The 61,049-nt window shown below is 41.1% G+C and overlaps 3 protein-coding genes and 1 long non-coding RNA gene across 4 annotated transcripts; 2 read left to right on the forward strand and 2 right to left on the reverse strand.

The window, feature by feature from the left end:
* Positions 1 to 8,465: 8,465 nt before the first annotated feature.
* LOC311142254 lies at positions 8,466 to 12,632 on the reverse strand. Its single transcript, XR_014614279.1, has 2 exons — positions 12,508 to 12,632; positions 8,466 to 11,014 (listed from the first exon to the last, which is right to left on the reverse strand). It is a non-coding gene; the product is annotated as an uncharacterized lncRNA (long non-coding RNA).
* Positions 12,633 to 33,624: 20,992 nt separating this feature from the next.
* On the forward strand, positions 33,625 to 36,383 carry LOC311142664 (rhomboid domain-containing protein 2-like). The gene is made up of 4 exons (XM_084178320.1): positions 33,625 to 33,895; positions 34,464 to 34,868; positions 35,085 to 35,232; positions 35,480 to 36,383. Exons 1-4 carry the CDS (start codon positions 33,709 to 33,711, stop codon positions 35,967 to 35,969), a joined length of 1,230 nt encoding a protein of 409 aa, XP_084034446.1. The 5' UTR covers positions 33,625 to 33,708; the 3' UTR covers positions 35,970 to 36,383.
* Positions 36,384 to 40,887: 4,504 nt separating this feature from the next.
* On the reverse strand, positions 40,888 to 43,031 carry LOC311142023 (uncharacterized protein). The gene is made up of 3 exons (XM_084177569.1): positions 42,136 to 43,031; positions 41,585 to 42,004; positions 40,888 to 41,152 (listed from the first exon to the last, which is right to left on the reverse strand). The coding sequence occupies exons 1-3, from the start codon at positions 42,232 to 42,234 to the stop codon at positions 41,123 to 41,125; spliced, it is 549 nt and encodes a 182-aa protein (XP_084033695.1). The 5' UTR covers positions 42,235 to 43,031; the 3' UTR covers positions 40,888 to 41,122.
* A 9,760-nt stretch (positions 43,032 to 52,791) lies between these two features.
* LOC311141993 (rhomboid domain-containing protein 2-like) lies at positions 52,792 to 55,550 on the forward strand. Its single transcript, XM_084177540.1, has 4 exons — positions 52,792 to 53,062; positions 53,631 to 54,035; positions 54,252 to 54,399; positions 54,647 to 55,550. The coding sequence occupies exons 1-4, from the start codon at positions 52,876 to 52,878 to the stop codon at positions 55,134 to 55,136; spliced, it is 1,230 nt and encodes a 409-aa protein (XP_084033666.1). The 5' UTR covers positions 52,792 to 52,875; the 3' UTR covers positions 55,137 to 55,550.
* Positions 55,551 to 61,049: the final 5,499 nt, after the last annotated feature.

Raw genomic sequence — 61,049 nt, forward strand, 5'->3', positions numbered from 1 at the left:
TTCCTTGGCCTCAATGTATATCTCTTTTCAGATTCTTGGGATTCTTTCCTCAGCAGCTTCTTGAGTCGGTCTTCCAGTTCTTTTACTTCTTCTAAATCATTGGCCTTATACAGGTATGATACGCATCGGTCTATATCACCTTCTATTTCTTCTGTGTTAGTCATTGGAGGATAAAATCCTCTTGAACATGAAGCACCTTTAGTCTCCAAATCTTCATCGCTGTCTCCATCTTCATTTTCACCAGGGCTTGAATCGCTTGTATTCTTCTTCTTCCAACTTCCATCACCCCTTCTTTCCGCTCTGGCCAACCTCTGTCTGATGACAGGGTCATATCCACCCATGATCTCTTCTGAATCACTCTGATCATCCTCATCATCATCGTCATCACCAAGTTCCATCCTCCTTGATCTCACTCTACCCTTAGTCTCCAGAGATCTCGTTGTCTTCCTGCCTTTGGAGTTTGGATTCATCTTTATGGTCGTTTCTGCTTGTCCCCTCTCTATTATTCGTTCATCCTCATCTCTGATGCAATAATCACCTTCCTGAATGATCACTGGAAGCTGAGGATAAACGTCCTTAAACTTGGCTTCTTTCTCATAAGGTGGGGGTGTTTTTGCTGAATCCATATATGAGAAAGGTGTATTAACTTCTGCAATCAGTTTTTCTGTCACCTTCACCTCTTTTGCCATTTTCTCTGCACCTCTGTCTCTCTTATCTTTTGTGTCTTTTATCAGTTTTTGTCCTTCATTTTCAAAAAGCTTAAGAACACCCAGCTCTCTTTGTCTTTTTTCTTGACGAAGTTTTCCTTTCTTCCCCTTCTTTTGATCTGTCTTATACGTGGATACAAGCACTTGCATTATCTTGATGACGTCTGGATTAAGCGTGCCTTCCAATGGCCATGGTTGTTCAATGTCAGGCCAACGTTTATTCCATTTTTCAGATAATTTTGCTATACCATTAACTAGTGGATTACTATTCTGTACTACATGAAGAGGAGTAATTGCTTTTGTAGTTTTGATGTCCTTTTTTCCCATTGTAATGCACTTGTTATGTGTTACCCTCTAGTTTTCCCCTTTTTTTTTTTTTTTTTTTTTTTTTTTTTTTTAATTAAAAAATAATTAATCAATTAATCCAATCAATCAATTAACCAATTCAAATCAATACATCAATCAACCAATTCAATCAATCAATCAATCAATCAATAAATTCAATCAATCAATGAAATCAAATCAATCAGTCAATCAATTACTAATGAAATCAATCAATCAATTAATCCAACCAATGAACTAACCAAATCAATCAATCAATAAATCAAATTAATCAATCAATCAACTAATGAACCAATCAATCAATCAATCAATCAATTACCAATGAAATCAATCAATCAATTAATCCAATCAACAAACTAACCAATCAAATCAATCAATGGATTACCAATCAATCAAATCAATCAATGAATTACTAATCAATCAAATCAATCAATGAATTACTAATCAATCAAATCAATCAATGCAACCAATCAAATCAATAAACTAATCAAATCAATAAATCAATCAACTAATTTAATCAATCAATCAATCCAACCAATCAACTAATCAATTACTAATCAAATGAATCAATCAATCAATAAATCAATCAACTAACTTAATCAAATCAATCAATCAACTAAGTAATCCAATCAAGTCAATCAATCAACAAATCAAATCAATAAATCAATCAACTAACTCAATCAAATCAATCAATCAACTAAGTAATCCAATCAAGTCAATCAATCAACAAATCAAATCAATAAATCAATCAACTAACCCAATCAAATCAATCAATCAACTAAGTAATCCAATTAAGTCAATCAATCAACAAATCAAATCAATAAATCAATCAACTAACCTAATCAAATCAATCAATCAACTAAGTAATCCAATTAAGTCAATCAATCAACAAATCAAATCAATAAATCAATCAACTAACCTAATCAAATCAATCAATCAACTAAGTAATCCAACTAAGTCAATCAATCAACAAATCAAATCAATAAATCAATCAACTAACCCAATCAAATCAATCAATCAACTAAGTAATCCAATTAAGTCAATCAATCAACAAATCAAATCAATAAATCAAATAATGAATTACTAATTATTCTGTGAATTTTATTTTACCAAATTATTGATTAGTGGCAATCTTACCACATCCGATGAGGAAGAGTAAAGGAAAGTAGTCAACTCCAGAGCAATTCAAAAATAAAATACCTGTACCAGCAACACTACCCAATTGCTTAATAAGCAATTAATTACCTTAATTTTACAGAATAATTTCAATGCTGGAATTCCAACACAACTCTAATCAAAACAAGTCATTGACAAAAACTGTAATATGCAATTATCAATTACATAAATTCATCAGTCTGTTGCCAAGCTCTTGCGAAATGGTCACAACATGAAATATTCTATGTAAACACAATGTATCAATTATATCCTGTGAGGGAAAGTAGATTTGTGAATAATAACAGCACTGGCCTTAATTTGGACTGGGTTGCCGTCTCTGATGTCAGTTGATGTCAGCCCCTCCTCTCTCTCTCTCTCTCTCTGTCTCCTCCTTCTCGTCTCTCGTATGACAGAAGGACAAAAGGACAAAGAAGAGTTTAGTTTATAGTTTTTCCACATTCACGCTAAGAAATAAGCAAACAGCTTAACTCAGGAATATTATAAATAGCTCAATAACATTTTATTTTATTCATTTATTTTAGTATTATTATTTTTAATCCGTCAATATATCTCTCATTCACCAACTCAACCGATTATCAACCAAACAGTTTTACAGTCAAGCAATAGTTAATTCAAAAGAAGATTTCACTTGTGTGCAAAATTCCCCCTCCCGTTGTCTTTTTTGGCTGCACTGAAGTGGACTCTCCCAATCAGTTCAGTGCAGGGGAGTGGCTAAAGTCATAAATCCTACGCGTGCGCAGTTCAGTCACCAATGTGATTTCAGAGTGTAAGGACCTATAAACAGACCCGCTGTTGCTCCGGTCTCTCCTCCCATAGACAATAACACTGAAGACTTTAACAGAGCTCACAAACTGAACACATAGAACATACAAGACATACAATAAGACTTAAGACATTAACAGAGCTCACAAACTGAACACATAGAACATACAAGACATACAATAAGACTTCTCACAAACTGAACACATAGAACATACAAGACATATCCAACTTCGAAGTTTGTTATCACTTATCTGCAGATTTATAGTAATGACGTTATGAAATATAAAACATCTCTATACACTCTTAGAAAGTCCTCCCTGTAGGCTCATGATTCGTTAGTAAACGTTCTCTTTTTATAGAGACTCATAAGATCTTTAAACTTATAGTCCTTCCAGGGGGCTCATAGTTTATATAGTTTAAGAATTACAAACGTTCTCACAAACAGAGACTCATAAGATATTTAACCTTAACTGTGTTGTAGGGGTTTTAACTTTTTACTCTAGGGGCTTAACATTTGAAAAGATAAATACCTAAGACATTTATTTACAAGAGACTAAAAAACTCTGGTCAAAGCCTTAGTCGACACACATCTGGAAGTCATCAAGCACGCAGCCACACTCACTCTTGTTTCGCACACACATGCTGACAGAGAAATGCGCTTTTCTCATTTCAGACACACACACAGAGAGAAATTGGATCCATCTATCGCCGTTGTTATTTCTTTATATTCCATTTGCTAAATTTCTGCTACCTTCCGGTTTTAGACATTCAAAAGAGAGGATTACTTCAGACAGATGTTTCGTCAAACAAATCCAGAGCGGTAAACTTACAATTGAATATATTGTCTTAAACCAGCAGTCCCGAGAACTGACTTGAGAGTTAATCTAATAACTATCAAGATTTATGGCCCATCTCTAATGATCGCCTCGTTTGAGGGCTTCCTTAAATTAACGGCGCCCTAAAAGTATACTGTCAACTCATTTCAAACGTTATCCTCTAAGCCTTTCCTTGGACACTCCTTGCACTTTTATTCAAGCCAAAACATCGGTGTCCTGTCGGTGTGTCCTACAGACACTCAAACTAATTTAGAAAATTTAGAACGGAATTCCTATCACACAGCAAAAAGAACCAGCAAAATGCACGCATAAGTAATTTTAACGGTACATCTTGAACGCACACACTCTGGACTCACAAAACGACCAACGCCCAATGATTTAGTGATAAAAAACTTACCCTTAGTTGCCGGCTTCCTGAGAGGTAGTCGTTTTGTAGCCCAGGAATGGAATGCAAAGAAAAGACATAACACGTCCCAAAAAGAATAAAAAATAAAATAAAACTACCTCGTCGCCATTAAATGTGGTTACTAAAAGAAACACTTTTGCTGGTCCATGCTGTAATGATAAGGAAGATCCGCCGACACTGTACTCTGTTTTCAAAGGTTTATTATAACAAAGGTTCCAGCATCAGAATTTGACAGACTCCTGCAGATGTCTGGAAAACAGCCCGAGCCAATCTGATTAGCTATTCTTCCCCTATTGTCCAAGACATGGCATTTATATCATACATGACAGAGCATGACGTGATTCCAACACACCAATCCCTAGTCTTTTTCACGTCTCTCCCCATATCATCTTTCCATGAACATTAGTAATGCTTTCCAGATGTTTTCAGCAAAGTAGAGTAAAGGTCATCTATTACACCATTTTGCCACATCAGCAAAATCTTAGGGCCAAGTTCCCTCTATCACACTTTCCTGCAACAATCAGCATTTGTAGACTGTTTAAGATACTACACTTGGAACGACAGTTTTTGGCAATGGGCATGGTAAGTTAGCTAGGAGGGTCTGAGTGAATCAACAGTTATATATGCTCAGTAGCTACTTTGTATGAGAGTGTTGTAACGTTAGCTAGCTTGCTAGAATGGTGGTCCTCTGTAGATCAGCTGGTAGAGCACGGCTCTTGTAACGCCAAGATAGTGGGTTCGATCCCCGGGACCACCCATACACAAAAATGTATGCACGCATGACTGTAAGTCGCTTTGGATAAAAGCGTCTGCTAAATGGCATATTATTATAATAATAATAATAATAATAATAATAATAATAATAATAATATGCCATTTAGCAGACGCTTTTATCCAAAGCGACTTACAGTCATGCGTGCATACATTTTTTTGTGTATGGGTGGTCCCGGGGATCGAACCAACTACCTTGGCGTTTCAAGCGCCGTGCTCTACCAGCTGAGCTACAGAGGACCACATTATTATTATTATTAAAACTTATAGCTAATGTAACAGATGGTGCCAGTAGGCTACAGCAGTAGGCTACAGCACAACACACCAGTGTAGCTTATGTCTGTCAACCCTATCATTTATGTTTTAATCCTTTCCTCTTCCTTTGCAGTGCACAAGCTCATCACATACTCCTTCCACCACAAGACAGTGACCCAGCTACTCCTCAGTATTGGGGTTCTGGTGCCCCTCTGTGGAGGCATTGAGAAGAGTGTGGGCACTGTTCGGTTCCTCCTCATGTTTCTGCTGCTCTCTATCAGCACAGGGGTGTTGTACACCATACTGGGTCTGCTACTGTTTGGTGCATCTGCCCAGAACCAGGTGGAGGGGTTCATTCCAGTGTCCCTCTCCCTTATGGGTATGGCCACAGTGCACTCCCGTATGGTTAAGGGCTTTCTTTTCGGGGTCACTGTACCCATGTTAGCCCTGCCCTGGCTGTTTCTGTTCATCATAACACTTTTGGTCCCACACACTGTCTTCCTTTGCAATGCCATCGCCATCATCGCAGGGGGGATCTGTATCCTTACTCCAACCTCATTGTGGTTCAAAATAACTGATACACTCCTCTGCAGTATGTCACAGCTTTATAAGTGTGCTTAGTAGTGTAGTTAAGTGGTAATAGGTTATAGGTGTTGTATATGAATCCTGCTGCTGAACATTATGGCATGTTTGTTTAGAAAAAATATTGCATCACTGCGTCACACATTCTCCTTAACTTGCACTGGTGAAACAGACGGAAAGGGCTGGCTCTCACTTCTGGACATGTCCGATGCCAGGGCATCAGTGCTGGACAAGAAGATGCCTTTCAGGCTGCTGAGGAACATTGGTGTCCTGTATGTCCCTGCATCAACAGAGGAGAGAAGGAAGACGGTCCACCCACCGTGAGTACTAAGAAAGCACCAGACATATCATTTATCAGACAAGACAAGAGGTCATTAAATAACAATTGCTGTGTGCAAGCCAGAGCACATAATGTACTACAGTATAATGAGGTGCAGTTATAATTGATGATCCTCAGCTGTAATTGAATACTGTACAATAGGCAACTAGTGGTCCCCCATGATTAGATAGAGAATTACTGGTATAGATAGGCTCTCTGAATTCTGTCCACGTTCTCATTGATTGCAGAATCATTCCAACCCCATGCTCCTACCCAGTCCAAGCCTACGCTCCAGTGTCCTTTACCTCCAACCTACAGGCTACCGAGACCACACCAAAGACATTTGAAGGCTGGGCCCACTCCTACTATACACAGGGGAGCCCTGTTCAGCTCTCAGGTTATTACGGACACAACCATGGATATGGCCTCAAGCATAGCTTTGGGCCAAGTCACGGACATAGTCACGAACATGGACACAGCTGCAGCCACAGCCAAGGTTATGGACATAGTCACGAACACAGCTTCGGCCATGGACTCAGTCATGGGCATGCATCTGCCTCTCAAACCAGCAGTCACTGGGCTCCAGTGGCTCAACATCCACATTCTCAACATTCCCACCTCAGTCCACTGTCTGTGTCTGTCAGTGCCCCCCAGAGTTTCACAGCAAAGATGCCGGAGTCACTGCCAGAATCTGTGATGGTTCACCCAGGAGCACCTGTGTCTTCACTGACAGATTGATGACTTCAATCCGTAACGGCAAAACTCGCTATAGCTCGATTGAAATGTAAAGGCAATGTTCGCGAAGACCGGAAATTACATTTACATTTCAAGCGTGCTATTTTCAGCAATCACAATCCTTGTAAAAACGTCAACTCTTGGTATAACTAATAACATAAAAAAAATACAAATGTCAGTGTGGTTATAAGCCGCTATAGCTCTGAACTACGGCGATACGGATTTAATCGAGCCCATAGTTGTCATTCAATGTGTTTTCTGTCTCATGTTATACATTGAGATGTAATATGCTTGGACAAGTGTTTTGAGGCAGTACTTGAAGGTCCACTTTTTCTTCACTGATGTTTTTGGTTTTAATATACAAGCAGGCTCTGAATGTTCAAGGTCAAATCAATGCAATAAAGGGTTTGCTTGTCAGTTGATTGTAAGACCACTCCTTTTGGCTTGTGTGTTTTGTACTTTGTGTTTTTTTACACATACGGTAGACAAATCTCTTGGTACTCTTGATTTATACAACCTAGATTAAAACAACGTTTTTCAAAACCCTTAGTAAACCAGAACAGTTTTTAGTTCAAACTAAACATTTTTATCACACTAATGTATTATCAGTTTTTCCCCCTTAACTACACTTAACAAAATATAAATGCAACATGTAAAGTGTTGGTCCCATGTTTCATGAGCTGAAATAAAAGATCCCAGAAATTTTCCAAACGTACAAAAAGCTTCTTTCTCTAATGTTGTATACAAATTTGTTTAAATCTCTGTTAGTGAGCATTTGTCCTTTGCCAAGATAATCCATCCACCTGACAGGTGTAGCATATCAAGAAGCTGATTAAACAGCTTGATCATTACACAGGTGCTTCTTGTGCTGGGGACAATAAAAGAGCCACTCTAAAATGTGCAGTTTTGTCACACAACACAATGCTACATATGTCTCAAGTTTTGAGGAAGCGTGCAATTGGCATGCTGACTGCAGAAATGTCCACCAGAGATGTTGCGAGAGAATTTAAAATTCATTTCTGTACCATAAGCAGACTCCAACGTCGTTTTAGAGAATTTGGCAGTACGTCCAACCGGCCTCACAACCGCAGACCACGTGTAACCACGCCACCCCAGGACCAGCAGAGTGCCCAATGGTGGCGGTGGGGTTATGATATGGGCAAGCAATGAACAGCAACTTCGCACAGCTGTTGAAGAGTGACACAACATTCCACAGGCCACAATCAACAGCCTGATCAACTCAATGCGAAGGATATGTGTCGTGCTGCTTGAGGGAAATGGTGGTCACACCAGATACTGTTTGGTTTTCTGATCCACGCACCTACCTTTCTTTTAAGGTATCTGTGTTCTTAGAATAAAATACAAAATAGCATCCACTCACCACTAAATTAGATCCATTACATTCAGTTTGTTTTGCAATGCATCGTTCAAAAATTTTGGAAATTCAGAAGCAGGGGACAAGTGGGTGAGGTGATCAAGAGTGTGGGCTACAAGGGCAGATTATGATGTAATCTTTGGAAAATTAACTAGTCGTGCACAGTAAAGAGAAGCCATAAATGACAACCAAAACTAAATAAAGCAAATCAATGATCTCCATTTATTATTTCTTTACAAATGCATGCTTTAAAGTTACTGTTTATATACAAATAGCTATTTTGCATATAAAACTGGATCAAGTGGTAAGAGTCATGTAACACAGGTCAATTTTAAAAAGGCACATTTCTTATTTAAATGACAACATGTACCATACCATATTTGATTCTGTATCACTACAATAGTTGAGGGTTTCTCTATTAAAAGAAACACAAAATGACGTGCTAAAATGATAGACTGCTGAACATCACCCGTATATCATCCACTTGATTCTATTTCATACGGTTACAGAACCTCAGAAAATTGAAGTAAATATTTTGTATTTAGGCTTTCAACCATCAGCATAAGAAAATAAAACTAGATAAAGTTCTTACATATACATATCCCAGAATTAGTGATTATCAGAACACACATAAATGACAGTTAATAAATGACAGTTAATAGATGTATTCATGTTGTACTGCAAGTGCACATACAATACAACACATATTGCATTGCCTAAATGCCGTGGTAGTGTCCAGCTAAACATAACTAGTCGGTACTAAGCCTTACAGTGGGAGAGCATGAGAAAAAAACACCTGGGCATTTTTACAGTAAACCACCATTTAATCTACAACCTTTTCGTTTAATGAACCGATGAAGAACAAGGCTCAATGACTAAACAGTTACTGCAATTTAAATGTAGGAATTGTACAGTACATGGTACAATATGAATGTGCTACTAGTATGCATATTTGACTAATCTTGCACTGCTCTCTGTATTTACACAACCTTCGTGCATCTGAATAGGCAGCCATGTTGAACTTGTAAATACATTTAAAGATGCAAATATAGAATGCTTTCAATGCCGTAGACATTTCAGGAGTTAATTTACAATATATTACTTTTTTTATCGCCTTGTGGGGATCTTCACAGCATGATAAACGTCCAGAGGCAATATTTCATATCATAATCACCTCTGTTTGCGCCTAGTTTCACTTACAAAAACGATGTGTAACATTCAATGTATAATATCTCCAATTTTTCTAATCTGATGGGAAACAATGAAGGTCTGCACTCTATTTTATAAAAAAAATCTATTGGTTTATTCCAAAATGTTCCATAACCTTAAAAGGAGCGCGTGGACCAAATCTACACTGAACAAAAATATAAACGCAACATGCAACTATTTCAAAGATTTTACTGAGTTACAGTTCATATAAGGAAATCAGTCAATTGAAATGAATAAATTAGGCCCTAATCTATGGATTTCACATGACTGGGAATTCAGATATGGAACACGCTGTCGTACACGTCAATCCAGAGCATCCCAAACATGCTCAATCAGTGACATGTCTGGTGAGTATGCAGGCCATGGAAGAACTGGGACATTTTCAGCTTCCAGAAATTGTGAACAGATCCTTGTGACATGGGGCCGTGCATTATTGTGCTGAAACGTGAGGTGATGGTGGCGGATGAATGGCACGACAATGGGCCTCAGGATCTCGTCACGGTATCTCTGTGCATTCAAATTGCCATCGATTTAAAATGCAATTGTGTTCATTGTCCGTAGCTTATGCCTGTCCATACCATAACCCCACCACCACGGGGCACTCTGTCCACAATGTTGACATCAGCAAACCGCTCGCCCACATGGCGCCATACACGCTGACTTCTACCTGGTACAGTTGAAACCGGGATTCATCCGTGAAGAGCACACTTCTCCAGCATGCCAGTTGCTATCGAAGGTGAGCATTTGCCCACAGAAGTCAGTTACGACGCCAAACTGCAGTCAGGTCAAGACCCTGGTGAGGACGACGAGCATGCAGATTAGCTTCCCTGAGACGGTTACTGACAGTTTGTGCAGAAATTATTCTGTTGTGCAAACCCACAGATTCATCAGCTGTCCGGGTGGTTGGTCTCAGACGATCCCACAGGTGAAGGAGCCGGATGTGGAGGTCCTGGGCTGGCGTGGTTACACGTGCACAAAATTTGAGAGAAATAAGCTTTTTGTGTGGATGGAAAATGTCTGGGATCTTTTATTTCAGCTCATGAAACATGGGACCAACACTTTACATGTTGCGTTTATATTTTGTTCAGTGTACATGAAAGGCCTGGGGGTTAGGGGTCGATTTGGAGTATGAGCCCATTCCCAACCAATCTTGAATGAATTGCACTACCTCTCAGCACGAGTCTCTACAAAATGCTGTCAGTAAGATTACACAACAAGACAATAAGTACAACAAACATTCATTCATACGTCTTTCCATTTAGTGATTATGTGCTGACACGTTACCTCCAAAAACAGTTTAAAACTGTTTTCCGTTACCACTCACCCTCCACCCGAAAGAAATAGGTTAACATATGGGGTTGTGAGGGTGTGCTGTAACGTTAACTTAATCTTCCTTAGCTCCACACGTCCTGAGAGTAGCGGCCCTTGGTCATCAGCTTCTTGATGTAAGCCACAGCCTGTGTGTGTGTGAGACCTCCCACCTCCTCAACGATGTCATAGAAGGAATTCTGCACATCCCGCGCCATGTTCCGAGCATTCCTAGGAAAAGACAAGTGGCAGCCATATTTACAGTAGGCACACAATAATGATGGATTTTCTCTTTCAAAAAACCCTCAAAGCTTGTACATGTACTGTGCCTTCAGGAAGTATTCACACCCACATTTTGTTGTGTTACAGCCTGAATTTAAAATGGAATAAATTGAGATTTTCTGTCACTGACCTACACACAACACCCCATAATGTCAAAGTGGAATTATGTTTTTAGAAATGTTTAGAAAGCTATAAAAAATGAAAAGCTGAAATGTCTTGAGTCAATATGTATTCAACCCATTTGTTATGGCAAGCCTAAATAAGTTCAGGAGTAAAAATATGCTTAACAACTCACATAATAAGTTGCAATAATAGTGTTTGACATGATTTTTGAATGAACACGGCCCTCCCCCTTCCTACTGCTCATTCAGTAACAACCTGCCTGCTCACTGCCTGGTAGTCAGCAGCAGGTCACAGTGAAAAATATGTTTTGTTTGAAGAAATGCCATGTTTACCCCCCGCGACATCGTTTTCAAAGTAGCCCAAATGTTAGCAAAACTGCGGACATGGCAACCCTGCACTGAAGCATCTGCTCGTTGCATGGTAACAATAGTCTCTCTGCCTGGTTGGGTTTCTGGTGAGCAAACCAACTATTTTGTGCACTACTGCCACCTACAGTGGGATCCAGTGCAGGACAGCAGAATATAAAACACCCACTGGTACATAACATGTCATGTAATGTCACTACAATAATTGTTCCCTTGCTGTAATTAATGAACAAAAAAACAGTCTGACACAAATAATTGCAATTTCAAAAGCTTTATTGAAAGTGCATATTTCAAACATTTTTTGTAGTTTTTTTATTTTAAAGAATAGTGCATGTCTCAAAATATTAGAACGAGACCAATATGTGTATTTTTCTAAACATAGTTCCTGTGTCTGAAATTAAGTTTCTGTGTGTATTGGAGGAGTAAGCAATACTCAAAATATCTGTGTGTGTGTGTGTTGTAGTAGTAGATGGCCATTATTTATTCAAACATCTAAGTTTGGGCAGCAGCCACTGGAGAAACCTGTCAATCAAACAGGACAATAAATAGTAGTTTTCACTTACACATCAGATAGCTGCTCTTTCTCTGCTACCTCATTCTATTTCTATAATTCTCTACCTCATTCTATTTCTATAAATCTCAAAAATGCCCTTGTTATGTTCTACTTCTCCTTCTTCTATTTCCTCACCTCTTCCTCAGACTCTTCTTTTCCTCTTTCTTGTCCTCCTTACTTTCTCCAACATTTTCCACCTGCTTCATGTTACTAGCCTGCTCTTGCTTCACTCGCTTTTTTGCCTTGCCCTTTTTCCTTTTGACCTTCCCTTCCTGAATATTTTGGACAAGGAGATAAAGTAATATAAGCTTATGGCTATTTTCTACTCTTGAGCTACGATATCTAGAGTTATGATATACTGTAGGACATATGGCCAATATCCCCTTCCTGTTTCCTCTCACCTGTGGGTACACTCCTGTCATTTTCTGCGCCATTTCCTGGAGCAGCTTCCTGCTGTTCTCACTCAGGTTGGTGATGGGGGCCAGGCGAGGGCTTCCTGTATTGGTGATGGGGGCCAGGCAAGGGCTTTCTGTATTTCCTCTCACCTGTGGGGCCACTCCTGACATTTTCTGGAGCAGCTTCCTACCGTTCTCGCTCAGGTTGGTGATTGGGGCCAGGCGAGGGCTGTGGTGGTATGGTAAGTACTCCACAGCAGGCGGAGCAACAATGACAGGGACAGGGCTGGGAGGAGTCAGAGGCTTTGGGACATCCTCTGGAGAGGGCAGGGCCCGTAGGGCTTCAGCCAGGGTCCAGGGTGCTGAGGTCACAAGAGGAGAAAGGCAAGTCTGGCCAGGCACAGGACCAGAGACTTTCCCTGGGCTCTGTAATACCAGAAACAACAAACAAACTGTCAGGACAGTGCTATGTTATACACAATCTCTAGATATACTGTATAACTAATCTATAAATACATTAGATACATGACTACACTCAATAAGTAAGAGTAACTTACAAAGCGCTGGACTTCATACTTCTTTTTTTCAAGCTTGAGGAGCCTGTTCTTGGCTATGCTGGTCTTCATTTCTGCCATGCTCTCTACCATTTCGGCCATCTCTCCAGTGCATTTCTTGAAAGCCACTTTCAACCTTTCCAAGTCATTCAGCCAACTGTCCAGGTCTACTGCCTCAAGATCTCATTTTGCTGCAGTTTCTCTTCATCACTTGGATCAGTGCCCTCAACTCCTCGCCCCTCCTCCCATTGTCTTCCCTATTCACATCTTCATCCCTCAGTCTTTCATCCTTCCTCCTCCCCATCCACTTCTCAATCCAGGCTCTGAAGCATCCCTCATTCTTCTTCTGCCTCTCTTGGTTGATGTCCAGACCGTCATTGACCGTCTTCAGGCCTTCCTCCAGGTCAAGCTCTATGGAGGCCAGGTTTTCTTTAATTCTCCTCAGGCTCTCCTCATTGGTGTTGGTCCACTGTGTCTTCTTGTCCAGCTGCTGCCTGCAGGGCCGGACAGAAGGGACCACCTCCATATGGCGTGACACCTTCTTCAGGGCACTCACAGAGGCAGGGAGAGGGATGTTGGGTTTGGCCACAATAATATGTACAGACATCGGGTCAAACAATTGAGATGTGACACACACTAGTGATGCGCGGGTTGACTCATAACCAGAAGTCCTGCGGTTATATCCACAGGGCGGGGGATTTAGGGTCATGAAATATTGTTGAATAAACAGAAAACAATACATTAAAAAATCCATAAATGTATAATTATTGTGCAAGTTATATCTATAGGCTATTTGGCATTAGTGTGTAAGCCTAAACTTTAGGGCATAACTTGACGCGCGCCAGATAGACTACACACCAATCACCAAACGCTTTAATTCAATAAGAGAAAAGCTACGAAATGGAAAGTTGAAAATAAAGAAGGGACGGCCAGAAAAGTAATGTTTGGAAAATATTTGGTGAAGTGTTAAAAGAGGATGATGGCAGTGCCTATGTTATGTTTGATGATTGTGAGGCACTATAGAAATTCGACAGTCACAAGAGGGGGATTCAAATAGGCCTATGGCACGTCAAGGGAACAAACAGCCTACTGTTCAGATGGGTTAGATGGAAACTGAAATCTGGACACTGACTGTAGATCTTTAACCTCTCACAGTCTTAATATTAACTCCTGCAGAATTAAGCATTTCTTGCAGTAAAATGATAGGCTACACCAAATGTAGGCTTTATTTTGACTCGGGAACAGCAGTGGAGAAATATGATTTCTTTCAGCATCTTGAGGGAATGCAAATGCGCAGCTAGGGACTGCTTTATCAGCATCATAAAAGCTGATAATATTTCAACCACATAAAATGTGCATCCAAGCCAAACTGAAATCTTATCAGAAACATGTCTGGTCGTTTTCAACCCGTCAAACTGATGTCATTTGGAAATTTTGCACAGAAAATGTTTCCCTTTTGATCTTAAGTTATTGCATTTTCTTCTTGATCCCTAAAAGTTTTTGGTTTATTTAGTCTTCTATCTAATTATAGACAAGTTGACTAACAAATAGCCTACCAAAATGTTGGAAATTATAAGCAGAAACATATCCAAACTAGGCACAAAAAAATCCTGCACCCCCTGCTAAGAAATCGTTCTGACGGTGTTCTATATTTGCGGGTTAGGGTCAGGTGCGGGCCTCAGATTTTCACTTTATCACATATAGTCGGGCGGTTGCGGATGGGTTATTAGCAATTGCGGGTGGGTTCGGTTGAACAAACAGCTGACCCGCGCACCACTAACACACACACACACACACACACACACACACGTAAGAGCCTACCAGTCGAGGGTCCTTCAGTGAAGCCCCTTTTCTCAGTGGTTCCTTTGAAGGCCCTGGACTGTCCTCAGCAGAGGCATCATTGCCATTATCACACTGTGTGTCAGAGAGCTAGTTGGTCATAGTCCATTCTCCACATTCAGTCAAAGAGTTACTCAAATACATGCTGCAGAACATACCAGAAAGTCTGACTCATCGAAGGAGTGGAGAGAAAGATCGTCGTCCTCTACTATATCCCTCACTTTAAGCCTTGTCACCTTTCCATCCTCCTCATCCTTCACTTTCAGCAGTGGTGTCCTCCTTTCATGATCCTCATCATCAGACTGGGTATCAGAGTCAACTAGTCAGAGACTATTCTCCTTACAGTGATGTCACTCAACAAAGACATGGTGTACAACTGTCTTACCTCAGATTCACAGTCAGTGAAGGAGTAGATAGAGATGTCATCAGAGTTGGAGGATGAGATCACCCCATCATCATTTCTATCCATCAGCCGAGTCACCCTTCCAGACTGAGGAGACAGACAAAGGCATGTACTTAGGGCAGCCATAGAATACACTGGCATTGACTGTCAAGAAAATGTTGAATATTTAGGCAATCCAACATAGTTGTACAAGTAGTGAGTAATTTATGGGTAATTGAAAATGCAAGTGTATTGAAATGCAATAAATGCAACTCCCATAACATTAGGGATGGGGCTAAAGACTTTCCATACTGTAGGATTCTTTAGCATTTCTCTGTTCAAATATTTTTTTATTGAACACACACAAGAATGGTGTATAGGTATGAAAGACATGTGTACAGTTCTTATCTAAACATAAGAGAACAGACATGAACAACAAGACCCAGAGTTCTGGACACAAAACAAATATTACAAAACACGACATACAGAACAGGGACAGGTAGAAAGAAAAAGGGTATATGTAACCCCCCCCACTTATCCCCCCCTATTCCACCCTATTCCCCTCCCGACTGCTCGAGTGTCAGGGCCAGCACACGCTGCCCAAAGGTAGATTACAATATGACAATTGAGAGTGCGTTAAAAAGTACAAATTCACAGCACCGACTGGTCCAGGTAAGAGAGGAAAGGCTGCCAGATTTGATCAAATGTTGATAATTTATTGTTCAGAATATATCTAATTATTTCTAAGTGTACAGTTTTTGCCACTTCGCTGAGCCATAATTTGGTAGAGGGCGCTTCCCTCCTTTTCCAAAACAACAAGATTAATTTTTTTGCCGAAATGAGACTGTAAGAGATGAGTTGTTTTTGGGAGTTGGTTAATCCGTTTAGGGAATCGGACACTCCCAGGATTATCAGAAGCGGGTCTGGGTCTATTGAAGTCTCCAGAACTTCAGAGAGGACCCCAAATATTCCACACCAATAACCATACAGACTAGAGCATAGGGCAAAGCAGTGGAGTAGTGTACCCTGCTCAGCCTGACATTTATCACACATAGGGGATGTATCAGGAAATATCCTATGCAGTTTAGTTTTGGAGTAGTGTAATCTGTGTAATACCTTAAATTGTATGAGACGATGTCTGGAGTTAATGGAGCAGGTGTGGATATACTCCAAGCTATCCTCCCAGTCTGCCACCGAAATATCAGTCCCTAGTTCTTCCTCCCATTTTGCCTTAATGGCATCTGTAGAGGGTGCGCTAACAGATTGAAAAGCGTCATATAGACGAGATATCAGTTTGTCTGAGGTGGGGCATATTTTTATGCATCCGTCAAACATGGAAGGTTTAGCATTCTCAAATGTTGGGAGGTGTTTTCTAACATAGTCTCTAATTTGTAGGTATCTGAAAAAGTTACTTCTGGGAAGGTTATAAGTTTCCCTCAGCGCTTCAAAGGAAGCAAAGGTCCCTCCTATATATAAATCCCCTATGGTACTTATCCCCAACTCTCCCCATCGCTCAAAGGTGTTATCAAGGTTAGAGGGGGCAAAGGAGGGATTCCTGGCAACAGGGAGCATGAATGATATTGGTCTAAGCTCAAAGTGGACTTTAATTTGCTTCCAGATTCGGACTGTGCTATGTATAATAGGATTGTTATGGTAAAGTGACATCTCCAGATTAACAGGTGACAAAATCACGGCACCAATAGAGAAGGGGTGACACTCCTCCCGCTCCATGCTAAGCCAGCTGGATGGCGGGGTTGCGTCATCCAGCAAAAACGTAACAGCGCGGAGGTTAGCGGCCCAATAGTAAAATATAAAATTTGGGAGAGACAATCCTCCTTCCATCTTGGATTTACATAGGTGTTTTATACCTATCCTGTGTGTTTTATAATCCCAGATGAAAGGATTGATAATAGAGTCCAGTTGTTTATGAAATGATTTAGGTATGAATACTGGGATGTTCTGGTATAGGTAGAGCAGTTGTGGGAGGAAGACCATTTTAATGGCATTAATTCTTCCGAGCAGAGAAATTGGGAGAGTTCTCCAAAACTGTTTGTTTGCCTTGAGATTTTGCATCAGAGAAGGGAAATTCTCTTTAAATAGTAAGGAGTATTGTTTGGTAACTACAATTCCAAGGTAGATACATTTTTCTGAAGATAACTTAACTGGAAGATGTTCTAGCCAGGAGGTGTTTTGCAACCGTATGGGCATTAATTCCCTCTTGTTCCAATTTATTCTATATCCCGAGAAGGTACCAAACAAATTAATCACCTCAAGAATAGCTGGAATACTAGCGTGGGGTTCTGTTACATAGAGGAGAATATCATCTGCGTATAGGGAAATCTTATTTAGAGTATCTTTAGTATTATAGCCGTGTATTGCTGAATGAGATCTGATCGCTTGAGCGAGAGGTTCAATAATTAGGGCGAAGAGCATAGGCGACAGCGCACAACCCTGCCTTGTCCCTCTGTGGAGGTTAAATCGGGGCGACATTGATTGGTTAGTGAGTATTCTCGCACAGGGGTTCCTATATAAAAGCTGGATCCAATTTATGAACCCATCTCCAATATTACATTTCTGTAGGACCTTGAATAGATAGGGCCACTCAACTTGGTCAAAGGCCTTTTCGGCGTCAAGAGATATAACGGCAAGGTCCACGTTAGGTAACCTCTGAGAATACATAATGTGAAGAGGCGCCTGAGATTGAAGAATGAGTTTCTATTAGGGATAAAGCCGGTCTGGTCCGAATGGACCAATTTGCCAATTAAAGTGCTAAGCCTGTTAGCCAGAGTTTTTGCTAAAATCTTTTGGTCTGTATTAAGGAGGGATATTGGTCTGTATGACCCTACCTCTTCCGGATCTTTACCCTTCTTATGTATAACTGTAATAAACGCCTCATCCAAAGTAGATGGGAGAGCTCCATCCTCATTGGCCCGAACCAACATTTTGTGCAGGTAGGGAGATAGCATGTTGCTGAATGTTTTATAGAATTCACCAGGGTATCCATCTGGGCCCGGGGTCTTGCCACTCTTTAGAGATTTAATTGTTTCTCTAATTTCTTCAAGAGATATTTCCTTATTCAGGAAGTTAGAGTCTTCCTGGTTCAGGGCAGGAAGATTACAGTCCTCCAAAAAGTTATGCATAATTAAGGGATTAGGATCCGCTTTAGATGTATATAGAGTCTCATAAAACTGACGGAATCTGTCATTGATGTCTTTGGGGGAGGAGAGTAATTCCCCAGATGCAGATTTAACTTTGTGAATCATTCGGTCACTCACGTTTTTTCGAAGTTGTCTGGCGAGTAATTTGTGTGGTTTGTCACCAAACTCAAAATATTTTTGCTTGGCATAGAGAAAAGATTTAGCAATTTTAGCCGAGAGGATCTGATTGTATTAAAATTTTAAAGACATAATTTGTTTATGTTTCTCCATAGATGGATGTCTAGCATTCTCCCTATCCAGTAAGTGAATTTGTCCCTCCAGTTCTACCAATTTTTTTCTGTTTTGCCTACTGGCAGTCTGAAAGGAGATGATACAGCCTCTCAAATAAGCCTTCAGCGTTTCCCACAATAATGCTGGGGAAGTCTCTGTGTTGTCGTTGGTATCAAAGAAAAATGTAATTTGGTCTTTAAGATGTTCACAGAATGTTGGTTCTGTGAGGAGCTGAGGATTCAACCTCCAGACCCTCTCGTTTGGTACGATGTCACCCAATCTCAGGGAGAAGATGAGTGGACTGTGGTCAGAGATTATAATATCATGATATCTCACATTACAGGTATAGGGGAGTAGTTTAGCATCAACCAAAAAGTAGTCAATTCGAGTATATACATTGTGAACATGAGAGTAAAAGGAGTATTCCCTACCCGTAGGATTAGAGATCCTCCATATATCAAATAAGTTAGAATTTTTTATGTAGGTATTCAAGAATTCGCTTGAATAGGAGGTAGGGGTTCGCCGGGTAGAGGATCTATCCAAATATTGGTCTAGTACACAGTTAAGGTCCCCTCCAATGACCAGATTAGTATGGGAGATATCTGGAATCAGGGCAAGGACTCTTTTGAAAAAAGAGGGGTTATCAATGTTTGGCCCATAGATATTTAGTAGAGTTACAGAAGTAGAATGGATCTCTCCTATTACGATCACATAACGACCCTCTTTATCCACAATAGTGGTTTTATGTAGAAAGGGAATTCCTTTCCGTACCAGAATCGCTGTGCCTCTCGTTTTGGCAGAGAAGTTAGAGTGATACACTTGTCCCACCCACTTACATTCAAGTCTGTTATGAGATTTGTTTTTCAGATGGGTTTCTTGCAAAAATATAATATCAGACGAAAGTGCTTTCAAGTGGGCTAGGACCCTGCCTCTCTTAATTGGTTCGTTTAAACCCTTGACATTCCAGGAAGTGAATGTAAGTCCCGCCCTCCTCTCATTTGTAGTTCCTATGGTGGCCTGCATAACATGTAACTCACTAAAAAGGTAAGAAAGCGCACCAAACCATCACGATCAGCATATGTAGCACCTACACCCGAGCAGTATCCAACCCACCCCTCCCCCCCCGCAAGCACCTTTACTCTCCACCCTGTTCCCCTACTTTCCCCAACCTTTACCCCCCCCCCATCAACCCACATTTAACAGGCATACACACATAGGACAGAAATAAATATGAAAATAAAAATAACAAACACATTGTCTGGCCGATGCCAAAAAAGCACGGCGCGCCCTCGAACAAGAGGTAAAACACAAATAAAATCCCAACTATGCGCTCACCTCTCGCTATCCTAGAACTTCTACTAACATATGAACTGAGGAGGCTCCCGCACTTAAAGTGTTCAATTAGCATCTAATAAACCTAAACAGAATAAGTTGCAACTTAAACATATTGCGCACTTAAGGTTAATCTTGGGTCAATCCCTGAGATAAGCAAGATGTATCATCACAAGATTCTATTGCTAAGCAATACCGGTCTAAACATAAACCATCAGTAACCGACATAGACAGCAGGACAGTTACATATTGTGGGTTAGGAGAAGGGAACAAGGATTTTGATAAATTGAACGTACCCCCCAATCAAAAAAATAACAAAGTAAATAAAAATGTAAAAAAATTAAAAAATGTAAAAATAATAATAATAATACATTATTTTCAAATAATTTTAAAAAATAGTGATTTATATATACATAAGTGCACACATACACATCCACACACACACACACACACATACATACATGTGCATACCTACATACATACACACACACACATACGTATATATATATATATATATACGCACACACATATACACACGTATACACGCACACATACATACACACACCCCAAAAAATATATACATATAAAATAAATATTCTTAAATATATACAGATACATACACACGCATACACATATACATCCATACACACACATCTACATACACAAACATGCATACCCCAGAATAATAATCTATACAAATTTAAAATATACACATACATAATACTAAAATGCTAAGAGAAAATAATAATAAAGTACAAATAATTATTATTATATGTACGCACAGGAATAATGTAAGAATTGAAAAATAAATAACGAAACAAAACAAAAATGGGGGAATATAAGTATATCCATCCGAAAGTGTCAATGATCCGACCTGGAAGGCCTCCCAAACAGGCATCGCTCTAAACCCAGTCGGAATGAAAGTGAAATTAACGTTAAGTGAGAGCTCTGACCGCCCTCCATTGGTCAGCTCATCGTATTACATGTTCGGTAGCCCTTGCTGAGACCGTTTAATACGGTTTCACCCGTTATGGTATGGTATGGTATGGATTCGAGTCCGTGAGCAGACCTTAACACACAATGACAAGGCACTCTAACCTGTACGGGGGATTGGTGTATATTCCCGGACAAACTTCTCTGCGTCCAGAACCGAGGAGAGCCAGATCTTCTCCCCGGAAGGCGGGGTAATTCTTAGTCTTGCAGGGAAGAGCAAGGCTGGGTGAAGATGGAGTTTGTAGAGTTTGGTCATGACATCTCTGTAGCCAGCGCGGTGCTTTGCCACATCGGGCGCATAGTCCTCATAGACACGAAAGGGGTGCCCTTTATGTAACAGGTTGCCCCTCATTCGAGCCTCGCGCAGGATAAGATCCTTGGTCTTGAAACTGTGACAACAGATGATTACTGGGCGAGGACGCTGGCCCGGTCCAGGCACTGGGACAAGGGCGCGATGTGCACGGTCCACTAGGGGATCCGACGCCAAAACATCCGGTCCCATTGCATCCTTCAGTAGCTTGGCGAAGAAGTCGGTGGGGCGAGAGCCCGCCTCCACCCCTTCTGCCAGACCCACAACGCAAAGGTTATGCCGCCTGGATCTGCCCTCCAGGTCGACCACTTTCACAGAAAGCCTCTGCACATTATCCTGCAATGACGTGCATAGCATCTCTAACTCGTCGATCCTACCAGCGTTGAATTCAGAAGCTTTCTCAAGGTCCACAATACTCTGGCCCTGCGAAGCGACCGTTCGAATGGTGCTCTCGATTTTAGTGTCCAGTTCAGCAATAGTAGCCTTAAGATCCTCCGCTATAGCAACACGTAGTTCTCCCAAAGCCCGGGTAAGTTCTGTAAGTGTCACGTTGTTACCTGTGCCTTCCGCCATGTTTGTCTCGTTGTTTGGTGGGGTGTAGACCTCTGATGTGGATTTATTGTCCTTTGGTCGCTTATTACTAGGCATTTTCACATAGAAAGTTACAATATTGTATTAGTAAGAAAAGTTTGTTGTAACAAGTGCAATAAAGTAAGTTAGGTTAGATTATTTCGCAAAAAAGTTGCGGGAGCCTCTCACACACAGCCGTTCACTCCAACATGCTAGCTCCGCCCCATTCTTTAGCATTTCTAATGAATGATTGTCAATTCAACCAAGCCAACCAAAATGGCCATATGAATCAACAGATTGATCTATCTGTTCTGTCTCTATGGGAACAGCAGAGATGTCTGACCTGGCTAAGAGGCTCTGGATTGATGTCCCATCCATCCCCAGATGTCTGTTCCTGCCCACAGCTCACAATGATTGGCTGTGAACAGTAAAGAAAAAATGTAACACTCTTTTGCTCATTTTGGCCTTGGAAATAACTTGGAAATAAATGATGTAGCTATCAATAAATAATTTAAGTAGCTACTGTTATGTGGTTGATTTGAATGTGACATACAGGCCTTTTGTGGATCTGAGGGGTCTGCACTGAAGTAGACTGTCAAGACAATATTCCATTTCAAATGTGGTTAGATAAGGAGGGATATCTGCACTTGCTTTTATTGTGATAACTGCAGTTTGTACATGCAGCATAACTAATGTTTATGTGTTATTGTTTTCAGGTCAGATTTGACTTACAGGCCTTGGCCTTCTGCGCACTTTGCCGGTTGGCCACATCACAGAATCAGGGGTGTTCACCCTCACTGGATTCAACTGTCAACACAACACTCCATTTAAAAGGTGATAACAAAAACAGAAGATTTTTTAAATATATATATATATATTTGATATTTAACACATAAGGGCGGCGCCTTAAAGCTCTTTTGATTCACTCATCATTACGATTCATCTTGCTTTCTGAGGGATACATTTCCATCAATTGATTGGCACAAAACATATCCTGGCACACACACGCATAAAGGGCATGTCCCAAATGGCACCCCAGTGCCCATATATTGCACTTATTTTGACCTGAGTCCAATGGGCACAGGTCAAAAGTAGTACACTACAGGGTGCCATTTGGGACCAAAGAATGTAAGAGCCTACCAGACGTTCTAAACTCCAAATCACCTTGTGCAGTGCGCACGGGTCTATCCAACCGTTTCCAATCGTAGTATTTATTCTCTGCACAGTGTCAGCTAGGGCAGACTATGCACCTGAAACAACCTGACTGAAGAAAGCGATTGTACTGATTGTATCAAAGCTGAACACAGTTTATGTAGTGAATTTATGCTTGGTTACGTCACAATAGGTCACAGTTTTATGGCCGCGCATAATACGTCACAGGAAAGGCTTGTATGGGACTGGACTGGTGGTATCTCCCCCTGGTCGTAATTCATAACTGTCAAATAAAATCTATCTAGCTATCTAACTCAAATGGCTGTTGAGGACTCTTTGATCATCACATTTGAGGCACATGTCAGCAGGTGGCAGTGTCTTCAAATGCAGCACTTGATGATCTGAGCAACAGTTGAGCAACTTTGTGGTTGTGACAAATCCAAATGCGGAAGTCCAGTACATTTGTTTTTGCTTAGCAAGCTTGCCCGCCTATTTCTACAATTCATCTTCTTAAACTCGGATTTTAAACTTAACCACACTGCTAACCTTATGCCCAACCTTAAATTAAGACCAAAAAGCCTATTTTTGTTTTCATTAATTTTTAAGATATAGCCTATTTGTAATTTGTGGCTTTGTTATCTAGTGGGAACCTCTAGCTAGCTAGCTAGCTACCTATAATCTGGCTAAAGTTTTACGCAATATTGGAGGAAAATATTGATTATTGTACTTGATTATCCAAGTTTGACAAATATGCATTGGGCATCAAAATGATATCCGAATAGTTTTAAAACATATGGTTCAGAGGTTCAAGAGTTTTACTCCTGAGTTCAGGCTCACGAGTGGGATTGTTGCTGTCATTAGAGTATCATTTGTTTTGTTTACTGTCACTACATATTTCGGTTTATCAGAGGATGTCTTCAGTCTTGGAATGACAGTTTTTGGCAATGGGCATGGTAAGTTAGCTAGGAGGGTCTGAGTGAATCAACAGTCATATATGCTCAGTAGCTACTTTGAATGAGAGTGTTGTAACGTTAGCTAGCTTGCTAAAACGTATAGCTAATGTAACAGATGGTGCCAGTAGGCTACAGCAGCAGGCTACAGCACAACACACCAGTGCAGCTTATGTCTGTCAACCCTATCATTTATGTTTTAATCCTTTCCTCTTCCTTTGCAGTGCACAAGCTCATCACATACTCCTTCCACCACAAGACAGTGACCCAGCTACTCCTCAGTATTGGGGTTCTGGTGCCCCTCTGTGGAGGCATTGAGAAGAGTGTGGGGACTGTTCGGTTCCTCCTCATGTTTCTGCTGCTCTCTATCAGCACAGGGGTGTTGTACACCATACTGGGTCTGCTACTGTTTGGTGCATCTGCCCAGAAACAGGTGGAGGGGTTCATTCCAGTGTCCCTCTCCCTTATGGGTATGGCCACAGTGCACTCTCGTATGGTTAAGGGCTTTCTTTTCGGGGTCACTGTACCCATGTTAGCCCTGCCCTGGCTGTTTCTGTTCATCATAACACTTTTGGTCCCACACACTGTCTTCCTTTGCAATGCCATCGCCATCATCGCAGGGGGGATCTGTATCCTTACTCATTTACATTTACATTTTAGTCATTTAGCAGACGCTCTTATCCAGAGCGACTTACAGTTAGTGAGTTATTTTTTAATTTTTCATACTGGCCCCCCGTGGGAATCGAACCCACAACCCTGGCGTTGCAAACGCCATGCTCTACCAACTGAGCTACATCCCTGCCGGCCATTCCCTCCCCTACCCTGGACGACGCTGGGCCAATTGTGCGCCGCCCCATGGGTCTCCCGGTCGCGGCCGGCTATAACCTCATTGTGGTTCAAAATAACTGATACACTCCTCTGCAGTATGTCACAGCTTTATAAGTGTGCTTAGTAGTGTAGTTAAGTGGTAATAGGTTATAGGTGTTGTATATGAATCCTGCTGCTGAACATTATGGCATGTTTGTTTAGAAAAAATCTTGCATCACTGCGTCACACATTCTCCTTAACTTGCACTGGTGAAACAGACGGTAAGGGCTGGCTCTCACTTCTGGACATGTCCGATGCCAGGGCATCAGTGCTGGACAAGAAGATGCCTTTCAGGCTGCTGAGGAACATTGGTGTCCTGTATGTCCCTGCATCAACAGAGGAGAGAAGGAAGACGGTCCACCCACCGTAAGTACTGAGAAAGCACCAGACATATCATTTATCAGACAAGACAAGAGGTCATTAAATAACAATTGCTGTGTGCAAGCCAGAGCACATAATGTACTACAGTATAATGAGGTGCAGTTATAATTGATGATCCGCAGCTGTAATTGAATACTGTACAATAGGCACCTAGTGGTCCCCCATGATTAGATAGAGAATTACTGGTATAGATAGGCTCTCTGAAATCTGTCCACGTTCTCATTGATTGCAGAATCATTCCAACCCCAGGCTCCTACCCAGTCCAAGCCTACGCTCCAGTGTCCTTTACCTCCAACCTACAGGCTACCGAGACCACACCAAAGACATTTGAAGGCTGGGCCAACTCCTACTATACACAGGGGAGCCCTGTTCAGCTCTCAGGTTATAATGGACACAACCATGGATATGGCCTCAAGCATAGCTTTGGGCCAAGTCACGGACATAGTCACGAACATGGACACAGCTGCAGCCACAGCCAAGGTCATGGACATAGTCACGAACACAGCTTCGGCCATGGACTCAGTCATGGGCATGCATCTGCCTCTCAAACCAGCAGTCACTGGGCTCCAGTGGCTCAACATCCACATTCTCAACATTCCCACCTCAGTCCACTGTCTGTGTCTGTCAGTGCCCCCCAGAGTTTCACAGCAAAAATGCTGGAGTCACTGCCAGAATCTGTGATGGTTCACCCAGGAGCACCTGTGTCTTCACTGACAGATTGATGACTTCAATCCGTAACGGCAAAACTCGCTATAGCTCGATTGAAATTTAAAGGCAATGTTCGCGAAGACCGGAAATTACATTTACATTTCAAGCGTGCTATTTTCAGCAATCACAATCCTTGTAAAAACGTCAAATCTTGGTATAACTAATAACATAAAAAAAATAAAAAATGTCAGTGTGGTTATAAGCCGCTATAGCTCTGAACTACGGCAATACGGATTTAATCGAGCCCATAGTTGTCATTCAATGTGTTTTCTGTCTCATGTTATACATTGAGATGTAATATGCTTGGACAAGTGGTTTGAGGCAGTACTTGAAGGTCCACTTTTTCTTCACTGATGTTTTTGGTTTGAATATACAAGCAGGCTCTGAATGTTCAAGGTCAAATCAATGCAAGAAGGGTTTGATTGTCAGTTGATTGTAAGACCACTCCTTTTGACTTGTGTGTTTTGTACTTTGTGTTTTTTTACACAGACGGTAGACAAATCTCTTGGTACTCTTGATTTATATAACCTAGATTAAAACAACGTTTTTCAAAACCCTTAGTAAACCAGAACAGTTTTTAGTTCAAACTAAACATTTTTATCACACTAATGTATTATCAGTTTTTCCCCCTTAACTACACTTAACAAAAATATAAATGCAACATGTAAAGTGTTGGTCCCATCACAATATATTTTACATTAGTTATCTTGTTGTTTTTAATCCCACCCTTCAGCTCCACTCAACCCCTCCCATCTATCTCTTAACACCATCCATTTTTTATTTACATTTGCCATATATTTTTCAACTGTGCTGTGATGTTTCACAAAAGTTCTGAACCTTTCTATTCTCATAGTTTCTACAGATTGTAAATTAAAGATAAACATTTTTGTTAAAAGTATTATTATATTATTGATCGATTGACTATGACTTTTCAAATCACCCAGTAGTGCTATCTGCAGAGTTAGCTCCAGGTAAATGTTGCACTTCTTCTTCCTGGACCTTTGACCAAAAACAAGCTACACATGGACAGTACCAAAACAAATGATCTAATGAATCGGTCTCTTCGCAGAAAAATCTGCAGAGCTGGGATGGTTGTATCCCCCATATATATAACATTCTATTGGTTGCAAGAATTTTGTATAATAATTTTAATTGAAAAATTTTAGGTTTTGAATCCGGCGTTGTTTTGCGTATCAGTTCATAAACCATGTGCCATGGTATCGGTACATCGAAAATCTCTTTCCAACTATTTTGCAATCTATATGGCACAGCTGTCAAATTTTTTGTCCTTAAATAAAACTGATATACTTTTTTATTTATCACAATTTTCATTAACCAATTTTGGTCTTTAATGAAGACAAGTTCCTTATTTTTTCCCCCTTCCACTTGCCTCTTCCATTTTTGCGTTAATGCTGCAATTAGTTGGTTGTAATTTTGGGTAGAGCAGACATTTCCATATATTTTTGTTAGCTGCATGTGTGACATAACTCCACTAGTCCTATTTATGATATCATTTACAAAGATTATACCTTTTTTAAACATTTTTTTGAAAAAATAATAATATAAAAATTATATTTGAGTTTAACCACATTATTTGTTGTATTATTTGTTCTGTCTTTTCTGGTGGATTAAACTGAAATCGCAACCAACTTTCTATGGCTTATTTTTAAAATAGTGATATTTTGGAGATGATTTCATTTTCAGTGAGAGGTTGTAATCTGAATAAAGGGGAAAAGGCCATTCTTGAACATGGGGTGAGATATTCTTATTAATCTGCTAGAAAACCAGTTTGGATTTAAGTATAACTTTTGCATGACTGAAGCCTTTAGTGAGAGGTCTAATGCTTTAATATTTAATAATTTCTGCCCTCTGAATTCATGTTCATTATATAAATAGGCCCGTTTAATTTTGTCTGGCTTGCCGTTCCAAATAAAATTGAATCTTTTTTTTGCTCATTTAATTTTTAAATTTTAAGGGGCCTCCAATTTAAGGGGCCTCCAATTTTTTTAATGGACCGGATCTTTATATTTACCACTTGGATGCTGTTTCAGTAATAATGAAATCAGACCTTCTTGTTGAGTATCTGATAATCTACCATTTTTGTAGGTGTGGTTAAAACATGCTAATAAGGGTCCTCTGAGTATATCAAATGAGGTTTGGTATACCTCGACTGGTATGCCATCCAACCCTGGAGTTTTCCCAGACTTAAAGGCTTTAATTGCATCAAGAAGTTCCTCCTCTGTAATTTGGCCTTCAGAAGAGTCTTTCTGTACAACTGTTTATTTTACATCATTAATAGAAAAAAATATATACAATTATCTTCGGTTAGTGGAGATGGAGGAGACTGAAACGAAAACATATGCTTAAAGTTATAGGCTATTTATTAAATCCGTTTGCCAGCTCCAGGTAGGCTACACAAGTGGCACAAATTGACTTGCAATGACTCCAGTGATATCTTAATTTCAACATATTTATTGTATCAAATGGTAGGCTACAGTATCCTACAATGGCATACAAATTAATAGCATACTTGATGGCCGGTGACTCAGCTGCCTGCTGTGGCTCTAAAACACACACACAAAAACACGGCCCTCCCCCTTCCTACTGCTCATTCAGTAACAACCTGCCTGCTCACTGCCTGGTAGTCAGCAGCAGGTCACAGTGAAAAATATGTTTTGTTTGAAGAAATGCCATGTTTACCCCCCGCGACATCGTTTTCAAAGTAGCCCAAATGTTAGCAAAACTGCGGACATGGCAACCCTGCACTGAAGCATCTGCTCGTTGCATGGTAACAATAGTCTCTCTGCCTGGTTGGGTTTCTGGTGAGCAAACCAACTATTTTGTGCACTACTGCCACCTACAGTGGGATCCAGTGCAGGACAGCAGAATATAAAACACCCACTGGTACATAACATGTCATGTAATGTCACTACAATAATTGTTCCCTTGCTGTAATTAATGAAGAACAAAAAAACAGTCTGACACAAATAATTGCAATTTCAAAAGCTTTATTGAAAATGCATATTTCAAACATTTTTTGTAGTTTTTTTATTTTAAAGAATAGTGCATGTCTCAAAATATTAGAACGAGACCAATATGTGTATTTTTCTAAACATAGTTCCTGTGTCTGAAATTAAGTTTCTGTGTGTATTGGAGGAGTAAGCAATACTCAAAATATCTGTGTGTGTGTGTGTTGTAGTAGTAGATGGACATTATTTATTCAAACATCTAAGTTTGGGCAGCAGCCACTGGAGAAACCTGTCAATCAAACAGGAGAATAAATAGTAGTTTTCACTTACACATCAGATAGCTGCTCTTTCTCTGCTACCTCATTCTATTTCTATAATTCTCTACCTAATTCTATTTCTATAAATCTCAAAAATGCCCTTGTTATGTTCTACTTCTCCTTCTTCTATTTCCTCACCTCTTCCTCAGACTCTTCTTTTCCTCTTTCTTGTCCTCCTTACTTTCTCCAACATTTTCCACCTGCTTCATGTTACTAGCCTGCTCTTGCTTCACTCTCTTTTTTGCCTTGCCCTTTTTCCTTTTGACCTTCCCTTCCTGAATAATGTGGACAAGGAGATAAAGTAATATAAGCTTATGGCTATTTTCTACTCTTGAGCTACAATATCTAGAGTTATGATATACTGTAGGACATATGGCCAATATCCCCTTCCTGTTTCCTCTCACCTGTGGGTACACTCCTGCCATTTTCTGCGCCGTTTCCTGGAGCAGCTTCCTGCTGTTCTCACTCAGGTTGGTGATGGGGGCCAGGCGAGGGCTTCCTTTATTGGTGATGGGGGCCAGGCAAGGGCTTTCTGTATTTCCTCTCACCTGTGGGTACACTCCTGCCATTTTCTGCGCCGTTTCCTGGAGCAGCTTCCTGCTGTTCTCACTCAGGTTGGTGATGGGGGCCAGGCGAGGGCTTCCTGTATTGGTGATGGGGGCCAGGCAAGGGCTTTCTGTATTTCCTCTCACCTGTGGGGCCACTCCTGACATTTTCTGGAGCAGCTTCCTACCGTTCTCGCTCAGGTTGGTGATTGGGGCCAGGCGAGGGCTGTGGTGGTATGGTAAGTACTCCACAGCATGCGGAGCAACAATGACAGGGATGTTGGGTTTGGCCACAATAATCTGTACAGACATAGGGTCAAACAATTGAGATGTGACACACACTAGTGATGCGCGGGTTGACTCATAACCAGAAGTCCCGCGGTTATATCCACAGGGCGGCGGATTTAGGGTCATGAAATATTGTTGAATAAACAGAAAACAATACATTAAAAAATCCATAAATGTATAATTATTGTGCAAGTTATATCTATAGGCTATTTGGCATTAGTGCGTAAGCCTAAACTTTAGGGCATAACTTGACGCGCACCAGATAGACTACACACCAATCACCAAACGCTTTAATTCAATAAGAGAAAAGCTACGAAATGGAAAGTTGAAAATAAAGAAGGGACGGCCAGAAAAGTAATGTTTGGAAAATATTTGGTGAAGTGTTAAAAGAGGATGATGGCAGTGCCTATGTTATGTGTGATGATTGTGAGGCACTATAGAAATTCGACAGTCACAAGAGGGGGATTCAAATAGGCCTATGGCACGTCAAGGGAACAAACAGCCTACTGTTCAGATGGGTTAAATGGAAACTGAAATCTGGACACTGACTGTAGATCTTTAACCTCTCACAGTCTTAATATTAACTCCTGCAGAATTAAGCATTTCTTGCAGTAAAATGATAGGCTACACCAAATGTAGGCTTTATTTTGACTCGGGAACAGCAGTGGAGAAATATGATTTCTTTCAGCATCTTGAGGGAATGCGAATGCGCAGCTAGGGACTGCTTTATCAGCATCATAAAAGCTGATAATATTTCAACCACATAAAATGTGCATCCAAGCCAAACTGAAATCTTATCAGAAACATGTCTGGTCGTTTTCAACCCGTCAAACTGATGTCATTTGGAAATTTTGCACAGAAAATGTTTCCCTTTTTTTCTTGAGTTATTGCATTTTCTTCTTGATCCCTAAACGTTTTTGGTTTATTTAGTCTTCTCTCTAATTATAGACAAGTTGACTAACAAATAGCCTACCAAAATGTTGGAAATTATAAGCAGAAACATATCCAAATTAGGCACAAAAAAATCCTGCACCCCCTGCTAAGAAATCGTTCTGACGGTGTTCTATATTTGCGGGTTAGGGTCAGGTGCGGGCCTCAGATTTTCACTTTATCACATATAGTCGGGCGGTTGCGGCTGGGTTATTAGCAATTGCGGGTGGGTTCGGTTGAACAAACAGCTGCCCGCGCACCACTAACACACACACACACACACACGTAAGAGCCTACCAGTCGAGGGTCCTTCAGTGAAGCCCCTTTTCTCAGTGGTTCCTTTGAAGGCCCTGGACTGTCCTCAGCAGAGGCATCATTGCCATTATCACGCTGTGTGTCATAGAGCTAGTTGGTCATAGTCCATTCTTCACATTCAGTCAAAGAGTTACTCAAATACATGCTGCAGAACATACCAGAAAGTCTGACTCATCGAAGGATTGGAGAGAAAGATCGTCGTCCTCTACCATATCCCTCACTTTAAGCCTTGTCAGCTTTCCATCCTCCTCATCCTTCACTTTCAGCGGTGGTGTCCTCCTTTCATGATCCTCATCATCAGACTGTGTATCAGAGTAAACTAGTCAGAGACTAATCTCTTTACAGTGATGTCACTCAACAAAGACATGGTGTACAACTGTCTTACCTCAGATTCACAGTCAGTGAAGGAGTAGATAGAGATGTCAGAGTTGGAGGATGAGATCACCCCATCATAATTTCTATCCATCAGCCGAGTCACCCTTCCAGACTGAGGAGACAGACAAAGGCATGTACTTAGGGCAGCCATAGAATACACTGGCATTGACTGTCAAGAAAATGTTGAATATTTAGGCAATCCAACATAGTTGTACAAGTAGTGAGTAATTTATGGGTAATTGAAAATGCAAGTGTATTGAAATGCAATAAATGCAACTCCCATAACATTAGGGATAGGGCTAAAGACTTTCCATACTGTAGGATTCTTTAGCATTTCTAATGAATGATTGTCAATTCAACCAAGCCAACCAAAATGGCCATATGAATCAACAGATTGATCTATCTGTTCTGTCTCTATGGGAACAGCAGAGATGTCTGACCTGGCTAAGAGGCTCTGGATTGATGTCCCATCCATCCCCAGATGTCTGTTCCTGCCCACAGCTCACAATGATTGGCTGTGAACAGTAAAGAAAAAATGTAACACTCTTTTGCTCATTTTGGCCTTGGAAATAACTTGGAAATAAATGATGTAGCTATCAATAAATAATTTAAGTAGCTACTGTTATGTGGTTGATTTGAATGTGACATACAGGCCTTTTGTGGATCTGAGGGGTCTGCACTGATGTAGACTGTCAAGACAATATTCCATTTCAAATGTGGTTAGATAAGGAGGGATATCTGCACTTGCTTTTACTGTGATAACTGCAGTTTGTACATGCAGCATAACTAATGTTTATGTGTTATTGTTTTCAGGTCAGATTTGACTTACAGGCCTTGGCCTTCTGCGCACTTTGCCGGTTGGCCACATCACAGAATCAGGGGTGTTCACCCTCACTGGATTCAACTGTCAACACAACACTCCATTTAAAAGGTGATAACAAAAACAGAAGATTTTTTAAATATATATATATATTTGATATTTACCACATAAGGGCGGCGCCTTAAAGCTCTTTTGATTCTCTCATCATTATGATTCATCTTGCTTTCTGAGGGATACATTTCCATCAATTGATTGGCACAAAACATATCCTGGCACATACACGCATAAAGGGCATGTCCCAAATGGCACCCCAGTGCCCATATATTGCACTTATTTTGACCTGAGCCCAATGGGCACAGGTCAAAAGTAGTACACTACAGGGTGCCATTTGGGACCAAAGAATGTAAGAGCCTACCAGACGTTCTAAACTCCAAGGACGGGTCTATCCAACCGTTTCCAATCGTAGTATTTATTCTCTGCACAGTGTCAGCTAGGGCAGACTATGCACCTGAAACAACCTGACTGAAGAAAGCGATTGTACTGATGATATCAAAGCTGAACACAGTTTATGTAGTGAATTTATGCTTGGTTACGTCACAATAGGTCACAGTTTTATGGGCGCGCATAATACGTCACAGGAAAGGCTTGTATGGGACTGGACTGGTGGTATCTCCCCCTGGTCGTAATTTATAACTGTCAAATAAAATCTATCTAGCTATCTAACTGAAATGGCTGTAGAGGACTCTTTGATCATCACATTTGAGGCACATGTCAGCAGGTGGCAGTGTCTTCAAATGCAGCACTTGATGATCTGAGCAACAGTTGAGCAACTTTGTGGTTGTGACGAATCCAAATGCGGAAGTCCAGTACATTTGTTTTTGCTTAGCAAGCTTGCCCGCCTATTTCTACAATTCATCTTCTTAAACTCTGATTTTAAACTTAACCACACTGCTAACCTTATGCCCAACCTTAAATTAAGACCAAAAAGCCTATTTTTGTTTTCATTAATTTTTACGATATAGCCTATTTGTACTTTGTGGCTGTGTTATCTAGTGGGAACCTCTAGCTAGCTAGCTACCTACAATCTGGCTAAAGTGTTGCGCAATATTGGAGGAAAAGTTGATTGATTATTGTGCTTGATTATCCAAGTACTAGTTTGACAAATATGCATTGGTCATCAAAATGATATCCCGAATAATTTTAAAACATATGGTTCAGAGGTTCAAGAGTTTTACTCCTGAGTTCAGGCTCACGAGTGGGATTGTTGCTGTCATTATAGTATCATTTGTTTTGTTTACTGTCACTACATATTTCGGTTTATCAGAGGATGTCTTCAGTCTTGGAACGACAGTTTTTGGCAATGGGCATGGTAAGTTAGCTAGGAGGGTCTGAGTGAATCAACAGTTATATATGCTCAGTAGCTACTTTGTATGAGAGTGTTGTAACGTTAGCTAGCTTGCTAGAATGGTGGTCCTCTGTAGCTCAGCTGGTAGAGCACGGCTCTTGTAACGCCAAGATAGTGGGTTCGATCCCCGGGACCACCCATACACAAAAATGTATGCACGCATGACTGTAAGTCACTTTGGATAAAAGCGTCTGCTAAATGGCATATTATTATAATAATAATAATAATAATAATAATAATAATATGCCATTTAGCAGACGCTTTTACCCAAAGCGACTTACAGTCATGCGTGCATACATTTTTTTGTGTATGGGTGGTCCCGGGGATCGAACCAACTACCTTGGCGTTTCAAGCGCCGTGCTCTACCAGCTGAGCTACAGAGGACCACATTATTATTATTATTAAAACTTATAGCTAATGTAACAGATGGTGCCAGTAGGCTACAGCAGTAGGCTACAGCACAACACACCAGTGTAGCTTATGTCTGTCAACCCTATCATTTATGTTTTAATCCTTTCCTCTTCCTTTGCAGTGCACAAGCTCATCACATACTCCTTCCACCACAAGACAGTGACCCAGCTACTCCTCAGTATTGGGGTTCTGGTGCCCCTCTGTGGAGGCATTGAGAAGAGTGTGGGCACTGTTCGGTTCCTCCTCATGTTTCTGCTGCTCTCTATCAGCACAGGGGTGTTGTACACCATACTGGGTCTGCTACTGTTTGGTGCATCTGCCCAGGACCAGGTGGAGGGGTTCATTCCAGTGTCCCTCTCCCTTATGGGTATGGCCACAGTGCACTCCCGTATGGTTAAGGGCTTTCTTTTCGGGGTCACTGTACCCATGTTAGCCCTGCCCTGGCTGTTTCTGTTCATCATAACACTTTTGGTCCCACACACTGTCTTCCTTTGCAATGCCATCGCCATCATCGCAGGGGGGATCTGTATCCTTACTCCAACCTCATTGTGGTTCAAAATAACTGATACACTCCTCTGCAGTATGTCACAGCTTTATAAGTGTGCTTAGTAGTGTAGTTAAGTGGTAATAGGTTATAGGTGTTGTATATGAATCCTGCTGCTGAACATTATGGCATGTTTGTTTAGAAAAAATATTGCATCACTGCGTCACACATTCTCCTTAACTTGCACTGGTGAAACAGACGGAAAGGGCTGGCTCTCACTTCTGGACATGTCCGATGCCAGGGCATCAGTGCTGGACAAGAAGATGCCTTTCAGGCTGCTGAGGAACATTGGTGTCCTGTATGTCCCTGCATCAACAGAGGAGAGAAGGAAGACGGTCCACCCACCGTGAGTACTAAGAAAGCACCAGACATATCATTTATCAGACAAGACAAGAGGTCATTAAATAACAATTGCTGTGTGCAAGCCAGAGCACATAATGTACTACAGTATAATGAGGTGCAGTTATAATTGATGATCCTCAGCTGTAATTGAATACTGTACAATAGGCACCTAGTGGTCCCCCATGATTAGATAGAGAATTACTGGTATAGATAGGCTCTCTGAATTCTGTCCACGTTCTCATTGATTGCAGAATCATTCCAACCCCAGGCTCCTACCCAGTCCAAGCCTACGCTCCAGTGTCCTTTACCTCCAACCTACAGGCTACCGAGACCACACCAAAGACATTTGAAGGCTGGGCCCACTCCTACTATACACAGGGGAGCCCTGTTCAGCTCTCAGGTTATTACGGACACAACCATGGATATGGCCTCAAGCATAGCTTTGGGCCAAGTCACGGACATAGTCACGAACATGGACACAGCTGCAGCCACAGCCAAGGTTATGGACATAGTCACGAACACAGCTTCGGCCATGGACTCAGTCATGGGCATGCATCTGCCTCTCAAACCAGCAGTCACTGGGCTCCAGTGGCTCAACATCCACATTCTCAACATTCCCACCTCAGTCCACTGTCTGTGTCTGTCAGTGCCCCCCAGAGTTTCACAGCAAAGATGCCGGAGTCACTGCCAGAATCTGTGATGGTTCACCCAGGAGCACCTGTGTCTTCACTGACAGATTGATGACTTCAATCCGTAACGGCAAAACTCGCTATAGCTCGATTGAAATGTAAAGGCAATGTTCGCGAAGACCGGAAATTACATTTACATTTCAAGCGTGCTATTTTCAGCAATCACAATCCTTGTAAAAACGTCAACTCTTGGTATAACTAATAACATTTAAAAAATACAAATGTCAGTGTGGTTATAAGCCGCTATAGCTCTGAACTACGGCGATACGGATTTAATCGAGCCCATAGTTGTCATTCAATGTGTTTTCTGTCTCATGTTATACATTGAGATGTAATATGCTTGGACAAGTGTTTTGAGGCAGTACTTGAAGGTCCACTTTTTCTTCACTGATGTTTTTGGTTTTAATATACAAGCAGGCTCTGAATGTTCAAGGTCAAATCAATGCAATAAAGGGTTTGCTTGTCAGTTGATTGTAAGACCACTCCTTTTGGCTTGTGTGTTTTGTACTTTGTGTTTTTTTACACATACGGTAGACAAATCTCTTGGTACTCTTGATTTATACAACCTAGATTAAAACAACGTTTTTCAAAACCCTTAGTAAACCAGAACAGTTTTTAGTTCAAACTAAACATTTTTATCACACTAATGTATTATCAGTTTTTCCCCCTTAACTACACTTAACAAAATATAAATGCAACATGTAAAGTGTTGGTCCCATGTTTCATGAGCTGAAATAAAAGATCCCAGAAATTTTCCAAACGTACAAAAAGCTTATTTCTCTAATTTTGTATACAACTTTGTTTAAATCTCTGTTAGTGAGCATTTGTCCTTTGCCAAGATAATCCATCCACCTGACAGGTGTAGCATATCAAGAAGCTGATTAAACAGCTTGATCATTACACAGGTGCTTCTTGTGCTGGGGACAATAAAAGAGCCACTCTAAAATGTGCAGTTTTGTCACACAACACAATGCTACATATGTCTCAAGTTTTGAGGAAGCGTGCAATTGGCATGCTGACTGCAGAAATGTCCACCAGAGATGTTGCGAGAGAATTTAAAATTCATTTCTGTACCATAAGCAGACTCCAACGTCGTTTTAGAGAATTTGGCAGTACGTCCAACCGGCCTCACAACCGCAGACCACGTGTAACCACGCCACCCCAGGACCAGCAGAGTGCCCAATGGTGGCGGTGGGGTTATGATATGGGCAAGCAATGAACAGCAACTTCGCACAGCTGTTGAAGAGTGGCACAACATTCCACAGGCCACAATCAACAGCCTGATCAACTCAATGCGAAGGATATGTGTCGTGCTGCTTGAGGGAAATGGTGGTCACACCAGATACTGTTTGGTTTTCTGATCCACGCACCTACCTTTCTTTTAAGGTATCTGTGTTCTTAGAATAAAATACAAAATAGCATCCACTCACCACTAAATTAGATCCATTACATTCAGTTTGTTTTGCAATGCATCGTTCAAAAATTTTGGAAATTCAGAAGCAGGGGACAAGTGGGTGAGGTGATCAAGAGTGTGGGCTACAAGGGCAGATTATGATGTAATCTTTGGAAAATTAACTAGTCGTGCACAGTAAAGAGAAGCCATAAATGACAACCAAGACTAAATAAAGCAAATCAATGATCTCCATTTATTATTTCTTTACAAATGCATGCTTTAAAGTTACTGTTTATATACAAATAGCTATTTTGCATATAAAACTGGATCAAGTGGTAAGAGTCATGTAACACAGGTCAATTTTAAAAAGGCACATTTCTTATTTAAATGACAACATGTACCATACCATATTTGATTCTGTATCACTACAATAGTTGAGGGTTTCTCTATTAAAAGAAACACAAAATGACGTGCTAAAATGATAGACTGCTGAACATCACCCGTATATCATCCACTTGATTCTATTTCATACGGTTACAGAACCTCAGAAAATTGAAGTAAATATTTTGTATTTAGGCTTTCAACCATCAGCATAAGAAAATAAAACTAGATAAAGTTCATACATATACATATCCCAGAATTAGTGATTATCAGAACACACATAAATGACAGTCAATAAATGACAGTTAATAGATGTATTCATGTTGTACTGCAAGTGCACATACAATACAACACATATTGCATTGCCTAAATGCCGTGGTAGTGTCCAGCTAAACATAACTAGTCGGTACTAAGCCTTACAGTGGGAGAGCATGAGAAAAAAACACCTGGGCATTTTTACAGTAAACCACCATTTAATCTACAACCTTTTCGTTTAATGAACCGATGAAGAACAAGGCTCAATGACTAAACAGTTACTGCAATTTAAATGTAGGAATTGTACAGTACATGGTACAATATGAATGTGCTACTAGTATGCATATTTGACTAATCTTGCACTGCTCTCTGTATTTACACAACCTTCGTGCATCTGAATAGGCAGCCATGTTGAACTTGTAAATACATTTAAAGATGCAAATATAGAATGCTTTCAATGCCGTAGACATTTCAGGAGTTAATTTACAATATATTACTTTTTTTATCGCCTTGTGGGGATCTTCACAGCATGATAAACGTCCAGAGGCAATATTTCATATCATAATCACCTCTGTTTGCGCCTAGTTTCACTTACAAAAACGATGTGTAACATTCAATGTATAATATCTCCAACTTTTCTAATCTGATGGGAAACAATGAAGGTCTGCACTCTATTTTATAAAAAAATCTATTGGTTTATTCCAAAATGTTCCATAACCTTAAAAGGAGCGCGTGGACCAAATCTACACTGAACAAAAATATAAACGCAACATGCAACTATTTCAAAGATTTTACTGAGTTACAGTTCATATAAGGAAATCAGTCAATTGAAATGAATAAATTAGGCCCTAATCTATGGATTTCACATGACTGGGAATTCAGATATGGAACACGCTGTCGTACACGTCAATCCAGAGCATCCCAAACATGCTCAATCAGTGACATGTCTGGTGAGTATGCAGGCCATGGAAGAACTGGGACATTTTCAGCTTCCAGAAATTGTGAACAGATCCTTGTGACATGGGGCCGTGCATTATTGTGCTGAAACGTGAGGTGATGGTGGCGGATGAATGGCACGACAATGGGCCTCAGGATCTCGTCACGGTATCTCTGTGCATTCAAATTGCCATCGATTTAAAATGCAATTGTGTTCATTGTCCGTAGCTTATGCCTGTCCATACCATAACCCCACCACCACGGGGCACTCTGTCCACAATGTTGACATCAGCAAACCGCTCGCCCACATGGCGCCATACACGCTGACTTCTACCTGGTACAGTTGAAACCGGGATTCATCCGTGAAGAGCACACTTCTCCAGCATGCCAGTTGCTATCGAAGGTGAGCATTTGCCCACAGAAGTCAGTTACGACGCCAAACTGCAGTCAGGTCAAGACCCTGGTGAGGACGACGAGCATGCAGATTAGCTTCCCTGAGACGGTTACTGACAGTTTGTGCAGAAATTATTCTGTTGTGCAAACCCACAGATTCATCAGCTGTCCGGGTGGTTGGTCTCAGACGATCCCACAGGTGAAGGAGCCGGATGTGGAGGTCCTGGGCTGGCGTGGTTACACGTGCACAAAATTTGAGAGAAATAAGCTTTTTGTGTGGATGGAAAATGTCTGGGATCTTTTATTTCAGCTCATGAAACATGGGACCAACACTTTACATGTTGCGTTTATATTTTGTTCAGTGTACATGAAAGGCCTGGGGGTTAGGGGTCGATTTGGAGTATGAGCCCATTCCCAACCAATCTTGAATGAATTGCACTACCTCACAGCACGAGTCTCTACAAAATGCTGTCAGTAAGATTACACAACAAGACAATAAGTACAACAAACATTCATTCATACGTCTTTCCATTTAGTGATTATGTGCTGACACGTTACCTCCAAAAACAGTTTAAAACTGTTTTCCGTTACCACTCACCCTCCACCCGAAAGAAATAGGTTAACATATGGGGTTGTGAGGGTGTGCTGTAACGTTAACTTAATCTTCCTTAGCTCCACACGTCCTGAGAGTAGCGGCCCTTGGTCATCAGCTTCTTGATGTAAGCCACAGCCTGTGTGTGTGTGAGACCTCCCACCTCCTCAACGATGTCATAGAAGGAATTCTGCACATCCCGCGCCATGTTCCGAGCATTCCTAGGAAAAGACAAGTGGCAGCCATATTTACAGTAGGCACACAATAATGATGGATTTTCTCTTTCAAAAAACCCTCAAAGCTTGTACATGTACTGTGCCTTCAGGAAGTATTCACACCCACATTTTGTTGTGTTACAGCCTGAATTTAAAATGGAATAAATTGAGATTTTCTGTCACTGACCTACACACAACACCCCATAATGTCAAAGTGGAATTATGTTTTTAGAAATGTTTAGAAAGCTATAAAAAATGAAAAGCTGAAATGTCTTGAGTCAATATGTATTCAACCCATTTGTTATGGCAAGCCTAAATAAGTTCAGGAGTAAAAATATGCTTAACAACTCACATAATAAGTTGCAATAATAGTGTTTGACATGATTTTTGAATGAACACGGCCCTCCCCCTTCCTACTGCTCATTCAGTAACAACCTGCCTGCTCACTGCCTGGTAGTCAGCAGCAGGTCACAGTGAAAAATATGTTTTGTTTGAAGAAATGCCATGTTTACCCCCCGCGACATCGTTTTCAAAGTAGCCCAAATGTTAGCAAAACTGCGGACATGGCAACCCTGCACTGAAGCATCTGCTCGTTGCATGGTAACAATAGTCTCTCTGCCTGGTTGGGTTTCTGGTGAGCAAACCAACTATTTTGTGCACTACTGCCACCTACAGTGGGATCCAGTGCAGGACAGCAGAATATAAAACACCCACTGGTACATAACATGTCATGTAATGTCACTACAATAATTGTTCCCTTGCTGTAATTAATGAAGAACAAAAAAACAGTCTGACACAAATAATTGCAATTTCAAAAGCTTTATTGAAAATGCATATTTCAAACATTTTTTGTAGTTTTTTTATTTTAAAGAATAGTGCATGTCTCAAAATATTAGAACGAGACCAATATGTGTATTTTTCTAAACATAGTTCCTGTGTCTGAAATTAAGTTTCTGTGTGTATTGGAGGAGTAAGCAATACTCAAAATATCTGTGTGTGTGTGTGTTGTAGTAGTAGATGGCCATTATTTATTCAAACATCTAAGTTTGGGCAGCAGCCACTGGAGAAACCTGTCAATCAAACAGGACAATAAATAGTAGTTTTCACTTACACATCAGATAGCTGCTCTTTCTCTGCTACCTCATTCTATTTCTATAATTCTCTACCTCATTCTATTTCTATAAATCTCAAAAATGCCCTTGTTATGTTCTACTTCTCCTTCTTCTATTTCCTCACCTCTTCCTCAGACTCTTATTTTCCTCTTTCTTGTCCTCCTTACTTTCTCCAACATTTTCCACCTGCTTCATGTTACTAGCCTGCTCTTGCTTCACTCGCTTTTTTGCCTTGCCCTTTTTCCTTTTGACCTTCCCTTCCTGAATATTTTGGACAAGGAGATAAAGTAATATAAGCTTATGGCTATTTTCTACTCTTGAGCTACGATATCTAGAGTTATGATATACTGTAGGACATATGGCCAATATCCCCTTCCTGTTTCCTCTCACCTGTGGGTACACTCCTGTCATTTTCTGCGCCATTTCCTGGAGCAGCTTCCTGCTGTTCTCACTCAGGTTGGTGATGGGGGCCAGGCGAGGGCTTCCTGTATTGGTGATGGGGGCCAGGCAAGGGCTTTCTGTATTTCCTCTCACCTGTGGGGCCACTCCTGACATTTTCTGGAGCAGCTTCCTACCGTTCTCGCTCAGGTTGGTGATTGGGGCCAGGCGAGGGCTGTGGTGGTATGGTAAGTACTCCACAGCAGGCGGAGCAACAATGACAGGGACAGGGCTGGGAGGAGTCAGAGGCTTTGGGACATCCTCTGGAGAGGGCAGGGCCCGTAGGGCTTCAGCCAGGGTCCAGGGTGCTGAGGTCACAAGAGGAGAAAGGCAAGTCTGGCCAGGCACAGGACCAGAGACTTTCCCTGGGCTCTGTAATACCAGAAACAACAAACAAACTGTCAGGACAGTGCTATGTTATACACAATCTCTAGATATACTGTATAACTAATCTATAAATACATTAGATACATGACTACACTCAATAAGTAAGAGTAACTTACAAAGCGCTGGACTTCATACTTCTTTTTTTCAAGCTTGAGGAGCCTGTTCTTGGCTATGCTGGTCTTCATTTCTGCCATGCTCTCTACCATTTCGGCCATCTCTCCAGTGCATTTCTTGAAAGCCACTTTCAACCTTTCCAAGTCATTCAGCCAACTGTCCAGGTCTACTGCCTCAAGATCTCATTTTGCTGCAGTTTCTCTTCATCACTTGGATCAGTGCCCTCAACTCCTCGCCCCTCCTCCCATTGTCTTCCCTATTCACATCTTCATCCCTCAGTCTTTCATCCTTCCTCCTCCCCATCCACTTCTCAATCCAGGCTCTGAAGCATCCCTCATTCTTCTTCTGCCTCTCTTGGTTGATGTCCAGACCGTCATTGACCGTCTTCAGGCCTTCCTCCAGGTCAAGCTCTATGGAGGCCAGGTTTTCTTTAATTCTCCTCAGGCTCTCCTCATTGGTGTTGGTCCACTGTGTCTTCTTGTCCAGCTGCTGCCTGCAGGGCCGGACAGAAGGGACCACCTCCATCTGGCGTGACACCTTCTTCAGGGCACTCACAGAGGCAGGGAGAGGGATGTTGGGTTTGGCCACAATAATATGTACAGACATCGGGTCAAACAATTGAGATGTGACACACACTAGTGATGCACGGGTTGACTCATAACCAGAAGTCCTGCGGTTATATCCACAGGGCGGGGGATTTAGGGTCATGAAATATTGTTGAATAAACAGAAAACAATACATTAAAAAATCCATAAATGTATAATTATTGTGCAAGTTATATCTATAGGCTATTTGGCATTAGTGTGTAAGCCTAAACTTTAGGGCATAACTTGACGCGCGCCAGATAGACTACACACCAATCACCAAACGCTTTAATTCAATAAGAGAAAAGCTACGAAATGGAAAGTTGAAAATAAAGAAGGGACGGCCAGAAAAGTAATGTTTGGAAAATATTTGGTGAAGTGTTAAAAGAGGATGATGGCAGTGCCTATGTTATGTTTGATGATTGTGAGGCACTATAGAAATTCGACAGTCACAAGAGGGGGATTCAAATAGGCCTATGGCACGTCAAGGGAACAAACAGCCTACTGTTCAGATGGGTTAGATGGAAACTGAAATCTGGACACTGACTGTAGATCTTTAACCTCTCACAGTCTTAATATTAACTCCTGCAGAATTAAGCATTTCTTGCAGTAAAATGATAGGCTACACCAAATGTAGGCTTTATTTTGACTCGGGAACAGCAGTGGAGAAATATGATTTCTTTCAGCATCTTGAGGGAATGCAAATGCGCAGCTAGGGACTGCTTTATCAGCATCATAAAAGCTGATAATATTTCAACCACATAAAATGTGCATCCAAGCCAAACTGAAATCTTATCAGAAACATGTCTGGTCGTTTTCAACCCGTCAAACTGATGTCATTTGGAAATTTTGCACAGAAAATGTTTCCCTTTTGATCTTAAGTTATTGCATTTTCTTCTTGATCCCTAAAAGTTTTTGGTTTATTTAGTCTTCTATCTAATTATAGACAAGTTGACTAACAAATAGCCTACCAAAATGTTGGAAATTATAAGCAGAAACATATCCAAACTAGGCACAAAAAAATCCTGCACCCCCTGCTAAGAAATCGTTCTGACGGTGTTCTATATTTGCGGGTTAGGGTCAGGTGCGGGCCTCAGATTTTCACTTTATCACATATAGTCGGGCGGTTGCGGATGGGTTATTAGCAATTGCGGGTGGGTTCGGTTGAACAAACAGCTGACCCGCGCACCACTAACACACACACACACACACACACGTAAGAGCCTACCAGTCGAGGGTCCTTCAGTGAAGCCCCTTTTCTCAGTGGTTCCTTTGAAGGCCCTGGACTGTCCTCAGCAGAGGCATCATTGCCATTATCACACTGTGTGTCAGAGAGCTAGTTGGTCATAGTCCATTCTCCACATTCAGTCAAAGAGTTACTCAAATACATGCTGCAGAACATACCAGAAAGTCTGACTCATCGAAGGAGTGGAGAGAAAGATCGTCGTCCTCTACTATATCCCTCACTTTAAGCCTTGTCACCTTTCCATCCTCCTCATCCTTCACTTTCAGCAGTGGTGTCCTCCTTTCATGATCCTCATCATCAGACTGGGTATCAGAGTCAACTAGTCAGAGACTATTCTCCTTACAGTGATGTCACTCAACAAAGACATGGTGTACAACTGTCTTACCTCAGATTCACAGTCAGTAAAGGAGTAGATAGAGATGTCATCAGAGTTGGAGAATGAGATCACCCCATCATCATTTCTATCCATCAGCCGAGTCACCCTTCCAGACTGAGGAGACAGACAAAGGCATGTACTTAGGGCAGCCATAGAATACACTGGCATTGACTGTCAAGAAAATGTTGAATATTTAGGCAATCCAACATAGTTGTACAAGTAGTGAGTAATTTATGGGTAATTGAAAATGCAAGTGTATTGAAATGCAATAAATGCAACTCCCATAACATTAGGGATGGGGCTAAAGACTTTCCATACTGTAGGATTCTTTAGCATTTCTCTGTTCAAATATTTTTTTATTGAACACACACAAGAATGGTGTATAGGTATGAAAGACATGTGTACAGTTCTTATCTAAACATAAGAGAACAGACATGAACAACAAGACCCAGAGTTCTGGACACAAAACAAATATTACAAAACACGACATACAGAACAGGGACAGGTAGAAAGAAAAAGGGTATATGTAACCCCCCCCCTATTCCACCCTATTCCCCTCCCGACTGCTCGAGTGTCAGGGCCAGCACACGCTGCCCAAAGGTAGATTACAATATGACAATTGAGAGTGCGTTAAAAAGTACAAATTCACAGCACCGACTGGTCCAGGTAAGAGAGGAAAGGCTGCCAGATTTGATCAAATGTTGATAATTTATTGTTCAGAATATATCTAATTCTTTCTAAGTGTACAGTTTTTGCCACTTCGCTGAGCCATAATTTGGTAGAGGGCGCTTCCCTCCTTTTCCAAAACAACAAGATTAATTTTTTTGCCGAAATGAGACTGTAAGAGATGAGTTGTTTTTGGGAGTTGGTTAATCCGTTTAGGGAATCGGACACTCCCAGGATTATCAGAAGCGGGTCTGGGTCTATTGAAGTCTCCAGAACTTCAGAGAGGACCCCAAATATTCCACACCAATAACCATACAGACTAGAGCATAGGGCAAAGCAGTGGAGTAGTGTACCCTGCTCAGCCTGACATTTATCACACATAGGGGATGTATCAGGAAATATCCTATGCAGTTTAGTTTTGGAGTAGTGTAATCTGTGTAATACCTTAAATTGTATGAGACGATGTCTGGAGTTAATGGAGCAGGTGTGGATATACTCCAAGCTATCCTCCCAGTCTGCCACCGAAATATCAGTCCCTAGTTCTTCCTCCCATTTTGCCTTAATGGCATCTGTAGAGGGTGCGCTAACAGATTGAAAAGCGTCATATAGACGAGATATCAGTTTGTCTGAGGTGGGGCATATTTTTATGCATCCGTCAAACATGGAAGGTTTAGCATTCTCAAATGTTGGGAGGTGTTTTCTAACATAGTCTCTAATTTGTAGGTATCTGAAAAAGTTACTTCTGGGAAGGTTATAAGTTTCCCTCAGCGCTTCAAAGGAAGCAAAGGTCCCTCCTATATATAAATCCCCTATGGTACTTATCCCCAACTCTCCCCATCGCTCAAAGGTGTTATCAAGGTTAGAGGGGGCAAAGGAGGGATTCCTGGCAACAGGGAGCATGAATGATATTGGTCTAAGCTCAAAGTGGACTTTAATTTGCTTCCAGATTCGGACTGTGCTATGTATAATAGGATTGTTATGGTAAAGTGACATCTCCAGATTAACAGGTGACAAAATCACGGCACCAATAGAGAAGGGATGACACTCCTCCCGCTCCATGTTAAGCCAGCTGGATGGCGGGGTTGCGTCATCCAGCAAAAACGTAACAGCGCGGAGGTTAGCGGCCCAATAGTAAAATATAAAATTTGGGAGAGACAATCCTCCTTCCATCTTGGATTTACATAGGTGTTTTATACCTATCCTGTGTGTTTTATAATCCCAGATGAAAGGATTGATAATAGAGTCCAGTTGTTTATGAAATGATTTAGGTATGAATACTGGGATGTTCTGGTATAGGTAGAGCAGTTGTGGGAGGAAGACCATTTTAATGGCATTAATTCTACCGAGCAGAGAAATTGGGAGAGTTCTCCAAAACTGTTTGTTTGCCTTGAGATTTTGCATCAGAGAAGGGAAATTCTCTTTAAATAGTAAGGAGTATTGTTTGGTAACTACAATTCCAAGGTAGATACATTTTTCTGAAGATAACTTAACTGGAAGATGTTCTAGCCAGGAGGTGTTTTGCAACCGTATGGGCATTAATTCCCTCTTGTTCCAATTTATTCTATATCCCGAGAAGGTACCAAACAAATTAATCACCTCAAGAATAGCTGGAATACTAGCGTGGGGTTCTGTTACATAGAGGAGAATATCATCTGCGTATAGGGAAATCTTATTTAGAGTATCTTTAGTATTATAGCCGTGTATTGCTGAATGAGATCTGATCGCTTGAGCGAGAGGTTCAATAATTAGGGCGAAGAGCATAGGCGACAGCGCACAACCCTACCTTGTCCCTCTGTGGAGGTTAAATCGGGGCGACATTGATTGGTTAGTGAGTATTCTCGCACAGGGGTTCCTATATAAAAGCTGGATCCAATTTATGAACCCATCTCCAATATTAAATTTCTGTAGGACCTTGAATAGATAGGGCCACTCAACTTGGTCAAAGGCCTTTTCGGCGTCAAGAGATATAACGGCAAGGTCCACGTTAGGTAACCTCTGAGAATACATAATGTGAAGAGGCGCCTGAGATTGAAGAATGAGTTTCTATTAGGGATAAAGCCGGTCTGGTCCGAATGGACCAATTTGCCAATTAAAGTGCTAAGCCTGTTAGCCAGAGTTTTTGCTAAAATCTTTTGGTCTGTATTAAGGAGGGATATTGGTCTGTATGACCCTACCTCTTCCGGATCTTTACCCTTCTTATGTATAACTGTAATAAACGCCTCATCCAAAGTAGATGGGAGAGCTCCATCCTCATTGGCCCGAACCAACATTTTGTGCAGGTAGGGAGATAGCATGTTGCTGAATGTTTTATAGAATTCACCAGGGTATCCATCTGGGCCCGGGGTCTTGCCACTCTTTAGAGATTTAATTGTTTCTCTAATTTCTTCAAGAGATATTTCCTTATTCAGGAAGTTAGAGTCTTCCTGGTTCAGGGCAGGAAGATTACAGTCCTCCAAAAAGTTATGCATAATTAAGGGATTAGGATCCGCTTTAGATGTATATAGAGTCTCATAAAACTGACGGAATCTGTCATTGATGTCTTTGGGGGAGGAGAGTAATTCCCCAGATGCAGATTTAACTTTGTGAATCATTCGGTCACTCACGTTTTTTCGAAGTTGTCTGGCGAGTAATTTGTGTGGTTTGTCACCAAACTCAAAATATTTTTGCTTGGCATAGAGAAAAGATTTAGCAATTTTAGCCGAGAGGATCTGATTGTATTAAAATTTTAAAGACATAATTTGTTTATGTTTCTCCATAGATGGATGTCTAGCATTCTCCCTATCCAGTAAGTGAATTTGTCCCTCCAGTTCTACCAATTTTTTTCTGTTTTGCCTACTGGCAGTCTGAAAGGAGATGATACAGCCTCTCAAATAAGCCTTCAGCGTTTCCCACAATAATGCTGGGGAAGTCTCTGTGTTGTCGTTGGTATCAAAGAAAAATGTAATTTGGTCTTTAAGATGTTCACAGAATGTTGGTTCTGTGAGGAGCTGAGGATTCAACCTCCAGACCCTCTCGTTTGGTACGATGTCACCCAATCTCAGGGAGAAGATGAGTGGACTGTGGTCAGAGATTATAATATCATGATATCTCACATTACAGGTATAGGGGAGTAGTTTAGCATCAACCAAAAAGTAGTCAATTCGAGTATATACATTGTGAACATGAGAGTAAAAGGAGTATTCCCTACCCGTAGGATTAGAGATCCTCCATATATCAAATAAGTTAGAATTTTTTATGTAGGTATTCAAGAATTCGCTTGAATAGGAGGTAGGGGTTCGCCGGGTAGAGGATCTATCCAAATATTGGTCTAGTACACAGTTAAGGTCCCCTCCAATGACCAGATTAGTATGGGAGATATCTGGAATCAGGGCAAGGACTCTTTTGAAAAAAGAGGGGTTATCAATGTTTGGCCCATAGATATTTAGTAGAGTTACAGAAGTAGAATGGATCTCTCCTATTACGATCACATAACGACCCTCTTTATCCACAATAGTGGTTTTATGTAGAAAGGGAATTCCTTTCCGTACCAGAATCGCTGTGCCTCTCGTTTTGGCAGAGAAGTTAGAGTGATACACTTGTCCCACCCACTTACATTTAAGTCTGTTATGAGATTTGTTTTTCAGATGGGTTTCTTGCAAAAATATAATATCAGACGAAAGTGCTTTCAAGTGGGCTAGGACCCTGCCTCTCTTAATTGGTTCGTTTAAACCCTTGACATTCCAGGAAGTGAATGTAAGTCCCGCCCTCCTCCCATTTGTAGTTCCTATGGTGGCCTGCATAACATGTAACTCACTAAAAAGGTAAGAAAGCGCACCAAACCATCACGATCAGCATATGTAGCACCTACACCCGAGCAGTATCCAACCCACCCCTCCCCCCCCGCAAGCACCTTTACTCTCCACCCTGTTCCCCTACTTTCCCCAACCTTTACCCCCCCCCCATCAACCCACATTTAACAGGCATACACACATAGGACAGAAATAAATATGAAAATAAAAATAACAAACACATTGTCTGGCCGATGCCAAAAAAGCACGGCGCGCCCTCGAACAAGAGGTAAAACACAAATAAAATCCCAACTATGCGCTCACCTCTCGCTATCCTAGAACTTCTACTAACATATGAACTGAGGAGGCTCCCGCACTTAAAGTGTTCAATTAGCATCTAATAAACCTAAACAGAATAAGTTGCAACTTAAACATATTGCGCACTTAAGGTTAATCTTGGGTCAATCCCTGAGATAAGCAAGATGTATCATCACAAGATTCTATTGCTAAGCAATACCGGTCTAAACATAAACCATCAGTAACCGACATAGACAGCAGGACAGTTACATATTGTGGGTTAGGAGAAGGGAACAAGGATTTTGATAAATTGAACGTACCCCCCAATCAAAAAAATAACAAAGTAAATAAAAATGTAAAAAAATTAAAAAATGTAAAAATAATAATAATAATAATAATACATTATTTTCAAATAATTTAAAAAAATAGTGATTTATATATACATATGTGCACACATACACATCCACACACACACATACATACATGTGCATACCTACATACATACACACACACACATACGTATATATATATATATATATATACGCACACACACACACATATACACACGTATACACGCACACATACATACACACACCCCAAAAAATATATACATATAAAATAAATATTCTTAAATATATACAGATACATACACACGCATACACACATACATCCATACACACACATCTACATACACAAACATGCATACCCCAGAATAATAATCTATACAAATTTAAAATATACACATACATAATACTAAAATGCTAAGAGAAAATAATAATAAAGTACAAATAATTATTATTATATGTACGCACAGGAATAATGTAAGAATTGAAAAATAAATAACGAAACAAAACAAAAATGGGGGAATATAAGTATATCCATCCGAAAGTGTCAATGATCCGACCTGGAAGGCCTCCCAAACAGGCATCGCTCTAAACCCAGTCGGAATGAAAGTGACATTAACGTTAAGTGAGAGCTCTGACCGCCCTCCATTGGTCAGCTCATCGTATTACATGTTCGGTAGCCCTTGCTGAGACCGTTTAATACGGTTTCACCCGTTATGGTATGGTATGGTATGGATTCGAGTCCGTGAGCAGACCTTAACACACAATGACAAGGCACTCTAACCTGTACGGGGGATTGGTGTATATTCCCGGACAAACTTCTCTGCGTCCAGAACCGAGGAGAGCCAGATCTTCTCCCCGGAAGGCGGGGTAATTCTTAGTCTTGCAGGGAAGAGCAAGGCTGGGTGAAGATGGAGTTTGTAGAGTTTGGTCATGACATCTCTGTAGCCAGCGCGGTGCTTTGCCACATCGGGCGCATAGTCCTCATAGACACGAAAGGGGTGCCCTTTATGTAACAGGTTACCCCTCATTCGAGCCTCGCGCAGGATAAGATCCTTGGTCTTGAAACTGTGACAACAGATGATTACTGGGCGAGGACGCTGGCCCGGTCCAGGCACTGGGACAAGGGCGCGATGTGCACGGTCCACTAGGGGATCCGACGCCAAAACATCCGGTCCCATTGCATCCTTCAGTAGCTTGGCGAAGAAGTCGGTGGGGCGAGAGCCCGCCTCCACCCCTTCTGCCAGACCCACAACGCAAAGGTTATGCCGCCTGGATCTGCCCTCCAGGTCGACCACTTTCACAGAAAGCCTCTGCACATTATCCTGCAATGACGTGCATAGCATCTCTAACTCGTCGATCCTACCAGCGTTGAATTCAGAAGCTTTCTCAAGGTCCACAATACTCTGGCCCTGCGAAGCGACCGTTCGAATGGTGCTCTCGATTTTAGTGTCCAGTTCAGCAATAGTAGCCTTAAGATCCTCCGCTATAGCAACACGTAGTTCTCCCAAAGCCCGGGTAAGTTCTGTAAGTGTCACGTTGTTACCTGTGCCTTCCGCCATGTTTGTCTCGTTGTTTGGTGGGGTGTAGACCTCTGATGTGGATTTATTGTCCTTTGGTCGCTTATTACTAGGCATTTTCACATAGAAAGTTACAATATTGTATTAGTAAGAAAAGTTTGTTGTAACAAGTGCAATAAAGTAAGTTAGGTTAGATTATTTCGCAAAAAAGTTGCGGGAGCCTCTCACACACAGCCGTTCACTCCAACATGCTAGCTCCGCCCCATTCTTTAGCATTTCTAATGAATGATTGTCAATTCAACCAAGCCAACCAAAATGGCCATATGAATCAACAGATTGATCTATCTGTTCTGTCTCTATGGGAACAGCAGAGATGTCTGACCTGGCTAAGAGGCTCTGGATTGATGTCCCATCCATCCCCAGATGTCTGTTCCTGCCCACAGCTCACAATGATTGGCTGTGAACAGTAAAGAAAAAATGTAACACTCTTTTGCTCATTTTGGCCTTGGAAATAACTTGGAAATAAATGATGTAGCTATCAATAAATAATTTAAGTAGCTACTGTTATGTGGTTGATTTGAATGTGACATACAGGCCTTTTGTGGATCTGAGGGGTCTGCACTGATGTAGACTGTCAAGACAATATTCCATTTCAAATGTGGTTAGATAAGGAGGGATATCTGCACTTGCTTTTACTGTGATAACTGCAGTTTGTACATGCAGCATAACTAATGTTTATGTGTTATTGTTTTCAGGTCAGATTTGACTTACAGGCCTTGGCCTTCTGCGCACTTTGCCGGTTGGCCACATCACAGAATCAGGGGTGTTCACCCTCACTGGATTCAACTGTCAACACAACACTCCATTTAAAAGGTGATAACAAAAACAGAAGATTTTTTAAATATATATATATATTTGATATTTACCACATAAGGGCGGCGCCTTAAAGCTCTTTTGATTCTCTCATCATTATGATTCATCTTGCTTTCTGAGGGATACATTTCCATCAATTGATTGGCACAAAACATATCCTGGCACATACACGCATGAAGCATGTCCCAAATGGCACCCCAGTGCCCATATATTGCACTTATTTTGACCTGAGCCCAATGGGCACAGGTCAAAAGTAGTACACTACAGGGTGCCATTTGGGACCAAAGAATGTAAGAGCCTACCAGACGTTCTAAACTCCAAGGACGGGTCTATCCAACCGTTTCCAATCGTAGTATTTATTCTCTGCACAGTGTCAGCTAGGGCAGACTATGCACCTGAAACAACCTTACTGAAGAAAGCGATTGTACTGATGATATCAAAGCTGAACACAGTTTATGTAGTGAATTTATGCTTGGTTACGTCACAATAGGTCACAGTTTTATGGGCGCGCATAATACGTCACAGGAAAGGCTTGTATGGGACTGGACTGGTGGTATCTCCCCCTGGTCGTAATTTATAACTGTCAAATAAAATCTATCTAGCTATCTAACTGAAATGGCTGTAGAGGACTCTTTGATCATCACATTTGAGGCACATGTCAGCAGGTGGCAGTGTCTTCAAATGCAGCACTTGATGATCTGAGCAACAGTTGAGCAACTTTGTGGTTGTGACGAATCCAAATGCGGAAGTCCAGTACATTTGTTTTTGCTTAGCAAGCTTGCCCGCCTATTTCTACAATTCATCTTCTTAAACTCTGATTTTAAACTTAACCACACTGCTAACCTTATGCCCAACCTTAAATTAAGACCAAAAAGCCTATTTTTGTTTTCATTAATTTTTACGATATAGCCTATTTGTACTTTGTGGCTGTGTTATCTAGCGGGAACCTCTAGCTAGCTAGCTACCTACAATCTGGCTAAAGTGTTGCGCAATATTGGAGGAAAAGTTGATTGATTATTGTGCTTGATTATCCAAGTACTAGTTTGACAAATATGCATTGGTCATCAAAATGATATCCCGAATAATTTTAAAACATATGGTTCAGAGGTTCAAGAGTTTTACTCCTGAGTTCAGGCTCACGAGTGGTATTGTTGCTGTCATTATAGTATCATTTGTTTTGTTTACTGTCACTACATATTTCGGTTTATCAGAGGATGTCTTCAGTCTTGGAACGACAGTTTTTGGCAATGGGCATGGTAAGTTAGCTAGGAGGGTCTGAGTGAATCAACAGTTATATATGCTCAGTAGCTACTTTGTATGAGAGTGTTGTAACGTTAGCTAGCTTGCTAGAATGGTGGTCCTCTGTAGCTCAGCTGGTAGAGCACGGCTCTTGTAACGCCAAGATAGTGGGTTCGATCCCCGGGACCACCCATACACAAAAATGTATGCACGCATGACTGTAAGTCGCTTTGGATAAAAGCGTCTGCTAAATGGCATATTATTATAATAATAATAATAATAATAATAATAATAATATGCCATTTAGCAGACGCTTTTATCCAAAGCGACTTACAGTCATGCGTGCATACATTTTTTTGTGTATGGGTGGTCCCGGGGATCGAACCAACTACCTTGGCGTTTCAAGCGCCGTGCTCTACCAGCTGAGCTACAGAGGACCACATTATTATTATTATTAAAACTTATAGCTAATGTAACAGATGGTGCCAGTAGGCTACAGCAGTAGGCTACAGCACAACACACCAGTGTAGCTTATGTCTGTCAACCCTATAATTTATGTTTTAATCCTTTCCTCTTCCTTTGCAGTGCACAAGCTCATCACATACTCCTTCCACCACAAGACAGTGACCCAGCTACTCCTCAGTATTGGGGTTCTGGTGCCCCTCTGTGGAGGCATTGAGAAGAGTGTGGGCACTGTTCGGTTCCTCCTCATGTTTCTGCTGCTCTCTATCAGCACAGGGGTGTTGTACACCATACTGGGTCTGCTACTGTTTGGTGCATCTGCCCAGAACCAGGTGGAGGGGTTCATTCCAGTGTCCCTCTCCCTTATGGGTATGGCCACAGTGCACTCCCGTATGGTTAAGGGCTTTCTTTTCGGGGTCACTGTACCCATGTTAGCCCTGCCCTGGCTGTTTCTGTTCATCATAACACTTTTGGTCCCACACACTGTCTTCCTTTGCAATGCCATCGCCATCATCGCAGGGGGGATCTGTATCCTTACTCCAACCTCATTGTGGTTCAAAATAACTGATACACTCCTCTGCAGTATGTCACAGCTTTATAAGTGTGCTTAGTAGTGTAGTTAAGTGGTAATAGGTTATAGGTGTTGTATATGAATCCTGCTGCTGAACATTATGGCATGTTTGTTTAGAAAAAATATTGCATCACTGCGTCACACATTCTCCTTAACTTGCACTGGTGAAACAGACGGAAAGGGCTGGCTCTCACTTCTGGACATGTCCGATGCCAGGGCATCAGTGCTGGACAAGAAGATGCCTTTCAGGCTGCTGAGGAACATTGGTGTCCTGTATGTCCCTGCATCAACAGAGGAGAGAAGGAAGACGGTCCACCCACCGTGAGTACTAAGAAAGCACCAGACATATCATTTATCAGACAAGACAAGAGGTCATTAAATAACAATTGCTGTGTGCAAGCCAGAGCACATAATGTACTACAGTATAATGAGGTGCAGTTATAATTGATGATCCTCAGCTGTAATTGAATACTGTACAATAGGCACCTAGTGGTCCCCCATGATTAGATAGAGAATTACTGGTATAGATAGGCTCTCTGAATTCTGTCCACGTTCTCATTGATTGCAGAATCATTCCAACCCCAGGCTCCTACCCAGTCCAAGCCTACGCTCCAGTGTCCTTTACCTCCAACCTACAGGCTACCGAGACCACACCAAAGACATTTGAAGGCTGGGCCCACTCCTACTATACACAGGGGAGCCCTGTTCAGCTCTCAGGTTATTACGGACACAACCATGGATATGGCCTCAAGCATAGCTTTGGGCCAAGTCACGGACATAGTCACGAACATGGACACAGCTGCAGCCACAGCCAAGGTTATGGACATAGTCACGAACACAGCTTCGGCCATGGACTCAGTCATGGGCATGCATCTGCCTCTCAAACCAGCAGTCACTGGGCTCCAGTGGCTCAACATCCACATTCTCAACATTCCCACCTCAGTCCACTGTCTGTGTCTGTCAGTGCCCCCCAGAGTTTCACAGCAAAGATGCCGGAGTCACTGCCAGAATCTGTGATGGTTCACCCAGGAGCACCTGTGTCTTCACTGACAGATTGATGACTTCAATCCGTAACGGCAAAACTCGCTATAGCTCGATTGAAATGTAAAGGCAATGTTCGCGAAGACCGGAAATTACATTTACATTTCAAGCGTGCTATTTTCAGCAATCACAATCCTTGTAAAAACGTCAACTCTTGGTATAACTAATAACATTAAAAAAATACAAATGTCAGTGTGGTTATAAGCCGCTATAGCTCTGAACTACGGCGATACGGATTTAATCGAGCCCATAGTTGTCATTCAATGTGTTTTCTGTCTCATGTTATACATTGAGATGTAATATGCTTGGACAAGTGTTTTGAGGCAGTACTTGAAGGTCCACTTTTTCTTCACTGATGTTTTTGGTTTTAATATACAAGCAGGCTCTGAATGTTCAAGGTCAAATCAATGCAATAAAGGGTTTGCTTGTCAGTTGATTGTAAGACCACTCCTTTTGGCTTGTGTGTTTTGTACTTTGTGTTTTTTTACACATACGGTAGACAAATCTCTTGGTACTCTTGATTTATACAACCTAGATTAAAACAACGTTTTTCAAAACCCTTAGTAAACCAGAACAGTTTTTAGTTCAAACTAAACATTTTTATCACACTAATGTATTATCAGTTTTTCCCCCTTAACTACACTTAACAAAATATAAATGCAACATGTAAAGTGTTGGTCCCATGTTTCATGAGCTGAAATAAAAGATCCCAGAAATTTTCCAAACGTACAAAAAGCTTCTTTCTCTAATTTTGTATACAAATTTGTTTAAATCTCTGTTAGTGAGCATTTGTCCTTTGCCAAGATAATCCATCCACCTGACAGGTGTAGCATATCAAGAAGCTGATTAAACAGCTTGATCATTACACAGGTGCTTCTTGTGCTGGGGACAATAAAAGAGCCACTCTAAAATGTGCAGTTTTGTCACACAACACAATGCTACATATGTCTCAAGTTTTGAGGAAGCGTGCAATTGGCATGCTGACTGCAGAAATGTCCACCAGAGATGTTGCGAGAGAATTTAAAATTCATTTCTGTACCATAAGCAGACTCCAACGTCGTTTTAGAGAATTTGGCAGTACGTCCAACCGGCCTCACAACCGCAGACCACGTGTAACCACGCCACCCCAGGACCAGCAGAGTGCCCAATGGTGGCGGTGGGGTTATGATATGGGCAAGCAATGAACAGCAACTTCGCACAGCTGTTGAAGAGTGACACAACATTCCACAGGCCACAATCAACAGCCTGATACACTCAATGCGAAGGATATGTGTCGTGCTGCTTGAGGGAAATGGTGGTCACACCAGATACTGTTTGGTTTTCTGATCCACGCACCTACCTTTCTTTTAAGGTATCTGTGTTCTTAGAATAAAATACAAAATAGCATCCACTCACCACTAAATTAGATCCATTACATTCAGTTTGTTTTGCAATGCATCGTTCAAAAATTTTGGAAATTCAGAAGCAGGGGACAAGTGGGTGAGGTGATCAAGAGTGTGGGCTACAAGGGCAGATTATGATGTAATCTTTGGAAAATTAACTAGTCGTGCACAGTAAAGAGAAGCCATAAATGACAACCAAGACTAAATAAAGCAAATCAATGATCTCCATTTATTATTTCTTTACAAATGCATGCTTTAAAGTTACTGTTTATATACAAATAGCTATTTTGCATATAAAACTGGATCAAGTGGTAAGAGTCATGTAACACAGGTCAATTTTAAAAAGGCACATTTCTTATTTAAATGACAACATGTACCATACCATATTTGATTCTGTATCACTACAATAGTTGAGGGTTTCTCTATTAAAAGAAACACAAAATGACGTGCTAAAATGATAGACTGCTGAACATCACCCGTATATCATCCACTTGATTCTATTTCATACGGTTACAGAACCTCAGAAAATTGAAGTAAATATTTTGTATTTAGGCTTTCAACCATCAGCATAAGAAAATAAAACTAGATAAAGTTCTTACATATACATATCCCAGAATTAGTGATTATCAGAACACACATAAATGACAGTTAATAGATGTATTCATGTTGTACTGCAAGTGCACATACAATACAACACATATTGCATTGCCTAAATGCCGTGGTAGTGTCCAGCTAAACATAACTAGTCGGTACTAAGCCTTACAGTGGGAGAGCATGAGAAAAAAACACCTGGGCATTTTTACAGTAAACCACCATTTAATCTACAACCTTTTCGTTTAATGAACCGATGAAGAACAAGGCTCAATGACTAAACAGTTACTGCAATTTAAATGTAGGAATTGTACAGTACATGGTACAATATGAATGTGCTACTAGTATGCATATTTGACTAATCTTGCACTGCTCTCTGTATTTACACAACCTTCGTGCATCTGAATAGGCAGCCATGTTGAACTTGTAAATACATTTAAAGATGCAAATATAGAATGCTTTCAATGCCGTAGACATTTCAGGAGTTAATTTACAATATATTACTTTTTTTATCGCCTTGTGGGGATCTTCACAGCATGATAAACGTCCAGAGGCAATATTTCATATCATAATCACCTCTGTTTGCGCCTAGTTTCACTTACAAAAACGATGTGTAACATTCAATGTATAATATCTCCAATTTTTCTAATCTGATGGGAAACAATGAAGGTCTGCACTCTATTTTATAAAAAAATCTATTGGTTTATTCCAAAATGTTCCATAACCTTAAAAGGAGCGCGTGGACCAAATCTACACTGAACAAAAATATAAACGCAACATGCAACTATTTCAAAGATTTTACTGAGTTACAGTTCATATAAGGAAATCAGTCAATTGAAATGAATAAATTAGGCCCTAATCTATGGATTTCACATGACTGGGAATTCAGATATGGAACACGCTGTCGTACACGTCAATCCAGAGCATCCCAAACATGCTCAATCAGTGACATGTCTGGTGAGTATGCAGGCCATGGAAGAACTGGGACATTTTCAGCTTCCAGAAATTGTGAACAGATCCTTGTGACATGGGGCCGTGCATTATTGTGCTGAAACGTGAGGTGATGGTGGCGGATGAATGGCACGACAATGGGCCTCAGGATCTCGTCACGGTATCTCTGTGCATTCAAATTGCCATCGATTTAAAATGCAATTGTGTTCATTGTCCGTAGCTTATGCCTGTCCATACCATAACCCCACCACCACGGGGCACTCTGTCCACAATGTTGACATCAGCAAACCGCTCGCCCACATGGCGCCATACACGCTGACTTCTACCTGGTACAGTTGAAACCGGGATTCATCCGTGAAGAGCACACTTCTCCAGCATGCCAGTTGCTATCGAAGGTGAGCATTTGCCCACAGAAGTCAGTTACGACGCCAAACTGCAGTCAGGTCAAGACCCTGGTGAGGACGACGAGCATGCAGATTAGCTTCCCTGAGACGGTTACTGACAGTTTGTGCAGAAAATATTCTGTTGTGCAAACCCACAGATTCATCAGCTGTCCGGGTGGTTGGTCTCAGACGATCCCACAGGTGAAGGAGCCGGATGTGGAGGTCCTGGGCTGGCGTGGTTACACGTGCACAAAATTTGAGAGAAATAAGCTTTTTGTGTGGATGGAAAATGTCTGGGATCTTTTATTTCAGCTCATGAAACATGGGACCAACACTTTACATGTTGCGTTTATATTTTGTTCAGTGTACATGAAAGGCCTGGGGGTTAGGGGTCGATTTGGAGTATGAGCCCATTCCCAACCAATCTTGAATGAATTGCACTACCTCTCAGCACGAGTCTCTACAAAATGCTGTCAGTAAGATTACACAACAAGACAATAAGTACAACAAACATTCATTCATACGTCTTTCCATTTAGTGATTATGTGCTGACACGTTACCTCCAAAAACAGTTTAAAACTGTTTTCCGTTACCACTCACCCTCCACCCGAAAGAAATAGGTTAACATATGGGGTTGTGAGGGTGTGCTGTAACGTTAACTTAATCTTCCTTAGCTCCACACGTCCTGAGAGTAGCGGCCCTTGGTCATCAGCTTCTTGATGTAAGCCACAGCCTGTGTGTGTGTGAGACCTCCCACCTCCTCAACGATGTCATAGAAGGAATTCTGCACATCCCGCGCCATGTTCCGAGCATTCCTAGGAAAAGACAAGTGGCAGCCATATTTACAGTAGGCACACAATAATGATGGATTTTCTCTTTCAAAAAACCCTCAAAGCTTGTACATGTACTGTGCCTTCAGGAAGTATTCACACCCACATTTTGTTGTGTTACAGCCTGAATTTAAAATGGAATAAATTGAGATTTTCTGTCACTGACCTACACACAACACCCCATAATGTCAAAGTGGAATTATGTTTTTAGAAATGTTTAGAAAGCTATAAAAAATGAAAAGCTGAAATGTCTTGAGTCAATATGTATTCAACCCATTTGTTATGGCAAGCCTAAATAAGTTCAGGAGTAAAAATATGCTTAACAACTCACATAATAAGTTGCAATAATAGTGTTTGACATGATTTTTGAATGAACACGGCCCTCCCCCTTCCTACTGCTCATTCAGTAACAACCTGCCTGCTCACTGCCTGGTAGTCAGCAGCAGGTCACAGTGAAAAATATGTTTTGTTTGAAGAAATGCCATGTTTACCCCCCGCGACATCGTTTTCAAAGTAGCCCAAATGTTAGCAAAACTGCGGACATGGCAACCCTGCACTGAAGCATCTGCTCGTTGCATGGTAACAATAGTCTCTCTGCCTGGTTGGGTTTCTGGTGAGCAAACCAACTATTTTGTGCACTACTGCCACCTACAGTGGGATCCAGTGCAGGACAGCAGAATATAAAACACCCACTGGTACATAACATGTCATGTAATGTCACTACAATAATTGTTCCCTTGCTGTAATTAATGAAGAACAAAAAAACAGTCTGACACAAATAATTGCAATTTCAAAAGCTTTATTGAAAATGCATATTTTAAACATTTTTTGTAGTTTTTTTATTTTAAAGAATAGTGCATGTCTCAAAATATTAGAACGAGACCAATATGTGTATTTTTCTAAACATAGTTCCTGTGTCTGAAATTAAGTTTCTGTGTGTATTGGAGGAGTAAGCAATACTCAAAATATCTGTGTGTGTGTGTGTTGTAGTAGTAGATGGCCATTATTTATTCAAACATCTAAGTTTGGGCAGCAGCCACTGGAGAAACCTGTCAATCAAACAGGACAATAAATAGTAGTTTTCACTTACACATCAGATAGCTGCTCTTTCTCTGCTACCTCATTCTATTTCTATAATTCTCTACCTCATTCTATTTCTATAAATCTCAAAAATGCCCTTGTTATGTTCTACTTCTCCTTCTTCTATTTCCTCACCTCTTCCTCAGACTCTTATTTTCCTCTTTCTTGTCCTCCTTACTTTCTCCAACATTTTCCACCTGCTTCATGTTACTAGCCTGCTCTTGCTTCACTCGCTTTTTTGCCTTGCCCTTTTTCCTTTTGACCTTCCCTTCCTGAATATTTTGGACAAGGAGATAAAGTAATATAAGCTTATGGCTATTTTCTACTCTTGAGCTACGATATCTAGAGTTATGATATACTGTAGGACATATGGCCAATATCCCCTTCCTGTTTCCTCTCACCTGTGGGTACACTCCTGTCATTTTCTGCGCCATTTCCTGGAGCAGCTTCCTGCTGTTCTCACTCAGGTTGGTGATGGGGGCCAGGCGAGGGCTTCCTGTATTGGTGATGGGGGCCAGGCAAGGGCTTTCTGTATTTCCTCTCACCTGTGGGGCCACTCCTGACATTTTCTGGAGCAGCTTCCTACCGTTCTCGCTCAGGTTGGTGATTGGGGCCAGGCGAGGGCTGTGGTGGTATGGTAAGTACTCCACAGCAGGCGGAGCAACAATGACAGGGACAGGGCTGGGAGGAGTCAGAGGCTTTGGGACATCCTC

This window comes from Coregonus lavaretus (assembly GCF_964263955.1).
Source record: "Coregonus lavaretus genome assembly, chromosome: 15".
Taxonomy (NCBI): domain Eukaryota; kingdom Metazoa; phylum Chordata; class Actinopteri; order Salmoniformes; family Salmonidae; genus Coregonus; species Coregonus lavaretus.

Bases quoted from the DNA above. Each gene is read 5' to 3' on its own strand.
- LOC311142664 (XM_084178320.1), top strand. From the start codon at position 33,709: ATGATATCCCGAATAATTTTAAAACATATGGTTCAGAGGTTCAAGAGT. The intron at 34,869-35,084 runs GTATCCTTACTC...CTGGTGAAACAG, and splicing joins CATCATCGCAGGGGGGATCT to ACGGAAAGGGCTGGCTCTCA. The intron at 35,233-35,479 runs GTGAGTACTAAG...CATTGATTGCAG, and splicing joins AGGAAGACGGTCCACCCACC to AATCATTCCAACCCCAGGCT.
- LOC311142023 (XM_084177569.1), bottom strand. From the start codon at position 42,234: ATGGCCGAAATGGTAGAGAGCATGGCAGAAATGAAGACCAGCATAGCC. The intron at 42,005-42,135 runs GTAAGTTACTCT...CTGGTATTACAG, and splicing joins AGTATGAAGTCCAGCGCTTT to AGCCCAGGGAAAGTCTCTGG. The intron at 41,153-41,584 runs GTGAGAGGAAAC...TTTGATTGACAG, and splicing joins TGACAGGAGTGTACCCACAG to GTTTCTCCAGTGGCTGCTGC.
- LOC311141993 (XM_084177540.1), top strand. From the start codon at position 52,876: ATGATATCCCGAATAATTTTAAAACATATGGTTCAGAGGTTCAAGAGT. The intron at 53,063-53,630 runs GTAAGTTAGCTA...CTTCCTTTGCAG, and splicing joins AGTTTTTGGCAATGGGCATG to TGCACAAGCTCATCACATAC. The intron at 54,400-54,646 runs GTGAGTACTAAG...CATTGATTGCAG, and splicing joins AGGAAGACGGTCCACCCACC to AATCATTCCAACCCCAGGCT.